Raw genomic sequence first — 72089 nt, forward strand, 5'->3', positions numbered from 1 at the left:
ACACAAGACACACTTTTTATTTATTACTTTCTTCTTAAAGCAATAGGATACGCGCTTCAACTGGCAATCCTACTTCTTTTGTAGAGTCAAGTTCTCGTCGAGTAGACCCTAAAGAACTGGAAGGTATTCTTTACTCATATCATTCTCTTGAACACGTATACTACACTCTAGAGGAGATGACCGACAGTAATAGCTCTATATACAACAAAATATAATTATCTGCACAGTTGTCCACAAGGTTATAGCCTGTCCCTGATGTTATTTCAAATGTTCAAATGTGTGTGAAATCTTATGGGACTTAACTGCTAAGGTCATCAGTCCCTAAGCTTACACACTACTTAACCTAAATTATCCTAAGGACAAACACACACACCCATGCCCGAGGGAGGACTCGAACCTCCGCCGGGTCCAGCCGCACAGGTAGAACTGTAGAGGGAGACCAAGATTCGAATACAGTAAGCAGGTTTTAATGGACGCAGGTTGCAGCAGTTTATGGACAGACGAAGAGGCTTCCACAGGCCAGACTAACATGAAGAGCTGCAAGAAACCAATCTTTTGACAACAACAACAATAACAACAACAACAACTGAAGTAACTGTTGGCTTATAAAGCCTGGGCCAATGATGAAGTATAGAACTACATCCCATATTTTCGGTTCCTGTAGCTGCTTCTTAAAGAATTCCTTGATGACATCTCTATCTACAGGACATTCAATTGCTGTCTACCTTGTTAATGGCAGATCGTAGGCAGCATCAGCTTCCCTTATTCCATCTACACTCCTGGAAATTGAAATAAGAACACCGTGAATTCATCGCCCCAGGAAGGGGAAACTTTATTGACACATTCCTGGGGTCAGATACATCACATGATCACATTGACAGAACCACAGGCACATAGACACAGGCAACAGAGCATGCACAACGTCGGCACTAGTACAGTGTATATCCACCTTTCGCAGCAATGCAGGCTGCTATTCTCCCATGGAGACGATCGTAGAGATGCCGGATGTAGTCCTGTGGAACGGCTTGCCATGCCATTTCCACCTGGCGCCTCAGTTGGACCAGCGTTCGTGCTGGACGTGCAGACCGCGTGAGACGACGCTTCATCCAGTCCCAAACATGCTCAATGGGGGACAGATCCGGAGATCTTGCTTGCCAGGGTAGTTGACTTACACCTTCTAGAGCACGTTGGGTGGCACGGGATACATGCGGACGTGCATTGTCCTGTTGGAACAGCAAGTTCCCTTGCCGGTCTAGGAATGGTAGAACGATGGGTTCGATGACGGTTTGGATGTACCGTGCACTATTCAGTGTCCCCTCGACGATCACCAGTGGTGTACGGCCGGTGTAGGAGATCGCTCCCCACACGATGATGCCGGGTGTTGGCCCCGTGTGCCTCGGTCGTATGCAGTCCTGATTGTGGCGCTCACCTGCACGGCGCCAAACACGCATACGACCATCATTGGCACCAAGGCAGAAGCGACTCTCATCGCTGAAGACGACACGTCTCCATTCGTCCCTCCATTCACGCCTGTCGCGACACCACTGGCGGCGGGCTGCACGATGTTAGGGCGTGAGCGGAAGACGGCCTAACGGTGTGCGGGACCGTAGCCCAGCTTCATGGAGACGGTTGCGAATGGTCCTCGCCGATACCCCAGGAGCAACAGTGTCCCTAATTTACTGGGAAGTGGCGGTGCGGTCCCCTACGGCACTGCGTAGGATCCTACGGTCTTGGCGTGCATCCGTGCGTCGCTGCGGTCCGGTCCCAGGTCGACGGGCACGTGCACCTTCCGACGACCACTGGCGACAACATCGATGTACTGTGGAGACCTCACGCCCCACGTGTTGAGCAATTTGGCGGTACGTCCACCCGGCCTCCCGCATGCCCACTATACGCCCTCGCTCAAAGTCCGACAACTGCACATACGGTTCACGTCCACACTGTCGTGGCATTCTACCAGTGTTAAAGACTGCGATGGTGCTCCGTATGCCACGGCAAACTGGCTGACACTGACGGCGGCGGTGCACAAATGTTGCGCAGCTAGCGCCATTCGACGGCCAACACCACGGTTCCTGGTGTGTCCGCTGTGCCGTGCGTGTGATCATTGCTTGTACAGCCCTCTCGCAGTGTCCGGAGCAAGTATGGTGGGTCTGACACACCGGTGTCAAAGTGTTCTTTTTTCCATTTCCAGGAGTGTAGCTTTCGGTTTACGCTACAGATAAAAGGCTAGCTTCTATAAGCTCCAACAAATTTGTAAACAATTGGCAATCGGTCTGCATCAGATTGCAGTTGCAAAAACTGCTTCCTTTACTAGCGGCTGCTCTTGAAGCTTGCACATGGCTGGTACACACGCTCAAGCATTTGGCTGATAGTATTATTGCGCAGCCTTGCCTAACAGCTAATACATCAAGCCTACATCATCTTGTTCATTTAAAATGCTAGCGCACTGTAAGCCAGTCAACAACAAAAATAAAAGTACATGATTTAGTCTGTGCTTTTATTTAAGATTTATGGTGATCTCTCAAAAAGCCTATTGACCTTAAACAGACTAAGGTTCAAATGGTTCAAATGGCTCTGAGCATTATGGGACTTAACTTCTGAGGTCATCAGTCCCCTAGAACTTAGAACTAGTTTAACCTAACTAACCTAAGGACATCAAACACACCCATGCCTGAGGCGGGATTCGAACCTGCGACCGTGGCGGTCGCGTGGTTCCAGTCTGTAGCACCTAGAACCGCTCGGCCACCCCAGCCGGCAACTAAGGACTCTTCAAATGTTCCTAAGGGACCAAACTGCTGAGGTCATCGGTCCCTAGACTTACACACTACTTAAACTAACTTATGCTAAGAACAACATACATAGACCCATGCCCGAGGGAGGACTCGAACCTCCGACGGGATGGGCCGCGCGGAAGGCCTCTTCCTTTCTTCCCCATTGATCAAGTGCTTACTCTGTAATGAATTCTACATTTCTTTGCTGCTAAACATCTCCACTCCGGTAATTTTCCCCAAACCGTTAAAGCCGAGCGTAGGTGGCGACGTAACGCGCGCAAGGCGTGTTACGTAACGCAACGCCCCAGACAGGCCATATCTTCGTCTCTTCGGACGCGATGTCAGCCTGTGCATAAGGCCGAAGCAGATTGTAGCGCCGACGTTGGCTGCGGTTCGCCGCGTGACGCAAGGTGCCCCCTCTACTTCGGCCGGCTCACTTAGCGCTGCTAGTCTGCGCCTGCTGTTATCAGCGTTGCCTCACGTGTCGGTGTAAGGCACCTACTGTTTCAGCACGTGCGTCAAATGACCCGTTAAACTGTCAGGTTTGCTCAAGCCGTTCGCCCCGGAACCAAGACCAACTCCTTCCCCTAACAACGTATCATCCCTGAGCCACAAAGATCTATTTTTGTATTTTCTCGTGTCACTGATCACTTGGGTGATTTAATGCAGTCCTTTATACCTTTGTACCCTGCACCAGTCCCTTCTTCTCTCGAGTCATTACTTGAGGAGCGGATAGCTATACAGCAAAAATAACCGAAAGATGCGTTCACTGATGCAGTAAAATAATAAAGACATGCGCAGTGTTTCCTGAAATACGTACTACATACTGGAAATCTGCACTAGCAATGTATCAACCTCACAGTTAAAAGGGACGAAACAATGCAAGATAGACCTCTTTACATATTGAAATACATAAGCAATTTCCTACATCTATACACTTAATTTCACCCTGCTAACAACTATTCGTGCCTGTTAAAATACACTTCTGATTTTTAACGAATTCATAATGGTTTCACGTGGCGCACAGGCGATGGAAGACATAAATTTTATGAATAGAAGTAGTCTATATTTCGGTATTTGGCTCTGAGCACTATGGGACTTAACATCTGAGGTCATCAGTCCCCTAGAACTTAGAACTACTTAAACATAACCAACCTAAGGACATCACCCACATCGAGGCAGGATTCGTACCTGCGATCGTAGCAGCAGCGCGGTTACGGACTGCAGCGCCTAGAAGCGCTCGACCACAACGACCGGCATTTCGGTATTTATTTCCTCCCTTTAAGTATTTCGCAGCGAAAGCTCCAAGTTTCAATCGGGGCTTTCCCTCGTGCCCTGGTAAAGCAGTTGCATCTGAGGGACGTCGTATCGTTAAACTAAAAAAAGCCAGGGCTCATATCTCTTTTCTGTTTAATGAACAATACAATTTGCCTCAGATGCGGCTGATTCATCAGGTCATTGCGGAAGAAATTTGGAAACCTTGACTGTAAGTGAATGAGCTTTCCTTCTTTAATCTGCTGCTTTGATGATTCAGTTCAACAGTGCAAAAACATTATTTTAAAACGTATCTCGCTGGGTTCTATTGCAGTACACTTTGACCGTTTTTAGAGTGTAATAATATGTTTACATCAAACGAACTGTGTAGATCATTGGTCGTCAAACGTTTCTGCCTAAGAACCAATATTGATATTATAGGACGACATCTCGGCCGTATATGGAGGGGGACATGAGGGGTGGGGGCGGGGGGTGCGAGAGGGTTAAAGTAGCCACTCAACGAGAAATTGATTTTTCATCAAACCATAGTTACTGATAGAAGCTTATACATTTTGAATACTGTACGGTATCACACTAAATATGTAAGTGAAAAAGAAAATGATATATTGGAACTACGTGCATTTTTCTGGAGACTTAGATAGTGTCCAATTTCCGCACCTACGCGGATCAGTGGCCAGAGCAATCGCAATAGGATCCCTTGTTTGTTTTTCTGATGTTCAGACACTTTTTCAAGACATCTTCGCGCCCTAGTATCTGAAAGATACCGCTTCGAATCGGAGTAACAGAACAGAGACGGTTTTAAACAGTATGACTTAATTAATTCAAAATTGTCACAAAGGGATTGAGTGGCAGATGATAGCTTTGTATATAAAATGGTTGAGAAACCTTTTTTATCTGTTGTATTATGAGTGCTGTTTGGAAGTCAGTAACTCTTAATTGGAGTGACCACGTTGGCCACTTTTCCTGAGGAGTAGCGTGGCTACTTTTCCCGACTGGACGCCATGTCGGTGTTAGTGATGCACAGAAGAAACTTACAGTCTGAATTAAATAACAAGGAACTATATTTGTAGGCTAAAAGACGTTACTTAAACATCAATATAGTAAAAAACAATTGTACTCTCCATACAAGTGAGATAACACGATTAACAGAAATGAAGATTGAGGAGGCAGGCGTGGAAGGGTAGTCAATGCACTTGTGCAGAGCCATTGTGCAGGGTGGTCGAGTGGTCAACTCATCTTCCCAGTGAGCAGGAGACCTGGGTCTGAATCCTGGCCTTGGTACAAATTTTTATTCGTCACTTCAGTCTACATATGTATAATATAAATGACCTATCTTACATAAAATAACACAAAAACAAAAAAGTTTTTACTAAAAAATAACCGAACAAGCTTCCTCTGTCATCTCACTCACAACAACGGCGATGTATATTAGAACTAGTGTGACCATCTCTCGGCAGCTAGCAGCGCTTTTCAGGGCAAAAAATACGCAGTATTTACTTTTCCTGTTCTGGCCACTTCATCACCCATTACGCTACTGATATTTTCATTAATTGGCAACCTACAAAAATTACTATATTATATGAATTAGTAACAGTAATTGCAACACGACACATGATCGCAAATGTTTACTAAATGTTTTGAATGTCATTTTTCTTTTACTCATTACATTGTATGATAGCAGCCTTAATTTGATTTGATATTACTTGTTGTAAACACGTATCACATTTGAAGACGACCGTCTCTATAATGTGCATTCACGAATCGATTTTACTTCCGTTTGACATTTATACCATATCAGTTGATCGGTGCTAGTTGCACTGTAAGACAAACAATAAGATACACTACTGGCCATTAAAATTGCTACACCACGAAGATGACGTGCTAAGGACGCGAAATTTAAACGACAGGAAGAAGATGCTGTGATATGCAAATGATTAGCTTTTCAGAGCATTCACACAAGGTTGGCGCCGGTGGCGACACATACAACGTGCTGACATGAGGAAAGTTCCCAACCGATTTCTCATACACAAACAGCAGTTGACCGGCGTTGCCTCGTGAAACGTTGTTATGATGCCTCGTGTAAGGAGGAGAAATGCGTACCATCACGTTTCCGACTTTGATAAAGGTCGGATTGTAGCCTATCGCGATTGCGGTTTATCGTATCGCCACATTGCTGCTCGCGTGGGTCGATATCCTATGACCGTTAGCAGAATATGGAATCGGTGGGTTCAGGAAGGTAATACGGAACGCCGTGCTGGATCCCAACGGCCTCGTATCACTAGCAGTCGAGATGACAGGCATCTTATCCGCATGGCTGTAACGGATCGTGCAGCCAAGTCTCGATCCCTTAGTCAACAGATGGGGACATTTGCAAAACAACAAGCATCTGCACCAACAGTTCAAAAATGGCTCTGAGCACTATGGGACTCAACTGCTGAGGTCATTAGTCCCCTAGAACTTAGAACTAGTTAAACCTAACTAACCTAAGGACACCACAAACATCCATGCCCGAGGCAGGATTCGAACCTGCGACCGTAGCGGTCTTGCGGTTCCAGACTGCAGCGCCTTTAACCGCACGGCCACTTCGGCCGGCACCAACAGTTCGACGACGTTTGCAGCAGCATGGACTATCAGCTCGGAGACCATGGCTGCGGTTACCCTTGACGCTGTATCACAGACAGGAGCGCCTGCGATGGTATACTCAACGACGAACCTGGGTGCACGAATGGCAAAACGTCATTTTTTCGGATGAATCCAGATTCTGTTTACAGCATCATGATGGTCGCATCCGTGTTTGGCGACATCGCGGTGAACGCACATTGGATGCGTGTATTCGTCATCGCCATACTGGTGTACCACCCGGCGTGATGGTGTGGGGTGCCATTGGTTAACGTCTCGGTCACCTCTTGTTCGCATTGATAGCACTTTGAACAGTGGACGTTACATTTCAGATGTGTTACGACCCGTGGTTCTACCCTTCATTCGATCCCTGCGACACCCTACATTTCAGCAGGATAATGCACGACCGCATGTTGCAGGTCCTGTACGGGCCCTTGTGGATACAGAAAATGTGAGACTGCTGCCCTAGCCAGCCCATTCTCCATATCTCTCCAATTGAAGACGTCTGGTCTATGGTGGCCGAGCAACTGGCTCGTCACAATACGGCAGTCACTACTCTTGATGAACTGTGGTATCGTGTGGAAGCTGCATGGGCAGCTGTACCTGTACACGCCACCCAAGCTCTGTCTGACTCATGCCCAGGCGTTTTAAGGCCGTTATTACGGCCCAAACTGCGTGAAAATGTAATCACAGGTCAGTTCTAGTATAATATATTTGTCGAATGAATACCCGTTTATCATCTGCATTTCTTCTTGGTGTAGTAATTTTAATGGCCAGTAGTGTATTAACCCTCTCACTTCTACACTCCTGGAAATGGAAAAAAGAACACATTGACACCGGTGTGTCAGACCCACCATACTTGCTCCGGACACTTCGAGAGGGCTGTGCAAGCAATGATCACACGCACGGCACAGCGGACACACCAGGAACCGCGGTGTTGGCCGTCGAATGGCGCTAGCTGCGCAGCATTTGTGCACCGCCGCCGTCAGTGTCAGCCAGTTTGCCGTGGCATACGGAGCTCCATCGCAGTCTTTAACACTGGTAGCATGCCGCGACAGCGTGGACGTGAACCGTATGTGCAGTTGACGGACTTTGAGCGAGGGCGTATAGTGGGCATGCGGGAGGCCGGGTGGACGTACCGCCGAATTGCTCAACACGTGGGGCGTGAGGTCTCCACAGTACATCGATGTTGTCGCCAGTGGTCGGCGGAAGGTGCACGTGCCCGTCGACCTGGGACCGGACCGCAGCGACGCACGGATGCACGCCAAGACCGTAGGATCCTACGCAGTGCCGTAGGGGACCGCACCGCCACTTCCCAGCAAATTAGGGACACTGTTGCTCCTGGGGTATCGGCGGGGACCATTCGCAACCGTCTCCATGAAGCTGGGCTACGGTCCCGCACACCGTTAGGCCGTCTTCCGCTCACGCCCCAACATCGTGCAGCCCGCCTGCAGTGGTGTCACGACAGGCGTGAATGGAGGGACGAATGGAGACGTGTCCTCTTCAGCGATGAGAGTCGCTTCTGCCTTGGTGCCAATGATGGTCGTATGCGTGTTTGGCGCCATGCAGGTGAGCGCCACAATCAGGACTGCATACGACCGAGGCACACAGGGCCAACACCCGGCATCATGGTGTGGGGAGCGATCTCCTACACTGGCCGTACACCACTGGTGATCGTCGAGGGGACACTGAATAGTGCACGATACATCCAAACCGTCATCGAACCCATCGTTCTACCATTCCTAGACCGGTAAGGGAACTTGCTGTTCCAACAGGACAATGCACGTCCGCATGTATCCCGTGCCACCCAACGTGCTCTAGAAGGTGTAAGTCAACTACCCTGGCCAGCAAGATCTCCGGATCTGTCCCCCATTGAGCATGTTTGGGACTGGATGAAGCGTCGTCTCACGCGGTCTGCACGTCCAGCACGAACGCTGGTCCAACTGAGGCGCCAGGTGGAAATGGCATGGCAAGCCGTTCCACAGGACTACATCCAGCATTTCTACGATCGTCTCCATGGGAGAATAGCAGCCTGCATTGCTGCGAAAGGTGGCTATACACTGTACTAGTGCCGACATTGTGCATGCTCTGTTGCCTGTGTCCATGTGCCTGTGGTTCTGTCAGTGTGATCATGTGATGTATCTGACCCCAGGAATGTGTCAATAAAGTTTCCCCTTCCTGGGACAATGAATTCACGGTGTTCTTATTTCAATTTCCAGGAGTGTATTTACGCCCAGTGGACGCGCTACGGCTACATACTACTCTGCCCCTGATGTAATCGGCACTCTTTACTTAACCAACGTCGGTTAAAATTAACCACCTTTCAAAATACCATTATCTCTGTATTTCTGTCTGTTATTGAGCACGAAAATACGCTCTTAAGAAGCTCTTAACGTTAGCTGAAGTTTCTGAATTCTGCTGAAAAAAAAATCCTTCTATATTATATTCCTCAGAGAACAGGACTAATTCCGCAGAATATGCACATATAAAAGAAGACATGTGGTTTCGTTGAATAAGACATGCACATATAAGCCAAAATCCACACCGAGAGCTTACTGTTGCCACTGATATCAGCCGTGTATTCCATACCTCTGAATTTATCTTCCCTTGCAGCTCTGCTCTAGTCACCATACAATGAACTAATTATGGATGTTATAAATGGCCACAAATATAGCTCTTTTGAAAGAACCGAACCACACATTTTCTGTGGTTTCCCCTTGAATTAGTTAATGCGTTACTTGACTCTGCCAGAGATGATCCCTGTCCAACTGAACAAATATTCCGCATCATATGACGACGCTAGTGACAAGATCTTATCTCTTCCCTTTCTTACTTCCAATGGACGTTTTAGAATATATGAACCAAAACATCTCGCACGATAATTAAAATTTTGTCACTGATGTCTTTCTCAATCTATTCCACCTAAGACGCCATCACTTCGCCCTGTTTCTATATAGTTAATGTTTAACATTTTTCTGAAACACCAGATCTTCTGCTACGTTTTACTGCAATCCCTGTAGTATATAAAACTACGTTATAAACATATAACACCTTTCAACCTGAAGAAATCTCTCATATCCTCGGCTCTATGATTCACAGTTTAGTTTTTCTGCACGGCGGTACTTTAATGGTAGTTTATCATTATACTGAATTTTGTACTAAATAATACTTACGCACGAGAGCGCCCATATCCGATTCAATTTTCACCCAAAGAAGTTACGTTCGTAGCGCAATCCTGTCCGTCATGTAATTACCACACACTGGTATACTAAATTCATACTAACACTCTGTGAAATCTTCCCGAAAAGAATAACTGAGGGCTACTTGGATGATTACACCACATGCTTCACGCGGTCAACTTGGTTTACACAAAGAGTGTAACTCCACAATAATTTTGATAATTAAAATAAATTAGATCGAAAAGCAATTTACAAAAGAAAAACCTCGAACTAGTTACTAACGTCTTACTATTAACCTGATGGGCCAAACAATTGTATAAGCACGTGGTACTGGCCTCACAAAGTACATCCCACGTGGGTTGAACATAAGGAAAAGTTGCTATATTGAAAAATATTGTCAAGACGAGACGTTATAATCTCACGCACATTCGCATTTAAGATTGATGATCTTAGTTCGAGTTACTGATCAACACGTGGTTCCACTTTACTCACAAAGTAGTGACAAAGCAGCCACTTGAAGATATTCTGAACTGTACACTCGAATCACACTGCGTTGCGATTTAAGATAACATTAGATATTTTAGAGCTAAACCTGAAATAAAGGTGATTAAATTTTCAGTTAGGCTGAACTTAACAAATCCACTGTCCTACGGACTTAGCAGACACGCGCTTAGCCGGAGATCTTACCACTTCAGACGCTCGCCGTGGACAGACTGACCTGGGCTCCTACCGAGCGTGCTTCACAAATACAAACGGAAGTGACCAGAGAGGCAGCTCCCTATACTAACATGACAAGGGACGGACAGGACCATACTAAGAATAGGAACCTCTCTGCTTTTAGAAAGCGTAGCTACCTGTTCCGACGTTGGTCCTACTGTTCTCTAGCAGACAGGTTTGTCTGCTACCATCCAGCATGCAACTACAAATACATTTGCTCATTCATCCTCTCACACAGAAGGGAAGGGGGAAGACAGTATCTTATCATATACAGTATATAAAAGAAAGCGGATGTAGGTTCCGTATGAGACTGTGTGACATGAATTACATACACTCCTGGAAATGGAAAAAAGAACACATTGACACCGGTGTGTCAGACCCACCATACTTGCTCCGGACACTGCGAGAGGGCTGTACAAGCAATGATCACACGCACGGCACAGCGGACACACCAGGAACCGCGGTGTTGGCCGTCGAATGGCGCTAGCTGCGCAGCATTTGTGCACCGCCGCCGTCAGTGTCAGCCAGTTTGCCGTGGCATACGGAGCTCCATCGCAGTCTTTAACACTGGTAGCATGCCGCGACAGCGTGGACGTGAGCCGTATGTGCAGTTGACGGACTTTGAGCGAGGGCGTATAGTGGGCATGCGGGAGGCCGGGTGGACGTACCGCCGAATTGCTCAACACGTGGGGCGTGAGGTCTCCACAGCACATCGATGTTGTCGCCAGTGGTCGGCGGAAGGTGCACGTGCCCGTCGACCTGGGACCGGACCGCAGCGACGCACGGGTGCACGCCAAGACCGTAGGATCCCACGCAGTGCCGTAGGGGACCGCGCCGCCACTTCCCAGCAAATTAGGGACACTGTTGCTCCTGGGGTATCGGCGAGGACCATTCGCAACCGTCTCCATGAAGCTGGGCTACGGTCCCGCACACCGTTAGGCCGTATCCGCTCACGCCCCAACATCGTGCAGCTCGCCTCCAGTGGTGTCGCGACAGGCGTGAATGGAGGGACGAATGGAGACGTGTCCTCTTCAGCGATGAGAGTCGCTTCTGCCTTGGTGCCAATGATGGTCGTATGCGTGTTTGGCGCCATGCAGGTGAGCGCCACAATCAGGACTGCATACGACCGAGGCACACAGGGCCAACACCCGGCATCATGGTGTGGGGAGCGATCTCCTACACTGGCCGTACACCACTGGTGATCGTCGAGGGGACACTGAATAGTGCACGATACATCCAAACCGTCATCGAACCCATCGTTCTACCATTCCTAGACCGGTAAGGGAACTTGCTGTTCCAACAGGACAATGCACGTCCGCATGTATCCCGTGCCACCCAACGTGCTCTAGAAGGTGTAAGTCAACTACCCTGGCCAGCAAGATCTCCGGATCTGTCCCCCATTGAGCATGTTTGGGACTGGATGAAGCGTCGTCTCACGCGGTCTGCACGTCCAGCACGAACGCTGGTCCAACTGAGGCGACAGGTGGAAATGGCATGGCAAGCCGTTCCACAGGACTACATCTAGCATTTCTACGATCGTCTCCATGGGAGAATAGCTGCCTGCATTGCTGCGAAAGGTGGATATACACTGTACTAGTGCCGACATTGTGCATGCTCTGTTGCCTGTGTCTATGTGCCTGTGGTTCTGTCAGTGTGATCATGTGATGTATCTGACCCCAGGAATGTGTCAATAAAGTTTCCCCTTTCTGGGACAATGAATTCACGGTGTTCTTATTTCAATTTCCAGGAGTGTATATGAATTACATATAAACTGTGGTTTAAACTGTAGTAGTGTGACAGATCGTTCTTGTTTATGTGTAAAAGTAACACGTTCCACTGCTCAGTCTCCTCCCAGATAGCCAGAAACACCACAGTAAATTTAGAAGAGGAATTTATGCCGTAAATGACAACATATTTAAGAAATTGACATGAAAGGAATCCAACAGAGACCTTTCAACTACACAAGCATTTTAATACAACTGTACAGTTACTCTTGTTGCAACCTGGAACAGAGTTCGTAGAGTGGAACTGCAGTGCTGCAATAGCTATGTTACAGCTCTTCTAAAGGCACTTCATATTCGTTATTATACAATACGGTGTACATCGTCTTGTGCCCACCCTGTACAGTCAAGTGAATTTTTTGTGGGCTTGGATGATGACGAGCATTATACTGAGTTTGCCAGGTCACACGTTAAGGGAGCCAATGACCAAAAAGTAGTACCCTGATAATTACTGAAGATACATGGGCTAAATTGGAAAAAGAAACAGAAGAAACACAATTTTAAATAGCTCTTCCCCAAAATGTAATGGAATATTGCTTATGCTTAACTGACATGACGAAGAATGTTAAAGGTGTGAGTAACAGTAATGGAAAAACATGGAATCGCAAAAATCAACAAGGTCTAGCAAACACTGCAATCCCAACAAGTTGTAGGAGATATCTGCCGCTGAATTAGCGCCGCTGTAAACGTAATTTACCATATGACTCATAAGAATAGAAGTGTGAGCAGTGACTGAAAGAAAGCACTGACCATAACCCCCCTACATGAAGAGTCATTCAACTGAACCACAGAATGTGTTTTAGATCCAAATATAATGAATGGCCTGCCTTGAGCGAAATAGTTTTCACACCAAGTAGGAATGAGTAGTTCATGAACGAACTAGTTTGAGCGAAACAGTATTCATAAACAGTAGGGATTAGTAGTTCGTGAATGAACTAGTGAAAACGAACTGTTTCTGAAATAACTATCGTTCTACTACCCTCGCTTCTCCTGCCTACTGGAAGTTAGAATACGCAAGAATATGAGTACACCCCACTACCAGGTCTAAGAAACAACGTCATCAACTCCTAAGGGTGAGCTGTAAAAACTGCGTCGGGTTGGAAGACCTAAACCTTTCCGTCAGTTCAGTTAGTTCAGTCCAGTCTCCAGTTCCGATCCCTGCTGAGAGGTCGCTAAGGATGCAGATTAGCGTTCATGATGGCAGTGAGAATAATTTCGTCTTTAGTGGTTCCCACTACCCAGCTTCCCAAGTAAAGGCTTACGTTAAAACTGGAAGCACTAAGCCGATCCTAACCAACAAAATTGCTATAAAAAATAGTTAAGAATAACATAGAAACATGCACACTTGGTTTGTTCCTAAAGGTCATCCAGTTTTTATAGGCAATAGAATTCTGCTTTCTGATTTATTAGTTTCGAGTTTTTTTTAGTACTGGTTTTTAACATTAAAAATCGACTGTGTAGTTCATTCGAACTAGTTCAGTAATATGACTATCTCAAAAGGAATGGTTCCGCAGAAAGAACGACTTTCCCGATATCTAAAACACAGACTCACAGCCACACAGACAGAGACAGAGAGAGAGAGAGACGATGGTGATGATGATGGCTGTGACGGTGAATCATGACGCAAGGAATTTTGGCGCTCGATGTTCTCACATTTGACGGTTACTGTTAAAGATAACGACTCCCTATGAGTTATGGGGAAGAGAAACCAATATGACACCAGCAGGTCACATTGAATATGGACACAGAGAGTGATGTGTTGGAGCTGCTCTACTCGTTCCACCTGTCCCCTTTGTGTACACAACGAATTGAATTTCGCATTTTGCGAACGTTAATTGAATGCATTGAAATTCACATTGTTACAATAGTACAACATGTACAGAAATAAAGTATACATAATGAAATATGTTAGTACTGTCGTAAGGAACAAAACAAATCCCAAGGGAAAGGCATTCCAGCCAGGTAAACTCTTAACTCACGAGGTGACCTTTCTGTAACGAATACCACGATATGGGGTCTCTGGGACCACTGCATTCAAACCGAGATGTAAGGCGCGTATTATTTGAACTCCTTTCAATGATACTCCGCTAGTGGAACTGTCATCACTGGATATTGAAAAATAGTCGTCGTTTTCGTCTATTTTTTATGTATATCACTGAGATATTTCTCCATCCGCTGACAAATACTAAAATTGACGCATTCCTGCGAACACATTTTGTACTATCCTGAAGAAAACAGGTACGTAGTTCATAAGGCGCAATCTAGAAGATTGCGATAATGTAACCAACAACAAAACATTATAGGGCGGGCGATTTAAGGAGGGTATAGAAGCATTATGCTGAAACTGACCTTAGAGAACGAGTTCGAAAATTTTCCGCATGTTCAAGAGCCACACCTCTTGAGTTGAGGGTAAATGCGTCCATACGCAAACTGGTTGTAACTGCTGCCGACAAAAAATCCCACACTATTCATGAGCCCAGTGGCAGAACCAATTACAGAAATAGGGTTGGGCAAAAAAGAAAGGCAAAGGCCCTCAAAAAGAAATAAACAACAATCTTTCCCCGACGTAGGCGGAAGCGACTGAAAGAAACAGCATACCGCGCTTCCTCTTTACACGCTCGCAAGCCACAGGCGACGGACTTGAGTTTACAACCGTAGTACTACAGTCTACACGACAAACAGTCACGAAACTCTATAGAGCAAAGAAATGCAGTCTTTCGACAGCTGAAGCGCTGATAGCGCTCCAAATGGCTGGTATGCAGTAACACAAGAATGATGTAAACTGACAACTTGTAAACCTAGTCACTCAAAGTGGTGATGATTTTTCGAATACGAAAACGTAATTAATGTCCCCTCTCCTGCTAATGTCAACATATAATAAAAAAATCTCAGTGCAATATAATGCATACAGTTCAAAGTAGCAAAGTTGTAAGCGTAACAACGAAAATCCTGTGAGATGAAGAACGAATTTCGTACTGATGTGCTTCCAGTTCAAATGGAAATGATTAAGAGTGCTTATTTCATACCTTCTGATGCTTTACGCCGACTGCAGTTCATTTCATGAGTTTCTTTGCGGTTATCAGACTGATAAATTCATTCAAAACTAGGCACAATTTTAATTCGAGGAGATTAGCTCCTGTTTCTCCTTACATAGGCCTACTCCCGTTTGGCCTTGTCCTTGTTTTTACACTTTGCATGCAACTATCACGTTTATTCTGATTCCCAAGTATCAAAATGTACGAACGTCAAGATTCTCTTTCACAGCTGTTAACGGTTAGGGCCTCCAGCACGTCCAACTGAGATGCTATAATCTTATTTATGTGCACAGGCGTCCGCAAGAGGGGAGGAAGGGTGGGGATGGGGGGGGGGGGGAAAGGTGGCTCTTGCCCTCTCATGGAATCTACGGTATACGTTTCATTGATTTCAAAATTAACATGTATTTCTAGAAATGATTGTCTCTGATAATGTTTCTGCACGAAAGTGGTTTCTGTCGCTTTCTTGTACAGGGCTCAATGGGCTACAGAAAGAACAGTTCCACATACGTTCTTCGCATTAGGTGGATTGTGCTGCCACCTACAGCCAGGTACTCCATATCAGCGACCTCAGTAGTCATTCGACATCGTGAGAGAGCAGAATGGGGCGCTCCGCAGACCTCACGGACTTCGAACGAGATCAGGTGATTGGGTGTCACTTGTGTCATATGTCTCTAGGTCCACTGTTTCCGATGTGATAGTGAAGTGCAAACGTAAAGGGACACGTGCAGCACGAAAGAGTGCAAACCGACCTCGTCTGTTGACTAACAGAGACTGCCGACAGTTGAAGAGGGTCGTAATGTGTAATAGGCAGACATCTATCCAGACCATCACACAGGAATTTCAAACTGCATCAGGATCCACTGCAAGTACTGTGATAGTTAGGCGGGAGGTGATAAAACTTGGATCGGCCGCTCATAAGCCACACATGACGCCGGTAAAAGCCAAACGACGCCTCGCTTGGTGTAAGGACCGTAAACACTGGACGACTGAACGGTGGAAAAACATTGTGAGAAGTGACGAATCACGGTACACAATGTGGCGATCCGATGGCAGGATGTGGGTATGGCGAATGGCGTGTGAACGTTATCTGCCAGCATGTGCAATGCCAACAGTAAAATCCGGAGGCGGTGATGTTATGGTGTGGTCGTGTTTTTCGTGGAGGGGGCTTGCACCCCTTGTTGCTTTGCGTGGCACTATCACACCACAGGCCTTCATTGATGTTTTAAGCACCTTCTTACTTCCCACCGTTGAAAAGCAATTCGGGGCTGGCAATTGTATCTTTCAGCACGATCGAGCACCTGTTCACAATGCACGGCCTGTGGCGGAGTGGTTACAGGACGATAACATCCCTGTAATCGACTGGCCTGCACAGAGTCCTGACCTGAATCCTACAGAAAACATTTGGAATGTTTTGGAACGCCGACTTCGTGCCAGGCCTCACCGACAGACATCGCTACCTCACCTCAGTGCAGCGCACAAGTGAAGAATGTGCTGCCATTCCCCAAGAAACTTTCCAACACCTGACTGAACGTAAGCCTGCGAGAGTGGAAACTGTCATCAAGGCTAAGGGTGGTCCAACACCATATTGAATTCCGGCATTACCGATGGAGGGTGCCACGAACTTGTAAGTCATTTTCAGCCACGTGTCCGGATACTTTTGATAAGATAATGTAGCTGCCCGACACCCGTCCCCACAATAACAACCCCTTCGGTTTCGCACATCTTACATCTCAACAGGAAGTTAGCGTTTAACCTGTCAGGGCTTGCTGAGAATTTATTCAGTTTTTCATAAGTAGTCCAGTCAAATAGTAGATATACCTTGCAAAAGGTTGGGTAGAAGAGTTTATTTTTTCAACTCGTTCATATGGTTGGAAAGATTAGAAAACCGAGTTTTGCCAACAAAATTTCGCTTGGGAAAACTTTCTGCAGTCAAAAAACTTCGAAAATTTCGGACTTTTTTCAGTTTTTTTCAAAATATCTCAGTTTCATTTGCTCCTATCGTTTTTACGTCTATTTTCTTTTTTAAAGAACACAAAATTCTCTACAAATTTGATTCTTGCCATTTTTTCCTACTCCCAATTCCTAAGGCGCTACAGCGCCTCAAAAAATACCAATTTTTCAAATTTTGAGTATAGTGGCAAGATACCTAGTTTTTGAACACTATTTTTTCAGTTTCTGTTTGTGTAGTATAAATATATTATACATCATGTTATAAGTTGGAATTTACCACCTCACTTTCAGGTATTCAATTTCTCTGTGTGCAACATGAGCATTGCTGGGCACCCAACTATTGTGATTCTTACATCACTACCTGAAGTTCACTATGGGCCACCTCAGCCCTGATATTTGTAAAACTATAAATATAAAAATACATCATTAAGGGACATAAACACACACACACACACACACACACACACACACACACACACACACACACACACACACACACATACACACGCACACAAAATAAATTGTCTCAGGAAACTGAACTATTATTAGCTGCAATAGGCAACCTAATTAGGTAGGTAATTATTCTTGTGTATAAAAGCCACACAGTTTACATTAAAAATAAGTAGCTTTATTACAATTAAAATGCATTGTCAGTTACTAAAAATGCTGACAGTTCTGTGTGTATAATACTTGTAATATTGCACTTAAGCGCACTTGAGACAGATACGAGCGTCACTTCCAACGTTTTGATGGGCCAGGTTCCTCAGTGTCACCAGAAATACCTTGAGTTACGGATTCAGGGTCTGTACATAGAGTTGATCCCAGATTGACCTCTTCCTTAAACAGCGAGTCAGCCTCAGCAAGTTCGTTGTTTTCGCCAGCGGTTTCCTCAACATCCTCCATAACATCTTCTTCACTGTCTTCATATAAAAATGTTGGCATATTTTCACAGTTGACCCCAATACATTTCTTGCAAATTGAAGAACATTTCAAACCCACTTTTCTGCAGGAGCACGCTCCGCCACAGTTCCAGCACCTGAAGCACTTCTTCACATTGTTTCATGCTCATGCAAATGAGCATGAAACAATGTGAAGAAGTGCTTCAGGTGCTGGATCTTGGCTCATTATAACGGGTATTGGACCGTGGTCACTGTGATTCCAGCCCCATTTCTCAGGAAGTTCCCAGTTTCCCATCCAACTTTGGACTTGTTGGTAAGTCCGCAACGAATGATGTTGTGCAGCATCTTGTGTAGGTGGCAACGTGCAAGATTCAGTTTGCTTTTTGTGGCAGACTTGGCGAATAGCTGGTACCGCAAATGCTCTAGTGTGTGGGAACTGCTGACACCTCCACTATACAATGCGATAGTAACCTGTTCTCCTGCAGATATTATTTCTTCACGGGTAGCATGTGGTTTGTTGAACGTGCAAAGCGCGAGGTTAGGTGTTCATTTTTCGCAACACTATTGCAGCACTTAATTTTTCCTTGACCAAAAAAAGCAGATGTTGTATCACCTCCGCTAAAGACGTGAGTGAACAGAATATATTCACTGTCAGTGTAAGATGCATTGGAAAACCACTTGTCTTCTGCATTTCCTCTTCCTGGCTTTAAGAAAAATAAGTTTTCAATGCCTTGCCCCAAACCGGTCATGAGCACAAGCAGGTCAACATCTTCTCCTACAATGACAACACTTCCAAAATCTTTGGTTCTTGAAATGGCAGATGTTACAATTATATCGTCAGCATCTTCTTGTGCGTGGTGCACTTCAATGCTACACTCCAGAAATTCCATTTTAAGAAGTGTGATCAAACGCATCTTGTTTCGTTCGTTGTACAAGAACTTGTCCTGAGGGACTTGGTTCACCATCTCTGATTCAACCACAACGTCAACCGAAGAATGTTGTTTGGACTTACGAATCCTCTCAGTACTCTTTATGCTACATTTGTCTCCCTCACATGGGTACCCATCAAATACAATAGCAAATTGAGATCCAAAATGACGTTGCAGGTAAGAAACATAGCTTTGGGCTATTGACTTGAAGCAAACATTTCGAGTCCAAGTCACTTTGTGGATAAGGTACCCTCCATCAATCACAAAAAATTTACTCGGTCCACCTGACTTCACATCTTCACTGGAACGAAGGCATTGTAGAATGAAGATTTTGTTCCTTTTCACATGCCTTTTTCTGAGAATAGGGACGTTGGGTAAGGAGCAAGTTCATATTTCAAAAAGGCTTTTAACTCTTCTTTACTTTGTTTCATTAAACAGATCCTTTGGAAAAGAGTTAAAGGATCAACAAGAGTAATTTTAGTGCTCCCAGCTTTTACAGAATTGAACGCAGAAAGGAGAGTCACAACTTTATCTTTTCTACGGAACTTCACATCGTGGAAATTGTCACCAACTATCCTTTGCTCGAAATTTGAAAAATTGGTATTTTTTGACGCGCTGTAGCGCCTTAGATACTGGGAATAGAAAAAAATGGTAAGAATCAAATTTGTAGAGAATTTTGTGCTCTTTAAAAAAGAAAATAGACGTCAAAGCGATAGGAGCAAATGAAACAGACATTTTGAAAAAACTGAAAAAAGTCCTAAATTTTCGTAGATTTTTTACTGCAGAATGTTTTCCCAAGAGAAAGTTTGTTGGCAAAACTTGGTTTTCTAACCTTTCCAACAATATGAACGAGTTAAAAAAATAAAATCTACTACCCCACCTTTTGCAAGGTACAGGCTTTTTTTCTGACAGTTTCAGTGGACTAAAGGCAGAGCGATTGTAGTAGAGGGTGAAGAACTTGGAAATGCTGTAATATAGGTACAATCACATCTTACTTCATCTGCCGTCCCGAATACAGAAAAAATCCAAATTTTTCGCTCTATGACAAGATGAAATGCTAAAATATTAAGGTAGGAAAGGCGTCAGGACCTTCTTTAACTATACAGTTCTTAAACTATGTGGGGTGCAATTCTGCGCGACGTTCAACCATAGAGTTAGTAGTCCAGATGCAATGTCTACACAATAATGTGCCAAAGCAGGGAAACAAAGGCCATAATTGTTGAATCCTAGTCTGTTAAGAGTTGGTTCTCTCGACCAGTTTGCTAATTTTTTTAAAAGTTCGTACATAGATATTCATAATAACAGCATAAAAAGATGTACTTTGGGTATACTAATGAAAATGCTTACCTTTTATGGTACAGCAGTAACCTACACTGAGAAAAATATTGACTGGATAACTATCAAATGTCTGAGATAGAATGAGCTTTGTGTGCCTCCTGTAAAAATTATTTCTTGGGCCACAACACTTTCTCAAACACAACTAGTTAGTTGTATAAAAATGAGACTTTTGTAATCTAGCTCTCTATTGAATAAATTTCAGCGCACGCCCATACATAGCTTAACCTACAGCTCGCATATGTTCCAGTACATTTAGCACATAAGATAATTCCTGTTCGCTTTAGTCTAACACTACTGTATCAACAGTTAATCGTACTGTGTTGTTTTTCTCTTCTTCATAAACAATAACATTCCTTCACGTACGCCAAATCCAACTGAAGCTGCTATAATTTATAATACTACAAGAAACTCCAAAATACGACCTCGTTTGTATTTGGAATGTGCTTCTCGCTGGACTGGCCGAGCGGTTCTAGGCGCTTCAGTCTGGAACCGCGCGACCGCTACGGTCGCAGGTTCGAATCCTGCCCCGGGCATGGATGTGTGTGATGTCCTTAGGTTAGTTAGGTTTAAGTAGTTCTAAGTTTTAGGGGACTGATGAGCTCAGATGTCAAGTCCCATAGTGCTCAGAGCCATTTGAACAATTTTTTTTTAATGTGCTTCTCCACTTCACGCACGCACACGTCGTTTTGCAGTGTATTGATACAGAATGTGCCAGAAGACAGGACCGAAAAGCTTACATGGATCTAGAAATGCATTCTAAGTTGAAAATAATGTTCCCTACTCGTACAACGTCTGTCTTCTGGTAGGGGTCACTCACGACAGCGCAGGATATAATTGCTGTGCCTCAGATAACAACAATGTAAGGCGTCACTCGATGAAAATACGGCATGTGAACATGTTGTTTTGTTCGTGGTTCCGGTGAATGCTACGGCATGCAATCGTGTTCCGTTTTGCTAGCAAGGTGATACTGTTCCAAGAATTTGTTATAATGGTGGATACAAGCAGATTTACAACTGAAAAACTTCTTCTTCTCAGCATATGGGTCCATGAAAAGGAACGAACAAGTGAGACACACACTGATCAGCCAGAACATTATGACCACCAACCTACTACCGATATAAACCCGTCCAGCGACAGCGAGGAATGACTACTAGTCAGACACACGCACGGTGCATGTAGTATCAGTGTCCGTGTGCAGAATGGCGAAGCCGCGATCCATCTGAGTTTGATCCAGGGCAGATTGTGATGGCTCAGAGGCTTGGCACGAGCGTTACGGAAACTGCACGTTTTGTCCCGTGTTCGAGGAGTGCTGTGGTGAGTGTCTTCAACATGTGGCGAAGCCAAGGTGAAACCACGTCCAGATGTCGTGGTTTGGGCGGCCACCCTTCATTTCATACGTCGGAGCCATAGGCTGGTAAAACAGGTCAAGCGGCGAACCATGGTGGAACTAACGTCAGACTTAAATGCTGGGCAGAGTGCACGTGAGTCTGAACACACAGTGCACCGAACACTTCTAACGATAGGCCTCCACAGCCGATGACTCATGCATGTGCCAATGTTAATACCACGACATCGGCATCTACGACTGAAATGGGCACGTGACCATCGGCACTAGACGTTGGCGCAGTGGCAGAGCGTTGCATGGTCTGATGAATCCCGATACTTTCTGCATCCTGCCGATGGGAGGGAGCGAACCCGTCGTCTTCCATAGGAACAGCTCCTTGACACCTGTGCTGCGGGACGGGTATACGCTGGCGGCGGCTCCATTATGCTCTGAGGAACATTCACTTGATCATCGATGAGTCCAGTGACCCTCCCCCCCCCCCCCCCTCCCTCCAAGCAACAATGGATCTCCGCCTGCTGCTAAGTGCTCGCCCACGGCACCGTGACGGCCAAGCAGTATCGTGCACTGGTTGCAGACCAGGTACACTCCTTCATGACGATCATGTTTCCCGACGGCAGAGACATTTGTCAAGGAGATAATGCGCTATGTCACAAGGCCAGGAGTGTGATGAAGTGGTTCGAGGAACACACTGGCGAGTTCCAGTTGATGTGCTAGACCTCCAGTTCGCCGAGCACGAACCCGTTCGAACACATGTGGGTTGTGATTGAACGAGGCGTCAGAGCTGTTCACCCCCCTTCCCGACATTTACGGGTATTAGGTGACTCGTGTGTGCAGGTGTGGTGTCAATACCCTCCAGTGACCTACCGAGGCCTCATTGCTTCCACGCCGCGACGTGTCGCCCGTGTTATCCGTGCCAAATGCGAACACACCGGTCATTAGGTAGGTGCTCATAATGTTCTGGCTGATCAGTGTAATATGAAACTAGGGAAACCTTTTGTAATCGCTTCAAGAAAGAAGCCCTAACGAAATCTAATCTTCGGAAACTGACAAGAAAGGCGTTTGTAAATGTGTCTGTGGCAGATGTATCACGCAGCGGAAGGCGCAATAAATGTGACAACGATTATGAAGTCACTGAACGCTGAAATGCATCATTGCTTCGTTCACCAACAAAATGTCAAGGAAGTGGGAGATAAACTTTGTCAGAGCCACCATGCGTCGTTGGATGAAGATAGAAGGTTACCGTTCACCGCTTGGCAGCGCTGCAGTAGCCAAGCCGAGTGAGTGTTTCGTGACTCATCCTGGGCTTTGATAGTACTAAGTGAAATGGTAAGTGCATACTTCGATTATATATCGTGTAAATTACGACACTCTCAAAATGGTACTAGAATATTGCTATTAAATCTTTTAAAACAACGTCTGACTCATTTACTTAACTCTTCAGATGAACGCTTTTAAAATTATATATTTATCAGAATTACATTTTTTGGAAGGTCTGTTAACGCGAAGTACTAAGCACTGACGTAAACGAATTATTAGCATCTTTAAGCATTTTATATACTCTAATGATGTTTACATTAAAATCCTAGGCAAGTTAAAAGTGGGGTTGACGGCAAGTTATTTTGGGCGCTGGGTAACAGACAGTGACCGCCTCCCTCCGAGCAATTAGGGATCGCCTGCTGATACGAGAACATGTGGTGCAATGTAATGAGCCGTTAATTATGAACTGACTTCCACCAACGGATAAGCTTTTCGACCCAATAATGTCATCGATCCACATGAGGATTCATTCATACTACACAGTATCTGTATCAAAAAAGTGAACAGATCGCCCACTCATTTCACAATCAGATTCGAAATGATGTTGAAGATTTACAGCGGTTCAAGGGCTTTGTGACCTAGGTTAGGTTTGATTTAGTTGTAGTTTTTTCGCACTTTAATGCAACTGGGAAACATAGACCTCGTTAACACGAGATGCCTAAGATTAAAAGGAGAAGCAGTTGCAGTCGTGAAGGTCATCAAGTAATCCTTCAATAAGAACGACGAGAAGATTTCCGTTCTTTCTGAATCAAAAAGCATTTTCAGTGCTATAAAGAGCCGGAACTGGGGAAAACACAGTAGTAAACTTGTTAGGGACATAGCCCACGAAGCCACGGAATGCACTTGAATCAATAAATATACTGCTCTGCGAAACGTAATGGCGAGATAGATAAAGTAAAATAACATATTAACAGCTCCGCGGAAATGAATGAAAGTGCGGGAGCATGTTGCTAGCGATCTCCTATTCGTGCACAGGAAACTAGTCGTCACGGAACACACCTTAGTGGTCGTCGGGCAAAGAAGGTCCCACCACCCTCCCGTGCAGTCGCTGTCAACTACAGCAGTAGATGATTGCGACATTGCGCATCAGGTAAGAAGGGACCCACGTCAAACAACGGGTGCAACTGCAACTATATTTCACTGAACCGCATAGCTCGCGATGGTGCCGGGATCATGGGGATTGGACCAACGAGGAGTAGGATCACGTGCTCAGCTGAGAGCGATTTCAATCTGAGTAGTGATTCTAACGCACCCCTATGTGGAGTGATGTGGGGACATTTAATACACCCAGGAAAATTGTGGAACATGATCGTTTTGGAGATCCTGGTGTAGTGGTGTGGGAAGGCATAATGTTGCATGGTCGTACTCATCTCCACATTTTTGAATACAATAGTGTCACTGGTCAACGTTATAGTGACGCCGTACTCCTACCTCACGTGGGCCTTGTCCTGACTTCATTTTTATGGGTGACAGTCTGCAACTTCATTGAACAGTGCAAGCGGAAGCGCTGTTGCAACGGGATGCTATTTGGCGAATGAATTGGCTTGCCCGTTCTTCAGGCTTAAGTCCCATCGAGCACGTGTGGGATTCGTTGGGGAGACATATTGCAGCACATCTAGGTGCACCAACGAACATCTAGCTGTTGTCAGCCACACTGGTGGAGGAATGGAACGCTCTATCACAACAGCTCCTTACCAGCATGTTGCAAAGCATGTATTGTCGTTCGTGGTAATCGCAACCGGATTAAGAATCATGTACCCCCTTTTGTAATGTCCATGGGACCATCATAAAATCGCCGTGACTTCAGCGTAATTATTGCCCTTGAATAAAAGTGCATTCTGTTTGTCTCACTGCGTATTTCTTTCAGTTATACTCTGTACTGTTCTGTAGTAGTTCGTTCTCTGTACAGTTCATTCCATGTATGGCTCAAGTTTCATCGAGCTGTGTAACCTGAATTTTGCATACCAGTATAGATTTACATGCTCTGGATAAAAGATTACGCAGGCATTTTGTGCAACGAAACAGTAGCTAGTAAGTAAAGGAAGCTGTTTATCCGGAACTTGCACTATTATACACTTTCCTTTCACTTACTGCTTACGTCAAGTGAAAATTGAAGTCAGGACCCACTGACAAGATGAATGCAAAACATCGAACGCAAATAAGGCAAAATTTAACGGTTTGCTTCAATCCCACATATCTCGCTCATCTTGGTTTCATAACATGAAAGTACACCACGGAGCTATCTACACAATCACTCAGATGAGATTCAATCGTGCAGCTTCCCTTCTAGCTTGTATCACCTACAACTAAGATATTCCGACACCTGTGATTGCTGTAATGAAGACGTTGGAGATGTCTATATTTAATCTTAGCTTGTCTATATTTAATCTTAGATGTCTATATTTAATCTATATTTAATCCAGCAACAGAGGGAACTATTCTGCGCAGAACCGACATGCATTACTGGTCTTTTACTAAAGAATGATAGCGTAGCTCTTAGAGTCTGATAAGATTTAGTTTAGTTAGCAGTCTTAAAATCTGACCACAGACCTACAGAGATGGTGTAATCACCATTTTAGTGGTTAATTCCAAACTTGTTCTTATCTCAAAGAGTTGTGAGAATATAAAGCTGTTTCTAAACGCGTTTTGCAAAGAAAAATTTAATTATTGCTTCTGTGTTTAGAAATAGTAAGTTTTTCCTTCTTTTTTCTGATGGTGAGGAAATACTGTTTACTTATTTTAAGCTTAATCTTCATTTTATACGTTTTTAAGAAATCATTTTTTTTTAAATTTGGCTAAATAGTGTACTCACACTGAAGGCTAAATGAAAACAAATAAAGAAAAGGTTAACAGACTATCGTTCTTTACTATCGTTGCTGGCATCTCGAACAGCAGCAATCGCTCGAGTATCGCCCTCATAAAAAAAATCAAAGTATGAAAATTTTGTTGGAACGTGAAGGGACCGCGGATGCTTAACGGCGCACTACGGTATCGTAGGATTAGTAGCTAAATGTCACGCGCACGAACGAAATTTATATTTATTTTACGCATTGTACTAACTGATACATGATTATCAAGAGAAATGCTTTCGAGTGGTCTCATTTACATTAAACCAAAAACACACCTACGATTAGCTGTCAACAATTGTTGGATAAGAAGAAAAATGAATTAGCCGAAACGGAGAGGAAAGAAATAGCCGATTACTTGGCTACAGGGAAAATACGAGTATAATGTATCCAAATAACAGTAGAATACACAATTCGTGAATATTATGTGGCAGAAACAAAGGAAGTTGTAGAAATATGTTGCTATTTACTTTTAGCAAGCTGTGGCTTAATGCAATAGAAAAAGACACTAGATGGCTGTGGCGGCCTTTCAGAAAGAATATCTAGCTTGTTATTGTTTGCGCCAAGAATGCAACCTAACATCAGTCAACTGAAAACCATTTCTGAACGGTTACGCGCAATGTATGGAAGACAGTATGAAAACTCATACAGAGAAAAAGACGTCAGCATAATATGTGAACAGCTAAAACACAAGATGAGAGTTCAGTAACCACCAGAACTCCTGGTTGAGAAGTATTTGATCGAAATATCAAAGAATTATGACACAATCCCAACCAGATCCATAAGCCATGGAGGAAAATTAAAGACCAGTTGGTGTTGATACACTGCTTGCTGATATTCAACTATGTAAAAAAAATTTCTGGGAGCCCATCAGTACCACCACAACCTGTAGGATTAGTTGGGTTTCCTCAGCTCTATTACCTGTCCATCTAACACCATTCCATCTTGTGGCTCATCCACTGGAGCAGCTGGTGGTAGAGCTGCGCGAGTTGTAAGTTCACTACCTCCAATTCCAAACAGCACAACATATGGAGTTCGCTTCAGCTACGCATCCGATGAACCTGAGTAAAGTCAATACTGCCCGTAGCCAAAAAATCTCTCCATGGGAAGACTGATTTCCAGAACTTCCTGCTGAGCCAAAAGATCTTTTTTCGATTCCCACTGTTACTACAATGCCCTTCAGTTTACACAAATTATAATGATTTAATAAGGCGTTTTGAAGATCTAAACAATAAAAATAATTACGCTACTGTAGTATTAACTCTGTTTCCTGGTGCCATTTGCCTTGTAGTGAAATAGATCGTCAAATCTTTCTCTGTTCTTACAAAACAAGAAGCTTCTTGAAATCAGAAGGCCTTTTTATGTTACAAAAATGGTTTCACATAGCATACTTTCATTCTTGTTTGGTGTTATTACGAACAAAACCAAAAGAATTACAGCGTCATTGAAATAAAAAGCAACAAAGAAAGAGAAGAATATTTGTACACTGCCGTTAAACTGAGGATCACATTTGTTCTTCTATGGTATGCTTGTGCTTGCCTGTGACCTATCTTGATGGTTGGTGATGATTAAGGATTGTTGCAACAACATACTTCAGAAACATATATGTTTTTGTTCTCTCAAATTTCTTCATGCTAAAGCAAAACAGCTAACCAACAAAGTTGTATCACCCAGGGAAATTCTTTGAATAGATTACTATGCTTGCAAATAAAACTTTAAATATTTTTAATACCAGTTCTCTTATCAGCGGTATAGTGTATCGTACCTCTGTGCCAAACTGAATAAAATATTATATGTGAAAAGTTACTGTAACAAATTAAAGCACATACTGAGTATTATTTTTAAAAAAATAAAAATAATACTGTGTATTCAAGTTTTTAAAAATAAAATTCGTAGCATAAGAGTCTTTATACTCGTGCTCCTAGATTCCATTCTCTCTGGTAGCAACATTTTCTCTTTTATTCAAAAATTTTATAATTACTATCAAATAGAAATGTTTGTTAATTAACAAATACTGATTCACTTTTAATAAAAATTATTTTAACTAATAATCGCATGTAAATAAATTTTATTTTGATACAACGATGTGAAACAACAAACAGGAAGTAAAATACTTTTTTAATTTGTAGAAATTGCAAGTATTATTGATGTTTATAATTTTTTCATTTAACAATAAGTTATTTGGTATGTTGGTATTAAATTTATTTTCGTGCAATCAGCAAAAAGGTGTTATTAAAAAATTACGATTCGGTATCGTTAATTAACGTTTCCATTAGCTAATAAATACAGAATTTTTTAAATAAAAGTAAAATGAATTACTACCAGCAATATTCGAACCATGGGCTACGTTCAGCTGCCGACTAATACGCCGTAAGTGCTTTTTTTCTTAACAACACTCGGAAATATTCTAATCTTCAAAGGTGATACTTTTTTCTTCAATTTTTTAAAAATTGCATCGGAGTGCTTTAGGAGACTAATGTCTGGCCGCTGATCTTCAAATTCAGTAAGTATGAAGGAAACGAAGAGGACCAGTCCGTAAAGTCCCTTGTGCTAACAAGGCAGAGCTCGTGAGATGTAAGAAAAATACTGTTTACTGCAAAGTATTGGTTCTCCATCTTCTGCATAGGATCTCTTGCGGGAAAAACTGGCGGGAAGACCTGTCATTGTTTGATTACACATTTACCATGACGATCACTGAAAACATTTACATTCATAATATCTGGGAGTATGTGTACGAAGCGATTTGAATTGGAATGACCACGTGAAACTAATCGTATGAAAGAGATATACTGAAAAATCTTCAGGAGTTGTCGTCCAACCACGAAGGAAGGTAGCTTAGAAAACCCTCGTTCGACGGATGCATGAATATTACTCGTCCGCCTGGGACCTTTACCAGGTGGAATCGATAGATGAAATAGAGAATGTATTTAGTATGTGCAAAAGCAGTGGCAAAAGTTACAAGAGAGGAGATGTCTATCACTGTGTGGTTAAGTGCTACAATTCAGAGAGCGAATGTTTCCAGGAAATCAATGAAGACATTGCTTCCTCCTAAACCTCGCGGAAAGATCTCGAGGATAAAATTACATGGATTCGACCTCACATGTGTGTTCACCAACAGTCGTTTATGGCGCGTACTATTCACAAATAGAACAGTAAGGTGATAGTGACAGTGCTACTGCTACATGAAGCACCACCCGCCATAACCATAAGACGGCGCTTGTGGATTATAAATTAAGATGTAGAAAACCGAGCGAGGTGGCGCAGTGGTTAACACATTGATGCCGCATTCAAGAGGACGGCATTTCAGATCCCTGTTCGGCCATTCTGTTTTGATTTTCTTGTGGTTTCTCTAACGAGGAGACCACAAAGCAATCGGATTTATATATTTTTATGTTTATGGTATGTGAAATTTGGGAACTCAAATATCAATCCCCCAAAGCAGTTCGATGCAACTCGCAAAATTCTAGAGAAAACCGACTTTGAACTTTTCCAAATGTCTTGAATACCCTAGAATATAAAGTTAACTTTTGACGGGCTACGTACCTCTTTGGCAGACTGCTCGCCTGCCATGTGGCTAGCATATGATTCGCTCCCTGATTGGAGTAATTTTTTTAACAAAGGTGCATATTCTACGAGCACTTTCGCGAAGCGTAAAATACATGAAGATGAAAAAAACTGATATGCAATGTTTCTAGGGTTCACTACCTCACTCGGTAAAAACGGAACCCTTACAGGATCACTTTGTTGTCAGTCTGCTGTCTGTCTCTCCGCTGTTAAAAACCATTTTTCTCAGGAACTGGCTGGCGTATCAAGGCGACATTTATGCCACATACCAAAGCGTACGGTCCCTTGGCGGTGTACAAAACTGAAGTCCAAAATTGCAGTCCAACGGTAAGGCCGTTTATGTCTGAACCGCGATTTATTTTCAAAGAATATTCTTAAGAATTTATTTTATTTACTAGTGATTCATCAAGAACATTAACACATTTACTCAAACTATGTAAGCATGGAAGTAGTTGCCAGGGAGTAACTGATCATAACCAAATTCCTTTTAACAATTTTATCCACTTAAATAGCGCCTAAAAGCATTTTTTTTAAAGAAACAGATTTAAAATTATAATCAGAAAGCACCCTCTAAATATCAAAGTTACAATTTATTCAGAAGCAGAAAGAAACAAGTTTTGACTGTATGAGCTTTCGGGCTGAGAACCTTGCCGCTCGCTTTTGACACGGCCATAGTTACGACTGCTCACAACACCCTCTGACTGACTACACTCGTGTAAATCTGCAACACACCAGATAACTTTAAACTAAGAGCTTTAACAATTTACACAAGCACACGAACTATGCACATCCCCCCCCCCCCCCAGTAGGAGGGATGGAAATGGTACAAAACACTAACAATTAAAATATTAACCTTGCCACCGAAGGTGCAACTTGATTTTAACTTCTAAGAAAAGTCTTATGGTGAAAGGGTGGCAACTTTATATACTAAAATGATCATTTAAATAAAAGCCCATTAAATGCGATCTTATATAAAATTCTACAAGGTTGGCCAAACAATAGTTAAAATGCTCTACAGTATACAGACACCGCCTCTCAAGATCATAGGCAATAATATCAAGGTTTCCAAAGATCAAAACATATTTCGGGTATTAGGCCGTTACACTCCAAGCAATAACTTCGTTAACACACCAAATCCGACAAACATGACAGAGGAAACTACTAACGTACGGTAGACTGATAGGGAGATTACCGAACAACCCGAACCGCAGGTTGCTCAAACCCGCCCCTACTCTGCAAGGGAAAAATGGACCACCCAATTTATAAACAATCACCTTCCCGCGGGTGGGCAAACGGGGAAGAATGGTGGGACGACCCCAAAGCAAAACGGCTGGTCACCTCACCAAGAAAACAAGTAGAATTTAACAAGAGTAAATCAAAGAACATATCACCAATCACTTAACTTCTGATAAACTGCGATTTCTCGAGAAGACCTGTCGCAGCACCCCCAAATCGCTCTCCCTATCCGTCCGCTGCCCGCTATACGGCGCGGGCCACTGGACTCACGTGGCGACCTCACATGCACCGGTGTTCAAGACAGACAAGTCATCTTGTGTCTCAGTGCGCGACCGACCAACAGATCGATCCAACCGCCAATGACCATTGCTTGAGCAAACTCGAGCAGACTGGCGTCCTAACGCGCAGACTCAGATGCAGGAACTAAGCCCCAACTGGGCGACCACTCGCTTAGTTCTCTTACTGGCGGAGTTGAAAGACTCTCATTTTGCTGGCTTTAAAGGTTGATCCGAACGACAGACATACCAGCACTCCGAACGACAGACAGACACTAACTGCCTAACAAATGCGGACGAGAGACAGACTAGCAAGATGGGGACGAGAGACTGACCCAGACTGACCACTGGCGAGTTTTTTTTTTTTCTTTATTGTATTTCAATTCCCCATCGGGGCGGGCTGGCAGCAGCATATGCGCTGCTCTTCAGCCGAAAGACATAGAACAAACAATAGAAGACATTTAAAAATAACAAAGGAGAGAATATGGTGAACATAGATATAAAAAAGGGGGAACATCATGGAAGGCAATAGATAAAAAATGGGGTGACTGTAAAATGGAGATAAAAAACTGTTTAAAAGTAGCATACACAAAAAGCCACACACTGCGACAGTTAAAAGAACACAAAGCACAGTATGACTGGAGCATAAAAGGTATCGACGGATGGCGTAGCACAGAACAAACACTGACGGCGAACCTCAAGGCAGTACACAATTAAAATCACACCTCTTGACGAACAGGAGAAACAGCACTAAACACAACACTGATGTGGCACACTGACGATGATCAAAACGGAGGATCTGCCAGTTGCAAGGAGATGAGGGAGACAGGAAGAAGGGAGGGAGGGGAAGAGAGGGGGGAGATGAGCAGGGGGGGGGGGCGCGCTGAAGAGGTCCAGGTAGGGAGGGATGTGGGAAGGAAAGAGGCAAGTATGGGGTGCAGGGTCTCAGGGGGGGAAGGAGGAAAATCCGCTCTGGAAGAAGGAGGGGAGAGGAAAAAGGGGGCCCTGGGGAGGGGGGGGGAACAAGGCCAGGTTCTAGTTGGAAGGAAGGGTAGATGTCACAGCAAAGTTCGTCGTCCGGGAGGGGGAGGTGTTGGAAATTGCCCTGATGAAGGAGATGGAGGGTGTGGAGGTGGAGAGAGGGAAGGATACAGTGATAGAGGCGCGACAACGGGCGGGGGGTGGAGAGGAAGGAGGAAACCAGAGGGTGGGGGGGATCAAGCCTGCGGACAATGTAAAGGATGCGGAGATGTTGGAGGAACAGGAGGAGGTGGGGGAAGGGGATCAGTTCATACAGGAGCCGTGTGGGGGAAGGAAGGTGGATACGGAAGGCAAGGCGGAGTGCATGGGGTTCAAGGATTTGGAGGGCCTTGTAAAAGCGGGTGGGGGCGGAGATCCAGGCAACGCTGGCATAATGGAGGATAGGACGGATGAGGGATTTGTAGGTGTGGAGGATGGAAGAAGGATGCAATCCCCATGTCCGGCCAGACAGGAGTTTCAGAAGGCGGAGGCAGGAATGGGCTTTCTGCTGGACGATCTGGAGATGAGGGGTCTAGGTGAGGTGTCGGTCGAGGGTGAGGCCAGGGTATTTCAGGATGGGGGTGAGCTGGATGGGACGACCATAAAGGGTGAGGTAGAACCACTGGCGAGCTCATAGCGCCCCTTAAATGCACGTGAACAGGCAACCTTTCCCCTTTCCCAACAGAGGGAGACACCAAAGCTGCGATTGCCACAGCGGCGCCACCGCCAGAAACGGAGGGCGACTGCTTCACACTACGCGCTGCGGCGCGCTTTTCAAGACAGTAATTTTTACCACGGCTCAATGTCACATATTTTGACACTCGCAAACTCTCACCAAAACCTATGGGGTACTTCCCGTTGGTCGAAGAGCATGAAATTAGGCGAGAAGCAAGGTTTCACAGTACAACCAAAGGGAAAAAATCCGGAAACTGTAATTTGTAATTATATCACATGAAAACTTTTTGTCGTTTGTTATCAGACTGTCTGTGTGCTCGTCCGTCCGTCTGTTAAGACCCCTTTTTTTCTCAGTAATGGGTAAACGAATAAATTTATGTCACATACTAAGATCTATGTTCCCTTGGCGGTGTAATAAATGCAAGCTTCTGAACCAATTATTTAGCAAACGATGTCACATATTTTGATACCCTCGTAAACTCACTCATCAAACCCTATAGGATACTTCCCGATGACGCAGAATTATGAAATTTGGCAAGGAAGAAGGTTTCACAGTACAATTCGAGGAAAAGATTTGAAAATTGTTAATTTGTAACTATATTACACGACAAAAATATTTCTTTTGTCATTTGATATCCGATGTAAAAATTGAAACTGAAAACATTCTCGAAAAGCCGGACTGATAACTTGCCAGTATTAATGTCAATAACAGGCAAAAATGCTCGAGATTCTCAGTTCCCGGAATGGATGGACTGTTTATATACATAATTAAGTTTTTTACGAAATCCTCAGTGCGTGATTTCTACTCCTACGTGCCCAATTTTTTTGATTAAAATTATCTTTATTAAAGGTCTTTAACAAAAGATCAGTAATTAAGAGTTTATGTCGGCAACGAAAATTAGATTTTTGAGTGCGATATGTAACTGGACATAAGAAGGGTGCATTTTTCATTAAAATGACAATTAGATACGTGATAATTGGCTTATATGTGATGAATGATACAGGTAAACGAAATGAACGGTTAAAGAACGAAAAATAGAATGACCAAAACGAGACTCGAACCAGCGATCGATCAGGGGACTGATGACCTCAGATGTTAAGTCCCATAGTGCTTAGAGCCATTTTGAACCAACTGTATGAATTTTATGCTTCATGGAAATACTCGTAGAACATGCACCTTCGTTAAAAATTTGCATAAGCCGGAAATTGAACATAGGCCCTCCACATGGCAGACGAGCACACTACCATTCTTTTCCCCCTTTTTTCGGTTAACAGACGAACGCGATAGGCAATTTTTTCGCCTTAACCAGTTATTTTTTTGTCCTTAGGCTATATTCAATTTCCCTTAAGCTATTAAATTTTCTTCTTCTCTAAAATAAACTAAAACTTCTGTTTTCCCTAAAAACAAAAATTTTCTTCGTTTATAGGATTAGATGTTATTTACTTTTTGGCACCTTAGAAGAATTAAAAAGATGTTCTTACTTCATTTGACATCATGGAAGTAAGCTGTACTTCTATATAAACTCCTCTGAAACCTAAGTTTCTGATATTTTCCTTTAAAATATCCTTGTTTTTATAAAAAGCACATGAATTATGTAATATTTCTGACTTTACAGCCACCATATTTAGCTACAGGAAGCTCTTCACAGAGCAGTTGAGAAGGCTGGGAATGTGGAGTGAGGACCAGTGACAAATGGTTTATTCGGTACGAGTATCGTGAGAAAGACCGCCTAAATTTTGGGCCTTCTCTGCGACTGGCTGCTGTGTTCCGAAGTGGCGCGCCAAAATGATAAACGTCCGTTATTAATAATAGAAAAACTAAAAACTGAATTTACTTGTGTTTCATAAAAAAAGCATCTCTCAATAGCAGGCTATCATTCCATTATTTCAGCAGTGGTAAATACTAACTGAATAATAAACAATTGTTAAATGGAAAGGCAGACGAAGCACTTCGGAGGTCTTCGGGTCACGCCTAGCTTAGATGACGGGCGAGGTGGGTCGGCTGTCTAGATCATAGCTAGGTCGGCTGTCTCGGAGGCCAGACATGTTGCAAGCCGGTCGATATCAGTTAAGACTCAATTAGCAATCTAAGTTTTTAAATGTAAGACCTCGATCAACTCTCAGACGACGGACATGTTGTTTGACGCTGTCGGTATTGGTTAAAATTTTAATTAACAATCACTGGTTTTTTAGACATGTATTCTCGTCTTTGAAGTCGGAAGCGTTTTGCAATCCGTGTACATTATTTTCTTAGTACCCAAAGAGCCACATGGCCCATCGAAAAACCAACTTAGCGTCAGGGTATTAAAGACAATCGGGAAACTTCAAAGTCGATTTTATCGAGAATTTTTGAGAGATGCGTCCAACCGCTTTGGTAGAGTGATATTTGAGTTCTGGAATTCAAGTACCATAAATATAAAAAACTACAAAAATCCGACTGTCGTGTGTACCGGTTGTAACTCGAATAAGGCAAATGGTTCAAATGGCTCTGAGCACTATGGGACTTAACATCTACGGTCATCAGTCCCCTAGAACTTAGAACTACTTAAACCTAACTAACCTAAGGACATCACACAACACCCAGTCATCAGGAGGCAGAGAAAATCCCTGACCCCGCCGGGAATCGAACCCGGGAACCCGGGCGCGTGGAAGCGAGAACGCTACCGCACGACCACGAGCTGCGGACAATAAGGCAAATGCTGGGATGGTTCCTTCCAGAAGGTCACGGGTATTTCCTTTCTTGTCCTTTCCCAATCAGAGTCTGTGCTACGTCTCTAATAGCATCCTTGTCGACAGAACCTAAAATCATAAGTTTCTTTTCTTCCTTCTTAGAAAACTGCCCCATTGCTGAAAAAGCTCCGTACGAAATAACAAATGTGAAATGATGCGTTCCCAGCGACGATTGGATTATCTCAGTGTGAGTTTTTCTTCACCCTTTGCATACGCAATACAGCTAGACACCAGGAACTTAAAGTACGCCCATAACTTAATGCATATCGAAGCAATACGACTGCGAAGTTTAACTGGAATGGAGCCTCAGCAACCTCGATACATTTCTCACTGAGTAGCGCCCAGTGACTACTTAATGAAGAGGGCGTGTAGTTGTCAGACTACGTTGGTGTTACCTAGAGAAGATAACGTTCTCTATTGGTCGGAGCATAGTAAAAATAATACCCTCAGTGCCAAGTAATTGCTACGTACGTTCATTTTCCAATGACACAATAAATAATTTCTGGAACTGTGTGGCTACCTCAGTATATCCTCACAGCACTGGTCTCCGAAAAAGAAATATACTCCACGGATCTGTATAAAGGCACAAAAAGATTCGGTGAAACTTACCTTTAATGGCTTGGACGAGGTTTAGGAATAAAGTTCTGAATACTGGCATACATCGACTTGATCCAAATGAATGTGCAGCCTTTGGCACTGTAGTGAGTTGGAGGAAGTACCCGTAAATAGAAATCAGAACTGTACACAAATCTGAAAACAGGCTCAACTATCTTTATCTCCAGGTTGGGTCTCCATAGGTTTCTGATTTACGAAGATGGAGCCAAGCACGTAGTCGTTATGAATGTGAATGTGATCGTATTATGAATGTTATTTATCCATTGAGTGCAACGGTGAAGACAATAATAATAGCGCACGACGGTAAGAATAACGTTATAAGCGTGGGAACAGTTCAAAGATACGACAGAGCATTTCATTACCTTCAGAGCTCACTAACTGAATTTGCAAGAAGGCAGAACACGCCAGAAACCTCAACAGGCTATCAAGTATAGGTCTATATCCTACGACACTGTCAGCAGTAGATATTTTTATGAAGGCACTAAAATAAAATAATAGTCGACTGAAGATAGCACGAAAGGAGCTGAAACATGTACGGGGAACGACAAACATTGGTTAAAATTATTGTACTGCAAACGCGTAATTTTCATAACAACTTTACTAAAAAAACGAGATTCAAGACATCACTGAGTCATCTTGTGCTGGATTTCCTAAACCACACCAAGCGAATGCTGTGTTGCTTCCTTCAACCATTGGTTTCCTGTCCATTTATGCACTGCATCTCTAATGATCCTGAAGCTGACCAGACGTTAGACTGTAAACAACATCATTATATTCTTGTCGGTTCTGCAGCCGGGTTATACAATCATCTTGTCACAATGTCTCGTCGACCTACCTTTCGCCATCTTCACGTGAGAACGCTGTTAGATAAATCTCGCCGGCACTGATTCCTGCTGTTGCTGTGCACTGCTTCCACCCTCAGTGTGTGTGGTGCTGCCTGCCAAGCTCTGAACGCTTTTTACTTTATAATTAATTAGAACACAAGCGCGGTAAGTATGGAGGATACTTCCTTTAGTTTATTATGGTGTCTTGGGGGCTAATTTTAATTTGAGGAATAACCTGCCCTCTTCTGAATATCTCTATCATTTGTTTAGTAGAGCCACTGGTCGGAAGAAGTGATCAGCATCTTCCGGAGTCTCTCGATAGGAGCTTTCGCTGCCAAACCCCAAACTGGACTAGTTTAGTCCATTATCGGTGGGACACAAGTTCTATAGATACATAGTCCGCATTCAACAGAGAGGCTTGTGTTCTTATTAATTATAGAGTAAAAAGCGTTCAGAGGTTGACATACCTTCCTTCTGACTTCTTGGTGTGCTGTTTCCATTTTAGTTTTTAATCCGGTACAACTCCTAGGTGGCGTGCCCGCGTGGTCCGCAGGATCGGTGAATAATACAGCTTCGTGATCAGAATGAAATTTTCACTCTGCAGCGGAGTGTGCGCTGATATGAAACTTCCTGGCAGATTAAAACTGTGTGCCGGACCGAGACTCGAACCCGCGACCGTGCTTGGGTAGCTCAGCTGGTAGAGCATTTGCCCGCGGAAGGCAAAGGTCCCGAGTTCGAGTCTCGGTTCGGCACACAGTTTTAATCTGCCAGGAAGTTTCATATCAGCGCACACTCCGCAGCAGAGTGAAAATCTCATTCTGGAAACATCCCCCAGGCTGTGGCTAAGCCATGTCTCCGCAATATCCTTTCTTTCAGGAGTGCTAGTTCTGCAAAGTTCGCAGGAGAGCTTCTGTAAAGTTTTGGAAGGTAGGAAACGAGGTACTGGCAGAAGTAAAGCTGTGAGGACGGGGCGTAAGTCGTGCTTGGGTAGCTCAGTTGGTAGAGCACTTGCCCGCGAACGGCAAAGGTCTCGAGTTCGAGTCTCGGTCCGGCACACAGTTTTAATCTTCCAGGAAGTTTCAATACAGCTTCGTGTCGTCTATTGCTGATGGGCGACGCTTAGTGACCATTATTACAGCATTACTTGGCTATTGTTTGCCTTACAGCCAATGAGCCACTTAACGGCCCGTCTCTCCAGATCGTGACAAGCTTCACGAACTCTTCTGTGTAGTGCTGCTGGTCGTCTACGTAATGTTAAAAATGCGGTATTTACCTCTCTCATTTTTGTTTTCATTCCTGAAGGGAGACGTTGGTATGATTACAAAGTTCATCTACTTCTCAGTTAGTTTTCCCTGTTTTGCCACAGTCCTTTTTGAAATGGGGACTAAACAGATCCGGTGAAATTAGTGAAAAATACTCATTACATACAACACACACACCAAAACACGTGTGAGAGATATTGTCGCTGCTGCCCTATAACGAAAATTGAAGGTACTCCGCCCCAGTGATTAAAGCTGGCAGAAACAATTAATAGCTCCGGAGTATATGGGCCCATATGTTTTGCCGGCCGAGTCAATACCGTTGCCTTTCTGTTTTTAATTTCATATCCCACATTTTATTTACAATATGATCTGATGGTCTAATATCTTTCTTTTCATGTACTGTCCCAATAGTGAGATGTGAGAGCAACAACCCGTGTCTCATCATACATCATTCTGTGTTCCTCCTTCTAAATGCCTACTTAGGCTGCAATCCAAGTGGATACCTCTGTGCGCTACCAGAGCATATCGATCACACGTAACGAACACTTCAGGCGTCTACAGCTCTCGGGGTTGCAGGCTGAAGAACTGAAAGGAATCGGTAGTGTTCCAAAGCAAACTATTCACAAGGCATTCCTCACGCTTCTCACATTCAGTGATCCATACAGAGCTGACGAAAGAAGTATCGGCCGTATTTTTGCATAACTGTCTCATCCAGCACAATAAATGAAAACGCCCTTGTAATCACACAAGAATTTCTGCTCATCGGAATCCGTTCTGTATAAGGCTACATCGCCTGTTCTTCACGACAACGTGATCTACATTGTGCACCGGCACAGCCGGGCAAAAAGCAAGGTAAAGTGCTTACAAAAGAACAAGCACGTTACTATTCTGCCCCTGCACCAGCCGGGACTGGAAACGGTGACCTGGTGCCTGCCGGCCACATAACGAGCAAGACACTATCCGTGTACCTGAGCTACCTTCCAACATATCTTTTTATTAAGGTTTTCAGTTATCATAGGGCGTGCTGCAAGTAGCAGGCACATGATCTCTTCTATTTTCAGTTGAAATGAGCACAAGCAACAAGAAAATGTTCCACTAAGAAAAATTGTACGGTAGTTCCTCCTTTCGATCGTCACATGAATGCCGAAATGACATATCGAAATAAGTGAACACGGGATAGAAACGCAACTGAAATCGTTGGAAAACATATACGATTCTACATACAGTATGCGAAAGAAATTGCTTTTCTTCTAGCAGCAGTGTACCGTAGGTCGTTGAAGGAGCCACGTGCTTCTAGCAGTTGGAAAAGAGTGCAGGTCATTCCCGGTTTCAAGAAGGGTCATCGGACAGGCGCACAGAACTATAGGCCTCTCTCTCTGACGTCGGCCTGTTGTAAAATTCTGAAACATGTTTCATGCTTGCTTATTATGACATTTCCGGAGAACGAAAAATCTTTATAGGAATCAACATGGGTTTCAAAAGCAACACTCGTGTAAAATCCAGCTCGCTGCGTTCGTCCACGAGATCCACATCGCAGTAGGTACAAGCAGTCGGGTTGACTTTGTAATCTCCCCCCTCCTTCCTTATTCCATCAACTTTCTACATTAAACAATGTTCATTCCAAGTAATTAATAAGGTAAGTCTTTTATGAATATTTGAAACGAGCGAAGATTACAGTAAACTTTCAAGTTTACGTAACTTGTCATGTTGAGATGGCTCCAATTCTTCTTGTCTAAGGGTCTGATTCTTTAAGCTGAAAATCTAACATCAGGTCCTCACGGTTAGTTTGAACTAAATAAATTGGAAGACTGCTGTTGCAGAAATTTTTTTACGTAAATATATTTTCCACTGATTTTTAGTTTATCATACAGTATTTTGATGTTTTACGCCACAAATCCGAAATTACATTGTTCGCACCTGTTATACAAAAATGCGTCCGATCACAACAGAAGAAAGTTAAGACTCTCTCACTCGGCGGAAATAACAATATTCCAATAGGCATACAATTTTTCTTAACAAATGCATTCCTACTAGTTTTTCGTTACATTATTACTTACGATTATTACTTCATAAATGAATCCAGAAACAAACATAGTAAACAGTAGGTGATTGCATAATTAATAATAGAAATTTTAAGTGTGCAAATAATTCGTAACTTCAAATGTTTCTAAAAAAAATAGTTTAAACTGTACATTCAGAGCTAGCAAAATTTGGAAATTTGTGGAAAGATCTTATAGGACCAAACTGCTGAGGTCATCGGTCCCTAAGTTTACATACTACTTAATCTAACTTACGCTAAGGACAACACATACACTGATGCCCGAGAGAGGACTCGAACTTCCGACGGGAGCAGCCGCGCGGGCCGTGACAAGACGCCTTAGATCGCGCGGCTACCCCGCGCGGCTACCCCGCGCGGCTCACAACTAGTACTTACCGATTATAGCATCTGAACTAAAATTTTTTATAAAGCAATTCCTTTTCATAAATTTTAACTTGAAATAGCGCATACTGTGTATAAAATTATATGAAAGTTTTCAGAAAAGCAACTGAGATAATATTAACTTGTCCAGAATAATACTGGTATCGACAACTACTATTGAGGATAAGTAATGCTAGAGGAGGACTTTCCTTTACAATTTCCAGTAGGCGTTCTATACAATTCCTAAATGCCGCCTAATGAGCAACTTACGAGCGTACGGAATATATTGCAGAGTTTCTACCAAACAGAGCACAGCATGTCATTCTCATCAGAGAGAAATCTTTAGGCGTGAAAGCAAGGTTGGGCATACGCTAAGGGAGTATTATAGCAGTATTACTTTTGACAAAACATATAAATGACTTAATGAGTACGGTCGGAAGTTTCATGACACTTTTCGCAGATGATGCTGTCGTATACAGAGAAGTCGCAACGCTAGAAAATTGTAACCTAAGTGTAACAAGAACGGCAAATGATCGACAGCTGTTGCAGCGATTATCAGTTGCCCATCAACATAAACGAATGTAACGTGTTGTGAAGAAACAAGCTGAAAGACCCATTATTTTATGATTCTATTTTATGATTGCACCATTGCAGATCACTGGACGCAGTCACATCTATAAAATATCTAGGGGTATCCATAAAGAGAGATTCAAAGTGCAACGACCCACTAATCGCGGGTCAGGTTGCCAGACTGAGATTCACTGGAAGAATCCTGAAGGTGTGTAGTCTACCAACAAAGGAGGTAGGTTATAAAAACCTTGTTCAACCAGTACTTCAACACTGCTCGTCAGTCTGGGATCCGTACCGTATAGGATTTGATAGAGGAAATATATAAGATCCAAAAAAGAGCAGCACATTTCGTTACACGTTCACTTAGCACGCGCGAAACTGTCACGTAGACGTGTGTGTGAATTCCTAAGGGACCAAAGTGCTGAGGTCATCGGCCCCTAGACTTACACACTACTTAAACTAACTTATGCTAAGAACAACACACAACCCATGGCCGAGGGAGGACTCGAACCTCCGGCGGGAGGGTCCGCGCAGTCCGTGACATGATGCTTCAAACCGCGCGGCCACTCCGCGCGGCTGTCACATAGACGCTCATAAAGTGTAGTACAAACATTTTGTTTTGGGTGATTTTCTTAAATTGTTTTATCTGGTTGCAGAACTCATTTATAGTGCAAAACTGTGTCAAGTTTTGAAGATCCTTGTTCTTTATAGAGAAGAATTGTGTGTTTAATAAGTTTCCGCCAAGGATTTAACGTCAATATTTAGAAAGCTATTTTTCCCCTTATGCCCTCAGCATGAAACGAGCCGTCGCCAACGAGGGTAAATCTAAGATGTAATAGAAGTTCGGACAGGACAAAGTGAGGAAGGAAATGGGCCTTTTCTATTAAGGAAGAAACATCCCTGCATTCGCCGTAATCGACATAAAGTTATCACGGAAAGCTTCAATCTGAATGGCTGGGTGGGGACTCTGAACCTTGCTCCTCCCGAATGCAAGACCGTTGCCTTAACCACGCGGCACTTCGCTTGGTGCGGCAGTTCGGGCAGCCTATTTACGATGTGCCTTCCACTTACAGGTACTCTCGTATGTTCATTTGGTGACATCATTTTACCAGGTTATTTTGGAGTCAGAGTTTTAGTTCAGTTCTAACACGACTTTGTAAAACAAGAGTGTAGAAACACATAAAAAATTACTGTATGACCCATTTCATTGCTCCTACCCTTCTACATTTTAAATATTCTTTACTTCCGCCATCGTCAGTTATTTTTTGCCAAGATGGTAAAACTCATCCCCTACTTCGAGTGTTTCATTTATTAACCTAATTCCCTCACCATCAGCTGATTTAATTCGACTACACACCATTACTCTTGTTAAACTGTTACCGGTGCTCATCTTGTAACCTGCTTTCAAGGCACTATCCATTGCAGTGTTGTGTTGCCAGACCCTCCAGCGATGGCAAATTATTATGTCTACATCAGAATTATATTAGTTAGGGATTAACAAGCTTTTAAGACTAACCCTGGTATTCTTATAAATAGTAATTAATTATGACTACAATTTGATTCGAGATTATGTGTGTGTCGCAAGGACGGACGAGAGATACCAAATAGACAGTAATGACACTGCAGTACAGAATAACTGTCCATACCTTTTGCTGGTCGTAATTGCAATTAATTCAAAAGTTAATTTTTGCCTTTCGTTGTGAAGGAGGTCTTTGTGGTAACTTCACGGGTGAATACATCAGAGAGGCGCCAGAGAAGCGGTCCCGGCCGTCTAAACAAGACAGTGCCTGGCAACGTAACGTAACTACAGCTTACGTAGAACTGTGCTAATGACCACAGTTAGGCTGGCTGCGAAAAGTATGGCACTCCGTGCAGTCGACCATTTTCTTCAAAATCCGATGTTTTAAATAACCCACACAGTATAAGCTTTGTCTCAGTGGGACCCCAGTTCTTCTGCCGTCAAGGCGCTTTTCCGTGGCTGGTACATTCAGTCTCTACCGTTTAGGGGTCATGTTGTGACAGCCACCATAAGATCGATAAAAGATTGCCGGTTAATCGCAGAAACAGTTAATGATCGTGTTGCTAGCTAATTGTGACAATCAGATCATACGCCACCAGGCTGCCGTTGAAATAATCTGCCATTTTCTACTGCCATGTGCCATCATTAGACAGTCTCTCTCTCGCTCGTCCTAAATTACACGTTTTATTCATTCATTTAGTAAGTGTCTTCTGATTAACTGTGTGTGTGATTTATCTTGACTCACCGAGCGTTGCTTCTCGATCCAATGATGACCACCTCATATACAGGCGATCGTGAGAGCTTCATTATTACTATAGTGCGCGTCTTTTATCAAACTACGAGTAAACATTACTGCGTCTGTATTCGACTCTTATCTATGTTACTAAGCGGCTAAAACAATTACCCACTCCATGAAGGTTGCTTACCTAACGACTTACATGGGTAACAAAAATTTTGTCTCCAGTACTTCATCGTTAAAGTGTTCCAAGCGCTGTAACAAATGTTAGAGAAGGCCACGCGCAGAATCGCGCTATTGGTGGTCTTGGTTCCTGTTTGAGCTAGGAACAGGGAAGAAATGGAGTAAAAAGATGTTACAGTCTATTAAGAAAGGTTCTAACCACGAATCGGAGCTGGCGCCCAGGTAAATTGTGCGGATCGATTAATTTATTTTGCAAAATATGTTAATTGGGCTGAAATTAATGCTCAGCTAATGGCTGCATTTGTAAGTGCACCGTTCGGATTTTTAGTGCAAATATGTGCGAAAGACACGTTTTTCTGGAAAGCGTTTGTAGTGCGCCACATCTGTACTTTAAACTTTATCTACCTTCGCACGAAGGTAGATAAATGGGTCAAGTCAAAACGAATTTTTATGTCCAATAATCTTGACCCGTCGTCGAGATACGATGGTTTAAAGTCGAGGTAAATGTAGCACGTAAAATCATTCTTACATGAACTGAATGCGCGGGAACGGTTTAAAGTGATTCAAATAAATAAAAATGTAATCTTATGATAAAATTGAAAAATTCTTTTCAAAAATCTAGCATCATTCGGACTTACGTTTCTTTAATTTTATTGCGCGCGCTATTTCTATGTTTCAAACTTGCGTCAAACGGTTCAAATTTTGTAAGAAGGTACCCAATCACATATATTTAATGGTCATTTTGCTGTTTTGTCTAAGCTTTATCTTTAACCACGATATAAGCAACATAGTTCGAAAGATGAAAAAAAAAGTCCTTATCGGATCAATCATCGCTCGAGTCAACAAAAATCTACATCGGATGCCAAGCTACGAGAGTCTATTGGCAAAGTTATGGTAGAGTAAAAGTTGGGAACCAGAATGAAAAATGTTATCATAGTCCAAAAAGGCGAATATGTAGTGGGCAGAGTTAGGACTGTAAAAGAAGGGAACTAGCTTTTTGACTTTCCTGGCAGCTTCGAAGATTCTTAAATCAAAACATCTTGACGCATTCGCGCTGTTTTATGGACTAACCCTACTTCCCAAGCGCAGTGAGCTCTCTTAGCTACAAGGTGTTGACACACGTGCATCTTGCAATTTATACACTAAAGCCCGAAATCCAGAAGATTCGCCAGTCGTTGTCAACAATATATTATATCATATGGCTAGTAGCATACTTATAATAGTTTAAAAATATTTTTCTGGGGGGGGGGGGATGTTTTTGGAGGTGGATTTGTTCCAAGGGGATGATATCATGTACTAATACTAACAAGTATAAATGCGCAAATATGTCAAGATGTTTTGATTTAAATGTCTTTGAAGTTGCTTGATAAGTCGAAAAACTGTTCCCTTCTTTTACATCCCTATTCTGTCCATGACTTTTTTTGCTTATGATTGGAGCGTTTCTCTTTCTGGTGCAATTACTGACCAAATTTAAAAATTTAAAATGCTGGCATAATCTACTCATTCTCACATAATAATTTAAGGAAAAAAGTTCATAGCTTACTGTATTTCCGCTATTCTTGCAGTAAAACTTTAGCGTCTGTCATGACGTCTTAACTTATTACTTCTTTACTACTAATTTTATTCGCAACATATTTTGCAGACAGTATCCACATAAAATAACGAAAGGAAAATTGTCTATGGCTAAATAATCCAACAACTAATAAAAGAAACATAATTATGGTTTTGCTTCTGCAGCCATACTTACAGTTCTGCATATTCAACCATAAAATTTTTACACGTTCAACAACATATTTTTACCACATTAACTCATTTGTAAAGTAATCAGACGTGTGAAGCTGCTTTATACATCCCCTTCGCTCCTTAATATACCATCGCACCTGATCTGCTCCACCCTGATTGTGAAGTCAAGGTCGAAACGTGCCTCTAGTAAAGGATGCATTGGATCCTTTAGGCGCCATTAGGGCAATGAGTAGGGTAGTGGGTGCTTCTTTCGAAGCCACACAGCAGGGGATGCCGTTTCATACTGTGCCGTCGTCTCTCCTAGAACTACAACGTCATCGGCAAACCCTAGACCAATATATTTAACTTGGTTTGCTGCAGAATTTTGGAACATATTCTGCGTTCGAATAGAATAAACTTCCTCGAAACCGACTACTTAGGCCCACGAATCAGTACGGTTTTAGAAAGTTTCGCTCATGCGAAACTCAGCTTGCCCTTTTCTCACATGATACACTGCGAACTATGGATGATGGGCAACAGACAAATTCCATATTTATAGATTTCCGAAAAGCATTTAACACGGTGCTCTGCTGTTAACAAAAGCACGAGCATATGGAATAAGTTCACAGATATGTGAGTGACGCAGTGATTTCTTAAGTAATAGAACCCAGTATGGTGTCCTCAACACCGAGGGTTCATCAAGAGGCAATGGTATCGTCAGGAGTGGGCCATGGAAGTGTGATAGAACCGCTATTATTTGCAGATGAGACTGGTGTACAGGAATGTGCCACAGTTGAGTGACTGTAGGAGGATACAAGATGACCTAGACAAAATTTCTATTTGGTGCGATGAATGGCAGCAGGCTCTCTCAATGTGGAAAAATGTAAGTCAAAGCGGATGAGTCGAAAAAAGAAATTCACTATGTTCGGATGCAGCATTAGTAGTGTGCTGGTTGATACTGTCACGCCGTTTCAATATCTAGGCGTAACGCTGCAAAAAGATATGAAATGGAACGAGCATGTGAGGATTGTGGTAGGGAAGACGAATGATCGACGTCGGCTGGGGAAGTGTGGTTCATCTGTAAATGAGACAGCATATAGGACGTCGGTGTGACAATTCTCCAGTACTGCTCGAGAGCTCGGGATATGCACCAGATCGGATTTAAGCAGTTCAGAAGTCGAGCTGCTAGATTTGTTATTGGTAAGTTCGAACACCACGCAAGTATAGCGGAGGGAATGTTGTTCAGAAAATTATCGGAACCTGAATTTGATGCTTATTGCACAATGATTCTACTGTCGCCAAGATACATTTCGTAAGGATCACAAAGATAAGATGCGAGAAATTAGTGCCCCTACGAGGCATGTATAACCTCATACGAGGCATGTTTTTCCTTCGTTGTATCCCTGTAGAACAGGAAAGGAAATCACTAGTAGTGGTACACGGTACCCTCCGCCACGCAACATACAGTAGCTTTCGGAATAGTGACGATGATGCCGACCTAAGTGTAGATGTGGAGATTTATTTATTGGCGCCGCTGTATAATTCCCTTTCCAGGAACAGAAGCGGAAACAATTGTGCGGGGAATGCAAAGGCATGTGTTGGGCGGCGCAGCAGCGAGCGTGGGGAATGTGGTCCACGTGCCGCCGCGCCCTGGCCGTGCGTCCTGCCGTGTAACGCCGGCCACGCCGCCGGAACCGGTTGGCGAAACAGCCGCTATGTCTGCACTGGGCTCAACACAGATCGCCTTACCGCCGCTCTCGTCGCCAGTCAACCGACACCGCACCTGCTTCTGCTTCGGTCGCGCACCGTACAAGACCTGTGTTTTTTAATATGTCTTGACTCTGGAAAAGTTGTGCTCTGCTAGGACTTGATCGCGGGCTTTCGCCTCAGTCATTGAGTCTGTTCTACACGAACACATTTCTGATAAAATCCGACTATTTGTAGCGGCTGCGCTTCACATGTAAGTCAGTAACCACCCAACCGCGACTGACTGAGTGACGACAATCATAAAATGACTGTTCAAATGGCTCTGAGCACTATGGGACTTAACTGCTAAGGTCATCAGTCCCGTAGAACTTAGAACTACTTAAACCTAACTAACCTAAGGACATCATACACATCCATGCCCGAGGCAGGATTCGAACCTGCGACCGTAGCGGTCATGAGGTTCTAGGCTGAGGCGCCTAGAACCGCTCGGCCACAACGGCCGGCAAAATGACTGTTCCGAGTACAGAGTTCTAAAATCTTTGCTATGCTAAAGACCGCACGTGCGCCGAAACAGGGACTGTGGTGTCGTCTGTTAAAATCGGAAGTTGACATATTCTCGCCGCGTTTACGCGTGTTATAATGGATTTTGTGTCCCCTTAATCTTTATTTTATTATTTGCAATGTTTTCAAGAAACACAGCAAAGACTGCATGAGCACCTCATACACGCCAAGACAGGAGAAAACGACGCACCACTAAGGATATGCAAATGGGACGGAAACTAGTAGATGTGACGTACAGACAAATGATTACAATTTCAGAAAAACTGGATAATATATTCAAGAGAAAAAAATCCCACAAATTGAGCAAGTGAGTAACGCGCTGGTCCAACTTTGGTACTTATCCAGATCGTTCTTTGGCTTGACATTGATTGACAGTTCTTGGATGTCCTCCTGAGGGATGTCGTGGGATATTCTGACCAACTGGCGCGTTAGCTGGTCAAAATCCAGAGCTGATTGGAAGGCCCTGCACATGATACTCCGAATGTCGTTAATTGAGAAGAGATCCGACGATCTTGTTGGCCAAGGTAGGGTTTGGCAGGCTTGAAGACAAGCAGTAGAAGTTCTCACCGTGTACGGACGGACTTTATCTTGCTGATACGTGAGAGTTTCTACTGCTTGTCTTTGTGTTTGCCATACGTTACCTTGGCCAGCGAGATCGCCGAATATCTCCCCAACTGAGAACGTCTGGAGCATTATAGACAGGGCCCTCCAATCAACCCATGATTTTGATTATCTAACGCGACAGTTGGACATAAAAAGGCACAACACCCTTCAGGAGGACATCCGAAAACTCTATATCAATCAATTCCACGCCGAATAGCTGCTTGCATAAGGGCCAGTGATGAACCACCGCGTTATTGACTTGCTCAATTTGTGAAGCTCTTTCTCTTGAATAAATTCTTGTTTTCCTGGATTTGTAATCATTTGTTTGTCTGTACACGTACACCACATTTACCGATATCCGTCGCATTCAGGTAATTCATTTGTGGCGTGTCTTTTTTGTGTCAGAGTATACTTATCATTCGGGCGTATGTGTGTGTTTTGACAGGGTTGAGGATTTCTCAGTAGGGACGAAACGTCGTGTTACTTTCGATGGACAGACATCCACAGAAGTAGAAGAAACTGGAGATGTGCCCCGGAAAATGTACTAGGACTTTTGCTATTCTTTTTGTACATTAACTGCAAAATAGGATCGCCGGAGCACATCGATAAAGTTCAAAGAAGGGCAGCTCGTCTTGTATTATCTGGAAAAGTGGGAGACAGTGTCACGTATATGATGCGTGAGTTTGGATGTCAGTCGTTAAAACGAAGGCGGTGTCGTTGCCGCAAGATATTTCACAGAACTTCAGACAACAACTTTCTCCTTCGAATGTGAAAATGTTTAGTTGAGTCACACTTACACAGGGAGATATGACCTATTGTAATAAAACAAGAGAAATTAGAACTCGCGCGGAAAAGTTTAACTGTTCGTTTTACCACATGTTATTCGAGAGTGGAACGTTAGAGAAATAATCTGGAAGTGGTTCGATGAACCATCAGCCAAGAACTTAAGTTCTTAGCAGAAAAGTAATATCCCTTTTCTGTGTCACCAGTGTTGTGAGTAGTGTGAAGCTGTCCGCCACGAACACCCCCCCCCCCCCCCCCCTACACTTACGTCTTCAGCTCAGAGTTGCACTTCCATCAGTGGCCGGCCGGAGTGGTCGAGCGGTTCTAAGCGCTGCAGTCTGGAACCGCGCGACCGCTACGGTCGCAGGTTCGAATCCTGCTTCGGGCATGGATGTGTGTGATGTCCTTAGGTTAGTTAGGTTTAAGTATTTCTAAGTTCTAGGGGACTGATGACCTAAGATGTCAAGTCCCATAGTGCTCAGAGCCATATGAACCACGTTTTTGCACTTCCATCGATCGTCCTCTGTTTTCTCCTAAAATTTTCAGAATCACAGAAGTTACCCTTTGATTCTAAACATATCTCCTGACATTCTTTCCTTCTGCTTGTCACCGTGTACACATGTTCCTCTCTTCATTTCTTATATTACTCATACACCATATTTTCATCATTCCACAGCACTACGTCTCAACCGCTTCGATTATTTTCTTTTCTGATTCCCACCAAAAATCAACCACTTCGATTATCTTCTTTTCCGCGTTTCCCACAGTCTATGATTCACTTCACTATAATACTGTGCTCCAAACACACATCCTAAGATAAATCAAGGCATAATTTTCATCCTGCAATTTCAAATAGAAACTTGCTTTTTGAAATGTTTTTGTTGTAATAATTCGAATTTACAAGCATTCAAGGCTGTTTCATCTGGTATTAATTTGCATCTGTGTGGAGAGCCGTGCAGAGCAGCGTTCTTTAATGGTGTCTAGTACTAACCATTCTGTATAGTGAAACGACTGTAGCGAAAAGACATCACAGGACCTGCAAGAAAGATACGTTATGTGGTTTGTATAACAATCAGTTGGAACGTAATTCAGTTCATTAGGATACTTTTGAGCATGACAGTACACTGAGTTAGGAAATGGGCTTCTTTGGAGCCAGACAATCTCTGTGTGGAGGCTCCGAGGAGAACGAACTTTGGCAGATTGCATTCGTTATCATCATACGGGCTCGGAAGTTAACGTGATGGATTGGGTGCCACTGGGTACACAACACGAATATCTCTGGCCGGTAATATGGATAGCAGCCGTTACTGTGACCTGTCTTCGAGGTCTCTGTGACGTTATCTTTCAACAAGATAACGCAGGACTGCAAGTTGCCGTGCTGTCCTGAGCTATATTGGTAGAGAGGGGAATCGATTGTTGCCCTGGCCACCAATTTCTCCAGATCGCTCATCCACTCAGAACTTCTGATCGTGGGTTGCAGAAACACTGGCTACCTCCCCCGCCCCACTGCTTGCAGGCCGTCACAAGTGGATAAGATAACATACCCATATTATTCATGCTCAGTTAGACTTGATGCCGACGCGGTATGGAGTCATTCCCGCGGCAACAAGTGGCAGCTCTGTGTACTAAACTTCGCAACCTGTATACTCCACAATCATCAACAGATTTAACAGTGTATTCTTCTTGCTATACTGTATACGCACATTAAGTACAATTTCGTTATTTGCTATCCTTCTTGCTGTTACAGTTTTAATGGCCAGCGGTGTATTCACCGAATGCCTGTACAGTCTTGAGCCGTGATAAGGTGGAGCACATATACAAGCAGGCGGGACTCTAGGTGTGGCGGCAGCAGTGCCACACGAGCAGCACTTTAAGGAGTGGCAGTTATCGGCGCGGTAAACAGTGGCGTGTCTTTATCGTGGGAGCGTGCGCCTCCCAACCCGATGGCGGCATCACTGCTGACACAAAACACCTGTGGCTGTAGGAGCGGCCGTCGGGGTCCTTTCTCTGCTGTACAAATACTGCGGGAAAAAAAGATAATATCATATACACGCTACATTACCTGCGAAGGAAGTAGCGATAACTTTGGTAACCGCAGTGCGTACCCCATTTATTGCTAGCTAAAACACAAAAGCAACTAAAGGTGTCATAAACGCGAAGTTTTGTTTGAACTAAATATTCCCGTAATTTTGTAATCATTTAGTACAAATGTTCACATTACAGATTAACTAAAACAGAAACCCACTGATGATGGCACAGAGGTCCTGAAAACATATTTGGGAACTTAATTAAAAAAAAAAAAAAAAAAAACGGTGTTATGCATAACTGGCGGACCTGACAAAAAAAAATGGCTCAAATGGCTCTGAGCACTATGGGACTTAACATCTGTGGTCATCAGTCCCGTACAACTAAGAACTACTTAAACCTAACTAACCTAAGGACATCACACACATCCATGCCCGAGGCAGGATTCGAACCTGCGACCGTAGCGGTCGCGCGGTTCCAGACTGTAGCGCCTAGAACCGCTCGGCCACTCCGGCCGGCCGTGAAACTCACTAACTTTCTTCTTTAGAACGTCGTTCAACTTGCTACCTTCTTCGGTCTTGGCGAACCATCAGAGACCTTTTCTGCACTTCTTTATGTGGATGGTTCGTATTGATAACACACAGTATCGTCCCCCGTGGTGATTTTTTCCGGAAATTAATTTGTACTTTTTGCATTTCTACCAAGTCGCTGCAGGCCTCCATGCGTCGTTGTTTTTCTTGGGGAGTCAGGGTGTCCGGGACAAACTTTGCACACACTTTCCTATTTCTCAACACATTCTGGAGAATGTCTCGCACACTTTATTTAGAGATGTTGCTCCATTCCGATTTGTAACACAACGTTGACACACTACGGCCGCACGTCCACTACGTAACACGGCCTACTCACAACTGACTGATCGTATGCACATCTGTTGTTTACAGTCGTTAGTTCAAGCTGCCTCCTTAGTTACTGCGTTGGCGTCACTTAACGCCAGGCATAAAATCATTCTCCGAACTTTATGGACGGACGTTGTATACCAATAAAGTTCTGGCGACCGAACAACTTGCAGCAATCAACATGGTTTCTACAAACAACGAATATGGGAAACACAGCCTCGTTTCGTTCATTTGAGATTCAGATAGCCGGAGTTCACTGTAACGTAGAGTTTTTTAAGTTCTACAAAGACCTCGATACATTTCCGTATCGTCCCTTAAAATATATGCATATGGAGTATCTGAACAGAGAAGCAAACGGACTGAAGTCTCCCTAGCAGAAAAAACTCAGTAAGTCGTTCGTAATGGGGAGCATCTTTCATTAGAAAAAAGGTAGCGTCCAACGTACCTCAAGGCAGTGTGACATGGTCGGGTGGTCCATTGATAGTGACCGGGCCAAATATCTCACGAAATAAGCGTCAAACGAAAAAAACTACAAAGAACGAAACTCGTCTAGCTTGAAGGGGGAAACCAGATGGCGCTATGCTTGGCCAGCTATATGGCGCTGCCATAGGTCAAACGGATCTCAACTGCGTTTTTTTAAATAGGAACCCCCATTTTTTATTACATATTCGTGTAGTACGAAAAGAAATATGAATGTTTTAGTTAGACCACTTTTTTAGCTTTGTGATAGATGGCGCTGTAATAGTCATAAACGTATAAGTACGTGGTATCACGTAACATTCCGCCAGTGCGGACGGTATTTGCTTCGTGATACATTACCTGTCTTAAAATGGACCGTTTCCCAATTGCGGAAAAGGTCGATATCCTGTTGATGTATGGCTATTGTGATCAAAATGCCCAACGGGCGTGTGCTATGTATGCTGCTCGGTATCCTGGACGACAGCATCCAAGTGTCCGGCCAGTTCGCCGGATAGTTACGTTATTTAAGGAAACAGGAAGTGTTCAGCTACATGTGAAACGTCAACCACGACCTGCAACAAATGATGATGCCCAAGTAGGTGTTTTAGCTGCTGTCGCGGTTAATCCGCATATCAACAGCAGACAAATTGCGGGAGAATCGGGAATCTCAAAAACGTCGGTGTTGAGAATGCTACATCCACATCGATTGCACCCGTACCATATTTCTATGCACCAGGAATTGCATGGCAACGACTTTGAACGTCGTGTACAGTTCTGCCACTGGGCACAAGAGAAATTACGGGACGATTTTTTGCACGCGTTCTATTTAGCGACGAAGCGTCATTCACCAACAGCGGTAATGTAAACCGGCGTAATATGCACTATTGGGCAACGGAAAATCCACGATGGGTGCGACAAGTGGAACATCAGCGACCTTGGCGGGTTAATGTATGGTGCGGCATTATGGGAGGAAGGATAATTGGCCCCAATTTTATCGATGGCAATCTAAATGGTGCAAGTACGCTGATTTCCTACGTAATGTTCTACCGATATTACTACAAGATGTTTCACTGCATGACAGAATGGCGATGTGCTTCCAACATGATGGATGTCCAGCACATAGTTCGAGTGCGGTTGAAGCGGCATGAGTAGCACATTTCATGACAGATGGATTGGTCGTCGAAGCACCATACCATGGCCCGCACGTTCACTGGATCTGACGTCCCCGGATTTCATTCTGTGGGGAAAGTTGAAGGATATTTGCTATCTTGATCCACCGACAACGCCTGACAACATGCGTCAGCGCATTGTCGATGCATGTGCGAACATTACGGAAGGCGAACTACTTGCTGTTGAGAGGAGTGTCGTTATACGTATTGTCAAATGCATTGAGGTTGACGGACATCATTTTGAGCATTTATTGCATTAATGTGGTATTTACAGGTAATCACGCTGTAACAGCGTGCCTTCTCAGAAAGGATAAGTTAACAAAGGTACATGTATCACATTGGAACAACCGAAATAAAATGTTCAAACGTACCGACGTTCTGTATTTTAATTTAAAAAACCTACCTGTTACCAACTGTTCGTCTAAAATTGTGAGCCACATGTTCGTGACTATTACGGCGCCATCTATCACAAAGCAAAAAAAGTGGTCCAACTAAAACATTCATATTTCTTTACGTACTACACGAATATGTAATAAAAAATGGGGGTTCCTATTTAAGAAACGCAGTTGATATCCGTTTGACCTATGGCAGCGCCATCTAGCGGGCCAACCATAGGGCCATTTGGTTTCCCCCTTCAAGCTAGACAAGTTTCGTTCTTTGTAGCATTTTCGTTTAAAAGCTTGTTTCGTGAGATATTTGGACCGGTCACAATCAATGGACCACCCTGTATATATATATATATATATATATATATATATATATATATATATATATATATATATCAGCCAATTCACTCACTTGATGTGACCTCTGTGAGCCGTAAAACATAGGATCCCAACTGCTTCTTCCATTTCTGACGATTTTGAGCTTCCTGTTGCCAGTTGAATTTCTGTTCTGGTAAATTGGACTCCAATGTAGTATTTGTTTTGACCATCTTCTATCCTTTCTTCGAGCGACATGCCCAGCACATTGTTATTTCATTATGTCACTGACCTTTGTTGTTCGTCTATTTAGTGCTTTCTTTCTGTCTTTTTTGTGTAGCCTAGCACTGGCCTCGCATTCCTCTTTGAGCAACTGCGAATTTCCTAACAAAGAGCTCATTCAAACTGCATGTTTCACAGTCATAAGTTATTACTGAGAGTATAGCTAATTTCTTTAGCTCAGCCGACATATCAGACATGAAAACTGAATAGTATCTTCCGTAAGATTGCGAGCCCAATTTAACACATCGAGATGGTCTGTAGCTCTATGAAGCTCTTTACAGACGACGCAGTTATGTACATGGAGATGACAGCGTTAAAAACATTTACGAAATACATAGAGACTTGCAGATGCTAACGCGAAGATTAGCAGCTAAGTACAAATAAATGTAATGTAATGCGAGAAAATAGACGAAAAGTTTCGATATCGTTTGAGTACACGACCGGCGATCAGTCACAACATTCATTTAGCTATGAGTTACCGCCCGGAGTGATTTAAGATGGAACGATCACTTACTCTTACTTCTAGCCGTAAGGAAGGCAGATGTTCTTGACTCACGAGACTTATTGCATGAATCCAGAGGAAGTGTAAAACACGCTTCCGAAAGAGGACGCGTACAAGACCCTCTTTCGACCAATTCTTCCGTACTGGTGTGGTACCCTTAGCATATTGGACTAGGAGAAAAGATTCAAAGAACAGATGCACGATATGTCACGAGGTTCGTTTAGCCAGATTGAGAATGTCACAGAAATGCACAGAACACTGCAGTAGGTGGCGTTACAGGAGAAACGATGTTTATCCCGGAGACTTGCTCAAAAAAATTCCGAGAGGTTACATTTCGAAATGAAGCAAGGAACGTATTAAGTTCCTCCAAAAAACTTTTCACGTAATGATCATGACATCAAAACCAGTGAAATTAGGGTCCACTGGTACACTACGTACCCCCCGCCACACACCATACAAGGGCTTGCAGAGTACAGATGTGGATTTAGAGTCTAGATCAATAGCAAGACTTTTCTTGCAGAAGCCGTTGGATAAGAACACTTCAGGGTTATGAGAGATGTTTCCGAGGATAGCTAATATTTAAGGAGACAGCAGTAAGCAGCACTCAAAGATACGGATAAATACGTTCTAAAGCTAGCGAGAGTGAAGAGATAAAAAGCCTGAAAAACTGACGCGCACAGTACTGCAGTGCGCGCCAACCCTGTACAGGTGACCAATACAAGCTACGCTAATTTCCTAATCAAACCTGGCTGACTGATTGACGAAATAAGTACTTAAAACAATGTGCTACATCATTACACTTGCTTAATACGCCAACGATGTTTCTGTTTAGGGGTAACCGAAATGCAAAGGGAGGGCAGTTCCCAGTACACGTGTCTACTCTGAAAGTTCATTTCATCAAAATAAGTATGAAACAGAAATCATTCTACAGTAAGTATACCGTAGTCCCAAAGCAACCGCAAGAAGAATATCAGTCGGCCGATGTGGCCGAGCGGTTCTAGGCGCTTCAGTTTGGAACCGCGCGACTGCTACCGTGGCAGGTTCGAATCCTGCCTCGGCCATGGATGTGTGTGATGTCCTTCAGTTAGTTAGGTTTAAGTAGTTCTAAGTTCTAGGGGACTGATGACCTCAGATGTTAAGTCCCATAGTGCTCAGAGCCATCTGAACCATTTGAAGAATATAAAATTGCATCAGCGTTCAGGTACACGAAACACGGATAACATTATTTTACGTCTCCCATATCCTTTTATTATTAGTGGATGCGAAATTGGTGAAACTCGACGACTGTAATTTTTCGGATGGATTACTACTAATCTCCGTCAAGTCTACCAGCACTTTATATTTATGAAGCTACTTTCACGCGACCGGCATCGACAAAACCTTTGGCTCACATCATCGGCGGCAAAAATGCATAACACAAATGAGGATACATATATGCAGTGTCTTTTTTCTGTAAATATATTGAAATTGTTAAAGCGATCTACTGTCCTATCGCGAAGTTTACAGGGTTCACAGTTAAGTAAGCCACATTTGAAATCTTTTTCCTTCTGAAGCATTGGAGCAATGCGGGTGGGCACTGTCTTCCTAAACCGTAAGCCCAAGATGGATTTTGATAAAGGGGAGCAGAATATCGTCGACGTACCACTGTGCTGTAAGGGACCGCGGATGACAACCAAAGGAGTCCTGCTACGAAATAATATCACACCTCAGACCACTCCCTGTTGTCGGGCCGTATTTCCGGCGACAGTCGGGTGGGTATCCCACGGCTATCCGGGGAGACCTGAGACATGTCTTAGACCTGTAATATCACGGACTAGAGTAGAACAGCCTTAAGTGATGAGTCCCGATGACCAGCGAAGACGTCTGAAGAAACGTCGACGATATTCTACCAGCCGGCCGGTGTGGCCGTGCGGTTCTAGGCGCTTCAGTCTGGAACCGCGTGACCGCTACGGTCGCAGGTTCGAATCCCGCCTCGGGCATGGATGTGTGTGATGTCCTTAGGTTAGTTAGGTTTAAGTAGTTCTAAGTTCTAGGGGACTGATGACCACAGATGTTAAGTCCCATAGTGCTCAGAGCCATTTGAACCAAGTTGATATTCTACCCCTCGTTTTGTTTCCCTTGCCAGAGGTGGACCAACGAGTTACGGACTTGCTCAATTTGTGGAGCTCTGTATCTTGAATGTACATTTACATCACATCTACTGACTTCCGTCCTATTCGGATAACTCCTTCGTTGTGCCTCATTTTTCTATTTCTTCGAGCGCGTAAGATCTATAAATTATTTGGTCTTAAATTCTGTATAGTTGATATGTTACCTGTGTTTCATTAATAGCTATCGCTGTCTTTTCGTTAGACGTTTACAGTTGTTCTTTAACTTTATAGTCAGATATACGTAGCTACTAGTCTTTATCGACACAAACCTCAAATTTATAAGATATAAATCATATGACCGAAAGCTGATTTGCAAGTATATAATCGGTTGGAGATGTTCTTATTGTCCAATTTGCATCTTCTTAAATTATCGATAGCAGTGCAGTATATTGGGAATCTCCTTGGATTTCCATCCAGCCTCATGCAGCTCCACAAAGCGAATAGCTGGAAATAAGTAAATTGCAAGAATTGTGGATGTCAGCGCAGTCTTGGAACGGTTACAACGTAAAAGAGATATTGTTGTTATGAGGTCAGTGTTTCTGTAATCCTTGCGTACTATCTGTGTACTCTGTCAACAGCATGGATCTTTAATCTGTGACCTTTACTGTTCACTAAATTTGACTGAAATATCAGGAATAAAATACATGGAGCAAAAAGTTATCTACAAGTTGTACAAAAACTCGACAGCTTTAAAAGTTGATTGACATGAAATGGAGGCAGTATAAAAGAAAGAGATGAGACAGGATCGAGGCCTGTCGTCCCATGTTATTCAGCCACTATACACACTGAGGTGACAGAAGTAATGGGATAACGATATGCACATACACAGATTGCGGTATCATTGCGTACACAAGGTATAAAAGGACAGTGCGCTGGCGGAGCTGTCATTTGCGTCCGCACGAGGGGAATTAAGACTTTGAATGTGGAATGACAGTTTGAGCTAGACGCATGGGACCTTCTATTTCGAAAATCGTTAGGGAATTCAATATTTCGAGATCCACAGTGTCAAGAGTGTGCGGAGAATACCAGATTTCAGGCATTACCTCTCACCACGGACAACGCAGTGGCCGACGGCCTTCACATAACGACCGAGAGCAGCGGCGTTTGCGTAGAGTTGTCAGTGCTAATAGACAAACAACATTGCGAGAAATAACCGCAGAAATCAATGTGGGACGTGTGACGAACGTACTCGTTAGCACAGGGCTACGAAATCTGGCGCTGAAGGGCTATGGCAGCAGACGACCGACGTGAGTACCTTTGCTAACAGCATGACATCGCCTGCAGCACCTCTCTTGGGCTCGTGACCATATCGGTTGGTCCCTAAGACGACTGGAAATCTTGGCCTGATCTGACGTGTTCCAATTTCAGTTGGTAAGAGCTGATGGTAGGGTTTGAGTTCGGCGCAAATCCCACGAAGCCACGGACCCAAGTTGTAAACAAGGTACTGTGCAAGCTAATGGTGGCTCCATAATGTAGGCTGTGTTTATATGGAAGGGAATATGTACTCTGGTCCAACTGATTCTATCACTGACTGGAAATGGTTGTGTTCGGCTACTTCGACACCATATAGCCATTGGGGACCTTCATGTTCCTAAACGAAGACGGAATTATTATGGATGACAGCACGCCATGTCACCTAGCTACAATTATTCGCGATTGGTATGAAGAAATTTCTAGACAATTCGAGAGAATTATTTTGCCACCCAGATCGCCCGTCATTAATCTCAACGAACATTCATGGGGCATAATCGAGAGGTCAGTCCGTGCACAAAAACCTGCACCGGCAACAATTCCGCAATTATGGACGGCTATAGAGGCAGCGTGGCTCAATACGTCTGCAGGGGGCTTCAAGAGACCTGTTAAGTCCATGCCACATCGAGTTGCTGCACTGCGCCGGGGAAAAGGAGGTCCGACACGTTGTTAGGAAGTATCCTATGACTTTCGTTACTTCACTGTAGAGCAAAGAGAGAAGGAAACTAATGAGAAATCAAGAAAAGGAATCGAAGTTCAGAGAGAAGAAATAAAAACCCTAAGATTGGTCGATAACATTGCCAGAGATGGCAAAGGACTTGCAATATCAACTAATCGCAAAGGATAATATCTTGAAAACAGGTTATAAAATGAATCTAAGTAAAAGTGAAAAGTGCAATCACATTACGTAAAGTGATGTTGGGAGGATTAGATTAAAAAATGAGACTAGTTTTGGTGTTTGGCAGAAAAATATCTGACAATGTCAAGAGTTAAGAGGACATAAATGTAGGCCTACGATAGGAAGGAAAGCATTATTTTTTTATGTTTTCCGTTTCTACATTCTTAAGATGTGGTACGCATAATGCAGCTAAATGAAAGGCTGTTTTTGTGCCGCAGGCGTTTTGCTTCTTTTTATTTGTGAAGCACATTCACTGGTCTGTAATTGGTTCAAATGGCTCTGAGCAGTATGGGACTTAACATCTGAGGTCATCAGTCCCCTAGAACTTAGAACTACTTAAACCTAACTAACCTAAGGACATCATACACATCCATGCCCGAGGCAGGATTCGATCCTGCGACCGTAGCAGTCGCGCGGTTCCGGACTGAAGCGCCTAGAACCGCTCGGCCACCGCGGCCGGCTGGTCTGTAATTCATATTTGTTTTTCTGTATAATAATTGCATATTAATTGTGTGTATTTAAATGCGTTAAATGCTTTATATAAACTGCGCCTGCAGTATCAATGGGTAGTCTGGGTAACCCGGAAGTGCTGCTGTCGCACCCAAACCCGATAAAGGAGGAGCGTTGGCGCCTACAGACGCCGTAGAAGAGAAGCCCCGTCACATTTCATCTGAAGACACCTCTGAGGCTGGCTACCTCAGTTGTAAACCCGTTGATGCGTAATGCGCTGACCCCCAACATAGATCATTCGATTCCACATGATGGTAGGATCGCTTATGGAGTCCACTCACTATCTTAGGTGTAACCAATTAATCGTTAGCAAACACAAAGTCAGTGGACCAACGGGTTCTGCCAGTGAGCGAAAGGATTTTGGGAAGCTCACACCAACATTCAAGAGATTCAAAAGTAAGATGTCCTATGCTGCTAATCCAACAGTAACTCACTCCTCAAAAACTGAAATCTGAAACACGTTAACGAAACCCTGGCCAAATAGAAAACCATTATTACAGAGTTACAAGAAACTAGACACACAGACGAAGCACCATTCGAAACAGGATTTCGGATTCTGTAGGGAAAGCCTAGCGAGAGAGTAATGAAGACTGTACCTGACATGGCACAGGCTTTATAATCAGTAAACAAATTGTGGGAGCCACATTGACATCAGCTACAAAACAGTAGACTCTCCACACTTACCCTTAGGGGAGTCATCACTGACACCAGCTACAAAAACAGCAGGCTCTCCACATTTACCTTTATGGGAGCAGATAAGATACACACCATGGTCAGTGCATGAGAGTAACAGAACATATCCAGAGAAAGTAGAAACATTTTGGGAAGTCCTGGAGGAGACACTATCCAGGATTCCAACCAACAATGTTATCCTACTTCTTGGGAAACTTCAACGCTCAATTCGTGAAAGCAAGAAAAGTCAGGAACATATTTGGGAATTACCCAGCTTGAAACAGGACTAATCGGAGTGGCGAAAGACTAGTGGAAATTTTTAAGAGTGCTGATCTGGTAAACAATCGACAGTTTATAAATACCCTCCAGGAAAACCCAAACGTAAGTATCTCCCAACCCTCTACTCGGAGCGTTCCAGATCGATCAAGCAGCAATATCGAGACATGCAGAGAAGGAAATTAAAAATGTCAAAGTCCTCAGGGGTGCAAAATTAGATTCAGACCACTTTCTTTCCAAAATTAAGGTCAAAATTCTACCAAGAGCTCATCAAACTAAAAATTGTACCCGTATCGTGAAGTTTGGTACAGAGAAATACAGAACTAACACAGATTTTAGGATGATCTTGCATCAGAAGGACTATTACGGATGGGAACAGTTAAATAATTGCACCTGCCTGACAGTGCAAGGAAAACAGTTCTCCTGGAGAGGAGGAGAAACGCATGGTGGTTGGCAGAAGAAGATATGGCGAACGAAGAACAGAGAAGTACGGGAAAACACTGCCAAAACTATCACAAATCTCAAGAGAAAATATGAGAAGGAACCCTTAGCTCAAATAGAAGAGGACTTCCGAAAGAACAATAAATCAGACTTTCACAGAACAGTCAAGGCTAACTTAAGCAGGTACGATCCCCCAATTATGAGCTTTAAGAACAAGAAAGGAAAGGTAGTGTATGGAGGATGGAGAACTGTCAGAAACTGTCCAAGTGCTTCGAAGATCTCGTGAAATGTGAAGCGCCATCTGAGACACTTCGTTACAACGGGCCAGCCGATGTGACCGAGCGGCTCTAGGCACTTCAGTCTGGAACCGCGCGACCGCTACGATCGCAGGTTCGGATCCTTCCTCGGGCATGGATGTGTGTGATGTCCTTAGGTTAATTAGGTTTAAGTAGTTCTAAGTTCTAGGGGCTAATGACCTCAGATGTTAAGTCCCATAGTGCTCAGAGCTATTTAAACCATTTTGTTACAACAAGAAAGAACCAAGTTCCGACGTATGAGATTAGCAGCATAATAAACTCCTTGAAGAATAATAAAGCTCCTGGGGAAGATAGGGTCGTTGCAGAACTCTTTACGTATACGAACGAGAATACAATCATCGAACTGAGACATATTATAAGTTTGGGAAGAAGAGCAGCTTCCAGAAGGATGGTCGTCACCACTAATACATCTTATACATCAAAGGGAGATAGATCGGAGCCTGGGAGCTACAGGGGAATATCGTTAATACCAGTGACCTATAGGGTATTTTCAAAAGCACTGCTGAGCAGAGTGGGAAAACAACTAAATCCTCAAATTGGTGAACACCAAGGAGGCTTCAGAAAGGGGAGATCACGTGCAGAACAAATTTCCAATCTGAAACAGGTAATCGCTATTAAAAAAAGAGGAGCAAATATTACGTGCGAACATCTGTAGACATCAAGAAAGCTTGTGATTCTGTACATAGTCGAACATTGTTCCAAATTTTAGAGGAGATGTGTTTGAATAGAAAATCCAGAGAACTGATTAAACCGGCCTTAAATGACACAAGGTGAAGTTCAGAGGAAAACTTTTCAGAGTTATGATTACAAACGGAGTGAGACCGGGAGACAGAATCTCCCTTTGTTATTTAACTGCGACTTGATAACACGATCGGGAAGTGGCGATGAGAAATGAAAGGAGTGAGTGGAACACAATAGGGGTGCAAGAAAAACGAATGCGGGTATTACGTCTAGCATTCGCAGACAATATCGTGATATCATCAAAATCATGAGAAGAGACGGTTAACTAAACCACACATCTAAAGAGATAAGCGACTACAGCAGGCCTACAGATTACAGATCTCTATCGAGAAGACGCAGTGTATGACAAACATCACGGCAGCTCCTACATGAATGACAGTAGGAGGAGGGAAAATTCTCAAGGTGGAGAGATTTACACATCTGGGAGAATGGATGGAAACTGGGCTGACAGAAAAGGAAGCAATGAGACCACGAATAAACAAAATGAATTTAGAATTCAAACTATGAACATCTACAATAAGGCGAATATTTCAATCAACGTAGAATTGAGGCATCACCAGACAGTGATCCGCCCTAACGCCTCATACGCAGCACAAACTCTTAACCTAGTAAAAACAGGAGTACTTAAAAGAACAGAACTGGTGGAACGAAAGATTCTCACGTAGATATTGGGATCTCGAAGAACAAAACATGGTCAGTTTAGCGAACCAAGACATCATCAGGAAAAGGAAGTGTTCTTCGGACACGTCCTTAGAATTAACCAGGGTGAGGAGAGGTGAACACGATAAACAATATAGTTGCCTGTCAATAAGAGACCGTGCGAGGTGGCGCAGTAGTTAGCACACTGGACTCGCATTCGGGAGGACGATAGTTCAAACCCGCGTCTGGCCTTCCTGTTTTAGGTTTTCCGTGATTTCCCTAAATCACTTCAGGTAAATGTCGGAATGGTTTCCTTGAAAGGGACGACCGACTCCCTTCCCCATTCTACCCCGATCCGATAGGACCCATAATTTCGCTATTTGGTCCCCTCCCCCAAATCAACCAATCAACCCTGAATAAGAGAACCAAAGTACGCTGGACCAAGAGGTGCAAAGAGATCTGGAAAAAACGGGAATACAAGCCGGAGATATACAGCAGAGCGATTTCTGAGTAAAAAATTCAGACTTTCACAGGTTTCGAGGACGGAACTACACACACAACAAAATCAACATGGACAGAAGAGCGAAGGAAGTTGTAAACTGCGAGAATGAAAGAATACTGGACAGGACTGTACAGACACCACAACACAAACAAAAGACGAACGGAAAACACAGTGACACATGACAACGCGATATGCAGTAACAAACCAAATCAAAACAAAGTGAACCGTGGGAATGAGGTATTAAGTCGAAATGTGTTCGTAAAACGCCGACAATCAGACTTACTGGGTGCACAGATCATCTAAGTACATCTCCACGACGGCACATATGCACTAATAAGACCACAAATTATTAGTAGAAACAAACAGTAATTTAACCTCATGAAACTTTTGCTACAAAAACGTTCTTTCTCACCTAACAACAAAAGAATAACAAAAATCTGGAATGTAATATTGTCCTAACAAATCTGTAATTAGTACATAATTCAATTATTATATTAAAAAAAACGAACATGTATTACTGGGCACTGAAGATGCTTTACAAATAAAAAGAAGCAAAAGGCGTATGACACAATAAAAACAGCCTCTCATTCAGTTGCATTAAACGAACCACAACCCAAGAAGAAAGAAGGAAGTAAAGCTTGTGTGAAATAAAAGAAAGGAAATCTTCTTTGATAGTATTTGTTTGCACTGAATCCTTATATGAAAGAGAAGCGTGGACGATAAAAAAATACAAAAAGGAGAATAGAAGCGTTTGATAGGTGACGTCGCAGAAAAATGCTGAAGTTTATGTGGGGTAGATCGGGTAACGAGTGACCAGGTTTTGCTTCAGATCAGGGGAAAAAAGAGCTATATGGCACAAATTTACAAAATGAAAAGATATGCTCATTGGACACGACCTGAGGCATCAAGGAACTAAAGGTGAAGTTCCGCGTTCTGGCCAGAGACAGGCTAATCGGGCTCGGTCGGCCGCCATGCCCTCCTCTGCCAATGGCGTCGTCGAATGCGGTATAGAGCGGCATGTGATCAGCACGCCGATCTCCCGTTGGCTCTGGGGTTTCTTGACCTTGGTACCACTATTAATCGGTGAAGTAGCTCCTCGGTTGGTTTCATGAAGCTGACGGCATCCCGTCCCAGTCCTTCCACCGACGAAAAATGCCTAGTAGCGTCGCGGATAGAACCCGGGCCCCTCGCATTGCGGTTAACAGCGCTGACCACTCACCGACGGAAGTGAATCCTGAGACATCAAAGAGCAGCTAATTTGGTAACGGTGGTGTGTGTGTGTGTGTGTGTGTGTGTGTGTGTGTGTGTGTGTGTGTAAGGGGGGGGGGGGGGAGGGACTGGAAAATTGTAGAGGAGGGGAAAGGCTTGAATGCTGTAAGTAGTCTTCGAAACATGTCAGTATGATGTTTTTCAATCCCGTCTTTAGATCAGTTCATTTTTCATGTTCCTCCTTTGCCGCAACAGCGGAACCCATCGTAAGGTCCAAATACAGTAAAACGGCGAGTGCTGTTAAGATATTGTACACTCGTCTGAAGCGTACTTCCAAGAGGATTGGATTACGCTGCATGTTTTCCCTAGCTCATTGTGACTGACTTCTGAATTGACTGTGACTGCTAGACCACAAAAGCTTCGACGGAGCCGTGGGCGGTGATCGCGTTTCCGGCATATGTTTGTCTGGAGCGACTTTCCCTGCTGTCGGCTGACTTTCTCGCAGCTGCCGGTAATGTAGGCAGGCCAGCGGCCTCGTCTCTACGTATGCTAACTGAAACACCACGACTGGCCTTCACGCATCACACCTGGGAGCACTGGTAAAGTCGAAACAACGTATTAGTACAATCCTCCAAGAGAGTAAACGTTTTCAACACATTTTTTTCCCGCGACATTTTTGTGCAAACGCTGTTGGCTACAAAAAGGCACGGACATTGAATAAATGCTGTTGTTCCGTAACTGTTGGTTTTCCTCCCCGTGTTTTTCACTTGCACCTTGTCGCTGAGAGATTCGACAAAACTTCTCGCCGATAACTACTGCCTGTCAGCCACTGATTTAAAGGAAAGAAGTGTGTGTCTAACCGCAGAAGAACCACACTCACGGACTAACTTACGGGAACATCCCTTTAATGTCTGATTAAAGGTAAGGACGTATAGGATTTATTGTGCCATCAACAAGAAGAGCATTAGAGTGGGAGCGTAAGTTCGGACTGAACAAAAATGAGGAAGGATATCGGCCGCGCCCTTTTCAAGTGTCCAGTAACTCACAAAAACCACGAAAAACGTAAATCTTGATGGCCAGACGGAGGTTTGAACAGTTGTCCTCCTGAATGCCTCACCACAGCGCAATTTCGGCCAGTTATTCCTGATTTAAGTCTGAATGAAATTACAATAATACGTAACTTCCAAAGGCAGATGTTCACAACATCAAAAATCCTTCAGCACGTAGAATAACGAAAGTCTACCTCATGAAAATAATGCGTAAGTGGCTGAACATCAGCAGTACGGAACAACAGTGATAATCCTTGGATACCGGTGCATCTGTCAGTTAGCAGGAGATCTGGGTTCAAGTCCCGGCGGTTGCCCAAATTTTAATTCATTTCTTCAGCTTCTATCATTATCGTAATAAGTTGACTCGTATGTCTCACGGAAAATTTAATTCCATTATATCTATAAAAGAATTTCCTAAAATGAATACATGGACTATGCTGTAAACAAGCAGTTCCATAACCCATCATCTCTCTCTCTCTCTCCCAGCAAGTAATCATTTTTAGACTGAAAATGAGACAGGCTACAAATAACATTCCTATTACAGATTCACTTCCAGTAAGGAAATTTTATCAGTTGCGTCCACTCGAAAAGAATCTTTCACACACACACACACACACACACACACACACACACACACACACACAAACACAGACACACACGCGCGCGCGCGCGCGCGCGCTCAGTTCATCCATCACTGGAAAACAATACAGCAGAACCACTGGAAAGCAATACAGTAGATATTCTGCGTGGCATGGATTCTACAGATACTTGGTCGGTTTCCGGAGGTATAAGAAAATGTTAGATCACGGCAAATAACGGGTCAGTGGGTTGTAGGCGCAGAGCTGTTGCCCGATACCATCCCAGATATATTCTATTGGCCCATATCAGGGGAATTTGATGGCCAAGACATCAACGTGAGTTCACTGTCAGGCTTCACAAACCACTGCAGCACTTTTCTGATCTTGTGACGCGGACAACAGTTATCCTGCTGAAAGATGCCATCGCCGTCTGGGAAGACACCAAGCATGAAGGGATGCAATAATGTTCTCGTAGTCCACAGCTGTCGTCGAGCCTTCGGTTACTACAAGGTGGCTACTCAGACTTTAAGAAAAAATATCCCTGAGAGTTCCAGGTATGGGGATGAAGATGGTGTCATAAAAAGCTCCTGACGGTGGGCAAGGGTGGTGGCAGTGGTGTGGGGGCGGAGAGATACCACAATAACGACTTCCTTTTCCTCTCAGTTGGGATAAATTAGGCATAAGCAGTAGTTTTTAAACGTCGATAATTTATATGGAATAATGTTCGTATAATTAACACACTTTGAACTATTAAGTTTTAATTTAGAAAACTCAATTAAAATTAAATTTCATTCCTGAGTTAAAAACATATAATTCTATAAGATTTTACGAAATTCCAGAAATTCCTTGAGATTTTCGTGATTTTTCAAGGCAAAATGTAATTCCCTGAAAATTCCAGGTTTTCCACAAGAATCGCCACCCTGTACTACCACAGATGCCGTGAAAGCCTAGGTAAATGTCTCCAACAGAATAATACTGGCCCCAGCAGCCTGCATCCCTGGTGCGGTCCCTGTTGGAGCAACCGTCCGTCTGGAAGATGGTTTCGATTGATCCACAGCGCAATCTCGATGATTCCGTTCCCACTGCAATCTCAACTGGCAATGTCTTTGCGTCAACGCGGGAATACATACAGGTGGTCTGCTGCGAAGGCGCATGCTCACAACACTAGCACGCGAACAGCTTCAAAATTTCCGACATGCTCATCCATAATGGTTCGTATCGTCGCTAGAATGATTCCCCATTCGCCTCTGCCCGCAACGCCACCAAGCGACATTCACTGTCACTGTGGGCAATGTTCATAATGTTTTGGTTCATCGGTGTACGTATATCAGAGAATCATTTAAATCATTTACTCTTCTCGAGCACACACACTAACTCAGCCAAGGTTTCCATTTTTGCACCGAATGTAGCAAGTTGATGGTCCAGCTTTCGAATTCATAAATCCACAATGAAATTTTTGAACGCTTGGTACTTGTAACTGTTTAAGTGCCTAAATAATCACACTGAGAGCTTATTAACACAGTAAACAAAAGAAAAAAACGAGTTGAGTGGCACGACGGCCTGGTGCAAATCGTTCAACTGAACGCCACTCAGCCATCTTGCACGTCCTTAAAAACACACGCCAGTATCATATCTATGCCCTGAATTGGGACATAGAACCGTATCATGGACAGAAGACTTACGTTTCAACTTTATATCGAACCATTTGTGACATACCTTTGTCAATGTTTAATAATCTCTTAATCGAAGAATTGATTTCTTTGTAATCTGAATATTCTTATGCAAATGATTTAAAATCATTAGGCAGTCGTGAGTTATAGCTATATAAGCTCAGAAGCCAAATGAAAACAAGTAATGAAACGCAGCATGATAACAATAAATAAATAAATCAGCATTGTTTTTCTGGAGTCTTAAAACAAGAGGTGTGCCATTACAGTGACCTGTGCGGAATGTGTAGCAGAACTGTTTGGATATCTGTGTTATTTGTCAGTTATTATTTAAGAATGAGAAAGGAAACATTATGGAGAAGGTAAAACTGATTGCCGACTTATGGTTTCTGCTCTTGAGAAGATGAAATTGGTCACCAGCGACTCCATCCGTCTGTCATCAAAAGCAACGTATTTTAACACAACTGCGATAGCAACTGTTATTCCTTTTCAGGATTCCCTATTCATCTCTTGAAGTATAAACTGCGTCTTAAATTGTAAAAGCTCTATTTTTAGGTACTAGCTGACGTTTGGTGTACGTTCCAAACACCTGGCATTTTATTATACTGGAGGTAGATATTATAATAAACAAAATTCATAACATTCAAAGTATTCAGCATCGATTATCATATCACTGTAGAGTTTTTGCCTTCTAATCCCAAGGAACTTATTTCATATTGTCTTAAGACCTGCCGTTATTTCTAGGGAAGTTATTTCGTGATATCTTAAAACCTGTCCCTTTCTCTGATAAATCTTTTCGTTAGACTTTTCCACATAATTTTTCCCTCAACGATTCTGTCTTATCATTCCAATTAATTTTCAGCATCCTTTTGTAACACTGCTGCTCAAATACTTTGATTCTATTCTTTTCCGGTTCCCATAGTACATGATTTATTCATTTCTTATCTAATGTAATCTTAATTTAGGAACCAACATCCCAGACACATCGACTGTTTTCTTTCCCGGTTTTCCCACAGCCCATGACTCTTTTCTTCTGTCAGGTAAATACCCAACAACTTGTAAACGTGGCACGGTGTACACGTGCTCACACCCCTACGCTTAGAGCTGACACCCCTAAGCTTACAGCACTGTTTTCCAAACTGTGATGTGTGGAACACTGGTGTTCCGCGGGAAGAGAATAATGCTCCGCGGAAAACTATCAATAACATGGCGTTTTTTCCGAAATTTTGACGACGCTAATTACGTTTTAAAATTTTATTATGATTCCTGTTTTATTAGTCGTCGTTTAAAATTGAAGTAATCACAGAATAAAACAAGTTTTTCTCATTTGTGAGAATTTTTTTAACTCCAAAATTAACATAAAATTATAACATGGTGCTCCATCAAAGTATCAGCATTCTCAAAGAATTCCGTCAAAGAACAAGTTTGGGAACCCCTGGATTGACGGGTACAGCCTCCAAGCAGTGAAAGACTTCAGCAACGATAATAGCGTTAAAGGAAGTGATCATGTAGGTGAACTATGCGTGGAGTATCTATAAGGATGAAACATTCCATATAATTTCACGTTAGGCAAGATAATGAATGCCCGAAAATCTTAAGACTCAACATTATACAGACAGTAGTGCAACCTGAACTGAGTATTTTGAGTTACGGTATCAATCGTCGGAAACGAATATTTCAGGACGTACCAGGCTTAACATGTTGAACGGTAGTGAGACAAGTGTTTATAAAACAGATACTACCTGCTGCAGCGACGTTGATGGCGCTACACAATCATCTGTGATGTGTCCACTCTCAGCAGTCCATGGCTGGCTGTTGTAACATTACACATTACAGGAACTTGCAGACATGCATTTAATGTATGGTGCAGCAGGACATGGAGTCCAGAAAGCCAAACCAATGGGTACCACGTGCCATCCAAAAAAGTTCAAATGTGTGTGAATTCCTAAGGCACCAAACTGCTTACGTCATCGGTCCCTAGATTTACAGACTACTTGAACTAACTTAAAGTAACTCATGCTAAGAACAACACAGACACCCATGCCCGAGGGAGGACTCGAATCTCCGGCGCGAGGGGCAGCGCAGTCCGTGACATCGCAGTCCGTGACATAACGCCTCAAACCGTGCGGCCACTCCGCGCGGCAATGCCATCCAAATTTGAACAAATTTAGCGTCGCAGATTTAAACTTATGAGTAATAGTGCTGCTGCCTCCACAATGAGCTGGCCCAGATACTCGACTGAGAATTGCTCGTACAGTAGAGTTCGAGGAGGTAGTTCGGTATCACGTGGGCATAGACACATCAATAAGCGCTAGCCAACTGCCTCCGAAAATGGACACTTCGAAGAATACAATGTGGAGAGTACTGATGGTACAGCAATTTCACCCCTGTCGTGTGCATGGAATGGGGTCAAATAACTATGAACCCATTTTTAGTGCTGCCGGAGGACCATCTATGTCTGCAACGAGATTGCTGATGGGTCACTTAGAACAGCTTCCGTTGTTACAATAAAGAATAAGTTGTTTATGTAATTGAAAAATTAGTTCCTTATCTCAAAGTGGTGATCTTCTATCAGTGTATGATGTTGACCTTCATGGTGTGGACACACAGTATGTCTGCTATGCCATGGAGCGCTGGCGAGAAATGCTCTCTCTTGATTGTCTATTCTGTGTTGTGTTAAGGTACCCGTCACGTTCTGCTGTAATAGAGGTGCCATTTATCAATGAATTCGTTGTGCCTGTTGGGTCGAACGAATTTGACTGTGAATAACTGTATTACTTCCGGATGGAAACGATAAGAAGCGATGGTAGAAGATGTGTAATGGAGGAAGTTAAAATAGCAGCTGGACTATTAGTGTAATCACCGTCAAATACGCATATGAAGTGAAGAACATATTATAATTGATGATATAGCTAAATTTTGTTAGTTCGATAGTTGACTGGGATTGTAAAAGAATAAATAAATCTTTAAATTAATATTGTATGACGCGAACATCTGTATAGCTTTGGAAAAAGGTGTTTAGTATTTCAGCTTTACGCGTGTCATCCTCTGTTTCAATGCCATCATCATCCCGGAGTGTCTGGATATACTGTTTCGAGCCACTTACTGATTTAACGTAAGACCAGAACTTCCTAGGATTTTCTGTCAAGTCGGTACATAGAATTTTACTTTCGAATTCACTGAATGCTTCACGCATAGCCCTCCTTACGCTAACTTTGACATCGTTTAGCTTCTGTTCGCCTGGGAGGTTTTGGCTGCGTTTACACTTGGAGTGAAGCTCTCTTTGCTTTCGCAGCAGTTTCCTAACTTTGTTGTTGAACCACGGTGGGTTTTTCCCGTCTCTCACAGTTTTACTCGGCACGTATCTGTCTAAAACGCATTTTACGATTGCCCTGAACTTTTGCCGTAAGAACTCAACATTGTCAGTGTCGGAACAGAAATTTTCGTTTTGATCTGTTAGGTAGTCTAAAATCTGCCTTCTATTACTCTTGCTAAATAGATAAACCTTCCTCCCTGTTTTTATATTCCTATTAACTTCCATATTCAGGGATGCTGCAACGGCCTTATGATCACTGATTCTCTGTTCTGCGCTTACAGAGCCAAAAAGTTCGGGTCTGTTTGTTATCAGTAAGTCCAAGATGTTATCTCCACGAGTCGGTTCTCTGCTTAATTGCTCGAGGTAATTTTCGAATAGTGCACTCAGTATAATGTCACTCGATGCTCTGTCCCTACCACCCGTCCTAAACGTCTGAGTGTCCCAGTCTATATCTGGTAAATTGAAATCTCTACCTAAGACTATAACATGCTGAGAAAATTTATATGAAATGTATTCCAAATTTTCTCTCAGTTGTTCTGCCACTAATGCTGCTGAGTCGGGAGGTCGGTAAAAGGAGCCAATTATTAACCTAGCTCGGTTGTTGAGTGTAACCTCCACCAATAATAATTCACAGGAAATACCCACTTCCACTTCACTACAGGATAAACTACTACTAACAGCGACAAACACACCACCACCGGTTGCAGGCAATCTATCCTTTCTAAACACCGTCTGTGCCTTTGTAAAAATTTCGGCAGAATTTATCTCTGGCTTCAGCCAGCTTTCTGTACCTATAACGATTTCAGCTTCGGTGCTTTCTATCAGCGCTTGAAG

Source organism: Schistocerca piceifrons, chromosome 5, assembly GCF_021461385.2.
Source record: "Schistocerca piceifrons isolate TAMUIC-IGC-003096 chromosome 5, iqSchPice1.1, whole genome shotgun sequence".
In the NCBI taxonomy this organism is placed as follows: domain Eukaryota; kingdom Metazoa; phylum Arthropoda; class Insecta; order Orthoptera; family Acrididae; genus Schistocerca; species Schistocerca piceifrons.